Source organism: Sminthopsis crassicaudata, chromosome 5, assembly GCF_048593235.1.
Source record: "Sminthopsis crassicaudata isolate SCR6 chromosome 5, ASM4859323v1, whole genome shotgun sequence".
Taxonomy (NCBI): domain Eukaryota; kingdom Metazoa; phylum Chordata; class Mammalia; order Dasyuromorphia; family Dasyuridae; genus Sminthopsis; species Sminthopsis crassicaudata.
In genome coordinates, this window is record NC_133621.1 from 284,542,707 (window position 1) to 284,614,795 (window position 72,089).

The following is a 72,089-nucleotide window of genomic DNA, read 5'->3' on the forward strand; positions in this document are numbered from 1 at the left end:
TCTTCATTTTGCAGCTTAATTCACAAATGCCCAGAAGAACTTAAGTCCTGGATTATGAGTCACCCAACAAGACTCATTCTGGTACATGCTCTGAACAGGAAACAATGTCTTAGAAAGATGTTAATAGTACATAAAGGTGAGGGCCATATATAGCTTATGTAGGAAGTAAAAACTCTACTATTGACTCTAACCATCATCAATAATAAATTGTGTATCTGTCATGCTGCTATACCAGAAGACCTCAGGACCTTTTTTATCAGCCAATCAATGATCAGATCAACAAGCATTTATGTGTTAAACTGGGCATAGAAATAAATGCAAAGAATGAAACAATTCCTATTATCCCTTCCATAGGGAGAGACTATGTGTCAGTGAATAGAAAATAAATAGAATAGAAAACAAAAAATTCCCATGAGATAGTTTGAGAGGCAAAAACTAGAAACTGTAGGGGGAATTGGAAAAGACTTTATGTTGAAGGCAATTCTTCACTTACATCTTAAAGAAAGAGAATAGTTCTATGGATCAGAAGCGAGGAATGAATAAATTTCAGACATGGGGAAAGGCAAGGGCAAAGACATTGAGAGAGAACTATATATGAGAAGCACAAAGAAAGCCAATGCAGCTGGATTATAGAATGGGCAAATTGGAGGACTCAACTATCTGTGTTGTCTTTTCTTATTAGAATGTAATGTCTTGTTGGCCATGAATGGTTTGCTTTTGTATTTGTATCCTCAGCACTTATCACAGTACTCGGCACATAGTAAGAGCTTAAATATAATTGTTTCATTCATTCACAGAGAGTGATAGACACACCTTCTATAGACCATCCCCTCTATTTTAGCCCTCTGTAGAATACAGGACTATATTTGAGGGCAGCTGAGACTCTGTGCCTGAGTAATCCTGAGAGTTTCTGTGAAAAATGTCCACAAAGGGTGCTATCGTAATGGTTTTGTAAGGTTTGGGGTATTGGGCCCCTAGGACCTGTATGGATACCACCCATTCATTTAGAATGCTCTTTTCTATGAATAGAAAATAAATCAATGTCAGGCACTCAGCAATCATGAGTGAACAAGAAACACCAATCTCAACTTGCACATACTTATAGGGGAAAATGAATAATCTGGAAGCTGGCTTCACTTTTAAACCTCAGAGGAGCTGCAAATATCTTTGAAGAAAATCGATTTAATGAAATTATGGTCAGCAATGACTGCCTTTTTAATTGCATGCTGAGTTGGGTAATGATACAAAGGTTTTCTCTCACGGAGTGGGGAAAGGGGGAACAGAAAAGAGAGAAAGAGAGGGAGAGAGAGAGAGAGAGAGAGAGAGAGAGAGAGACAGAGAGAGAGAGAGAGACAGAGACAGAGACACAGAGAGAGATAGAGACAGAGAGACACAGAGAGAGACAGAGAGAGAGAGAGAGACAGAGACACACAGAGAGAGAGAGAGACAGAGAGAGACAGAGAGAGAGAGAGACAGAAGACAGAGAGAGAGAGAGAGAGAGAGACAGACAGACAGACAGACAGACAGAAGACAGAGAGAGAGAGAGAGAGAGAGAGAGGAAAGAGAGAGAGAAATTGAGAGAGAGACAGAGACAGAAAGAGATAGAGAGAGAAGCAGAGAAAACACAGAGAGACAGACACACACACAGAGACAGAGAGAGATGTGGGGGGAGGAAAGGAGGAAAGGAAGGAGACAGTGATAGAGAGAGAGAGAAACAGGCAGAAGGGAAGAAAAGAATGGGGAAGGAAAAGGAATGGAGGGAATAGGCAGGAGAGACAAAGAGAAAGACAGAGATAAAGACAGAGAAAGAATGTTAGTAAGAAAGAATATTAGAGAGAGAAATTGAAACAGAGAGAAAGACAGAAAGACACAAAGAACATTTCTATGGTGCCTGAAATTTCCTTCTGAATTTTTAGCTGCAGGATTATTGCTCTGGGTCTCTTTTTTTTATTCCTCACTAAATGATGTAACTTTCACTGATGGGTTATTCTCCCGAACTGTTTCAGACAGTTTTCTGTTATTACTTTAATTCTCAGTAAGCTGTTGGCAATTCTTACCAGATTGCTTCATGGATCAATTCTTTCCACATAGCCCATTAAGATTTGCTTTTTGTCCTGCACAGGAAGTAATAAACACATTTTGGTTAGGTTTGGTCAGCAGGCCAAAGGGCCCTTTTCTTCTCTTGGAACTTAGTGTAGAGAATTTATGTTAGGAATTGTTGTGGACCCCACAATAGCAGGATTGTCAAGCATCCTCTGAATTTTCTGCAAGGAAGCCTAACTCTCCTGCCTTTTAGTATAGAAAAAAAGGATGAGAATGTATATGTTATAATTCAATTTCTGTGCCCCTGTTTTTGAGTTCTGTTTAGTTGTGTCAGCCTAACCTTGTAAACTCCATCAGAGAGAGTGAGATAGACAGACAGACAGACAGAGAAAGAGACAGAGAAATGACAGATAGGAACAGAGGGGGAATCCAGGACTGGTATGGAATGTTCCTGTCACTTGTTAGATGCTTGTTATCAATTGGGGAATAGCTAAGCAAAGTGTGGTACCAGAAAATAAAAATATAATAAATATAAAGAATATCGAGATGTATAAGAAAACTCATATTAACTGATACATAGTCAAAAGACACAGAAAGAGAAGAAAAAATATAAAATGACAACTTGATGAACATGGAGACCAGTAGAAGATGACAGCAAAATGCTTTGTGGGGCTAGATCCTCTGCTTAGTGAGAATAACAACCCCCCTGAAATGATATTATTTTGAAATTATGTTATTCTGAGTCATGATTATATGAAATATGATCACTGGAAATATGTAGTATTGATTTGAATAAAGAAACTTCTTTAGGGCATGTTTTCTCAGTAATTGGGTCCTAGCTATGACCTTAATGATAAGAACCTGACAGTGAAGATGTCACTTCCTCCTCCTTTTTAGAAGTAAGGGTCATGAGTGTAGAACACTGCATATATTGTCTGTCATTAGTTTTATTGAACTGATTTTTTTCTTTTTGCCTTTCTGTTGTCGGCTGTTGTAGCAATCACGGGAAAGGCTCCTTGGGAAAAGGAATACATTTTGTAATATAAAAAATTTTAACAATATAACAAAACAAAAGCAAGAAAATGGACCTGTAAAGTGAGGGTAATACTGTTGCTGTTTTTCAATTTATTTGTTTGGTTTTTTTCAATCAAGTCCAACTCTTCATGACCCCGTTTTTAGGTTTTCTTGGCAAAGATATTAGAGTATTTTAACCCTGATTTCTCTAGTGCCTTTTACCACTGAGGAAACTGAGGCAATCAGGGTCAAGTGACTTGTTCAGAATCACACAGCTAGTAAGTGTGAGGCCATATTTGAATTCAGGATTATGTGTTCCTGACACTACTATCTAGCTGCTCATAAAGAAAATAATTCAGCTAAAAGAATGTGATTTTAGGATGAATTAAGAGATGTGGAATGTTCAACAAAGAGGTAACAGTCTCATTGGACTTAATCACTAAGTGGGTGTGACCTCAATCAAATTGACAATTGTATCCAGGGCCATCTCCAGCCCTGCTGATCTGTATCTGGCTACTGGACCCAGATGGCTTTGGAAGAGAAACTGAGGCAGGAGATTTTTCACAGCCCTCTCTCACCTCAATCCAAGTCACTTGCATCACCTCCCTGATGTTATGGTGATCTTTGAGAACAAAGGAGAAACAATAAGAAGTTCTGCCCAATATATTCTGGAGTATTAGGTTTTGTTCTGGGATCCATATTTTATAGGGTCCTCAATAATTGAGTAAATGACCTAAGGAAGACAACCAGGAGCTCAGATTGGTGTTTGGTGATCTCTTGTTGAAGATGAAACTTTTGAGATGACCATAAATAATAGAGTTAGAGGAGAAATAACATCTACCTTTGGGTAAATGCAATCCTGGAATATGCAAGAGACCTTACCTTTGCTTTCTTTGACCACTGAGGACAGAAATAGAACAATAGTAGAGGAAGATTTATACTTTATAAAAGGAGGGAGAAAACTTCCATATTAATTAGAGTTATCTGAAAAGGAAATGGGCTACTTCAGGGAGTAATAGTCTTCCTCTCAAGCAAAGACAAGCAAAAACTAGGTGATTCTTGCTGGCAGTCTTATAGAGGATATTTTTTTATATGTTGGAATAGACAATCTTTGAGTTCCCCTTCAATGCTGATTCCTGGATTCTGGGAATCTTTTCCTTCAACTTTTAGGGTTAACCCCCCTTTCAACAGCAGTCTCTTTCCTTTTCTTCCTCTTAAATTAGCTCAACAAATTGTCATCATCAGTAACCTCTTTACAAGAGGTGTCTCAATGAATCAATTCTCAAAGGAACTACAGGAGGGAGTACCTTCCTTTCAAGATGTCATTAATCTTTGGGATTAATCATTCAAGGACTTCAGAACCCCTAAAATTATTTTCATCTATGTCATATATTCCCATTTTGTTCATAAAAATAGCAGGAGGATCTTCATCAAAAGTTTTGCCTCATAAATAGGGATGATCATTTGCCTTTCTGAAGATCCCTGGAATTTAGCACAGTGCCTAGCACATAGTAATGCTCAATATATGCTTGTTGACTGACTAAAATCCAGGTAAAACTCTTAACTAGATAATTTCCCTAATTTCCCAGTTTAGTAACCTTGCCAATAAAATAAATGAGAATAGATTGACATGCTCTGTTTTTCATTTAGATAATTGGCTTTTTTGGCATAACAATTACCATTTCCAACTTCAACTGGACCCCCAATGGTGCTGGAAAATCCTTTTATCTATTCTAGCTTTACTCATCACAATATTCATCACAATGAATATTCAAAATCTTTCCCACTTACTTCAAACCCCCATACTCCACTCCAATAAAGGGAGTAAATTCTTCCACTTTACTGAAAATGTCAATGTCATAAAAAATAAGATCTTTCATCAGTTCTCCTATATATATCTCAAAACTTTCAATTTATCACTTATCCTTTTCTTCTCTCTCAAAAGATGTATTCCTCTTGAACCTGTCTCTGTTCTTATACCTCACGAAACTTTCCTATACTTTGTATCTTCAATTCTCTCTTTTATCTTCGATATTTCTCTTCCCCACTATATTGGCTCTTTTGCCCTTAGCTATAAATATTTTGTCTCATTCTGAAAAGACAAAAGAAACAAAGCCAAATATGACATACAAACCTTCCTTCAACTCTAATGTCATTTTTAGCCACCACCTTATTTTTCTCCTCTTTAATAATAAGTTTCCAGAGTCTTTACATTTAGTGTTTCAACAGTAATTCATTCTTTAACCATTTCCAACCCAATTTCTATCTTCACCATAATATGAAAAGCAAATGTTCTTTTTAAAGTCATTTACAACCCAACACAATGAATTTTGCTTTCCTCATTTTCCTTGGTCCTTTCCAGCACTAGTCACTCTTCATCACCTCGTCTTTCTTTACACTCTACTACACTGACTAGCCATATCACTTTCTCTTCCTACTTGTGCCTTTTCTTTCTTATGCTTTGTCTTGTCCTCCTTGCTTCTTATCAATTAGCATCCTTAAAGCTATTTTATATTTAAAGTATATATTTATACTTTAGATATATTTATTTTCTTGAATTTATAGTCCTATTGTATATATTTAATATATACTTCGTGTCTTCCTTACTGTAAGGTAAACTCTTCTTAAGTAGGGATTATTTAATTCTTTATACTTGGTGGCTAACATGATGCCTCATACATAGCAAGTACTTAATAAATACTCCTTGATTGACTGAAAATTCTGTCCTTGACTTTATGCTTCCTCTCCTTCCTTCCGTCCTCTTCCTTCCTCATCTTCAGATTCTCTTCTTTTTCTTTTCCTTTAACTTTCCTTCTTCCCTTCCTTCCTTCTTTCCTTTTCCCCTTCCTCTTCATCCCTCTTCTTTCTTGTCTTCCCCAGTCTCTCCTTTTCTTTTCCTCTCCCCTTCCCTCATTTTCAACCTCTTCTCTTCCTCCCCTCTCATTGCTTCTCTCTCTCTCTCCACTCACTTTCTGTTTCTTTCCTCTGACTCATTATCTTTTTCTTTCCTCCCATTTCCTCACTTCCTCTTACCTCTCTTCCTCTTTTTTCCTCTTCTTTTCTCTTCCCTCCCCATTCTTCTCCTTCCCTGTCCTCCTATCCTTTCCCCTCTACTTTTCTCCTCTCTAATCTTTTTTAACCTGTTAAGAGTTCATGGATTTTCAGAAGTCCAAATAGTTCTTAGAAGATTTAGCTGCTGTGTCTCAAAACCCTTGAATCTAGTACTTCTTCCCACTACTAGACATTTCAAATAACTTTCTTCTCCCATCATTCTTGGGGCTAATTTGAGTCCCCAGCTATCGGACAGCTAGAATAGATATCTAGATACCTTGGTAGCAGGGTAAAAGACAATGAGATGGCAATAGTTTGTTTCAGAGAGTAATTCCCAGAAGACCACTCTGAAAAAGCTATTTTCTAATAGGAAGATTGAGCTGCGCTCAATTTTGTTTTTTTCATTCCATTCTCCTAATTTCAAACCTTCTCCTGAATTTTATTATGATTATTGCTGTCAGATAGTGTCTCAAATACTGAAGATAGTTCATTCCCTTCTTATTAATAGTTAATTGGCTGAGAAATAAACTATTTTTATTTCCATTTCCCTACTTCTATTCCTATATTAAAGTCCTCACTAATTTCTGGTCCTGCTCAGACCTCAGAAGTAAATTGTGGCATCTCATAATGTACTCTCCCCAATCTCTCCCAATCTTCAGAGACATCAATATGGCTTAATTTATTGGGTCTAGGCAGTATAGGGTAGAGTCTAGCACAGCAATCTTTGAAAGGAGTTTTTGAAATGAACATAGTGATCAGATTTGTGTTACTGAAAGGACATGTTACTATGTTCTGTAGGATGAGGACTATTTTACTTTTTATAGTTTAAATTGGTTTTTTGTTTTCATATCTTGAGGTGTTATGAAACTCAGGAAAATATAGAAGAAAGGGGAATGTGAAAAAGGGAGAGATGGAAAGAGAGAGGGAAGGAGAAGACAGATTCAGGAGCAGAGAGATAGTCAGACACAAAGAGATAGAGCCACAAGGAAAGAGAATGAAGGAGGAAAGGAAATGCAGGCTTAGAGGAAGATGAAAAGGAGAGAAAAAACAAAATAAAGAAGAGGGAAGAGATTGAGAAAGAAAGAGGAGAAAAGAGAAACAAAGAGAAAAATGAAGAGCGAAGAGAAATAAGTAAAGATAGAAATAGATCAAGGGAAAGAGGAAAAGAGAAAGGTGTGAGATGGAAGTAGAAGAAAGATGAAAGATAGAAAAGAAGAAATAGGAGGGAAAGAAGGAACAGAAATAAAGGAGAAATAAATAAAAAGGAAAAAGTAGAGAGGAGAGAGACTTAGAAAAAATAGAGGATAGAGAAAGGAATGGTGTAGAGAAGTTAGAACAGGGGAAAAAAGAAAGGAGCAGAAAAGAGAATGAAAGTAAAAAGAGAAGAGAAATAAAATATAAAAGAAAATGGAAAGAGAGAGAAAGGGGAAAGGGAAAAATAGACAGAGAGTGGAGAGAGGGCAAGAGGGAGAGAGAGACAGAGTCAGAGACAGATGGAGAGACAGAGATAGAGACTGAGAGACAGAAAAAAAAAGAGAGAAAATAAGAAGATAAAGATAAAGATGAAGGTGAAAATGAAGACAAAAGATGAAGACAAAAATAAAGAAGATAAAGACAAAGAAGACGATGAAGACAAAGATGATGATGAAGTTGAAGAAGAAGATGGAGAGAGAAAGAAAGAAAGAAAAAAGAAGAAAAAGGAGAAAGAGAGGAGAAGAAGAAAAGGAGGAGGAAGGAAGGAATAAAGGAAGGAAAAGTGGAAGGAGAGAGGGAAGAAGAAAAGGAACAAGGAAAGAAGAAGAAATTAAAAAAAGAAAAAAAAAAAACAAAGAAAAGAAAGAAAAAAGAAAGAATCCTTTATTAAAATACTGAAAAAGAAGTAAATGCTGAAGGAGCATAACAGTGAAAAGAGAAATGATTCAAATGTTCTATGTTGAACTGGGAAAGTAGGTGGGGCCTCCCAGTTCCTCTGCCTCATCAGCTCCCTCTGTGCTCCCTGGCACAGAGATCTCCCGATTTATTAATCATCCTTCAGTCCTTTCTTAAAGTGGTGCAAATGCACCAACAGAAGCATGGAATTAGAAGACCTGGTAGAAGATTTGACCTTTTATTCACTGTCTTCATGTCAGACTCTCCTGATTAAATCAATGATCTTGCCAAATAGATTATAAGATCATCAGAACATGAATTTAGAGATAGAAGACTCCTCAAAATGCCTAGGTTATTATATTCTACAGGCCTAGGATTTCTAGCAACTTTTAATTTGTCTGCTGTGGCTGTGATGTATAGGGATGTAATGTTCTTCTCTAAAATATAATCTTCTCTGGGAGCAGGTTTCTTGGGGAGCTTCTGGGAGCATCCTTAGTTTCAGTTCAGTTCAATAATCACCTCAAATGCAGTCAGTAGTTAAAGTCCAAATCCCTTATTGTCTCCTTCAAAGTCTTGTCTCTTTTCCTGGGGCCCAGTTAGCTTTAGTAGAGGCCTATATTTTTTCCTTGGCTCCAAGAGCTTTCTCCAAATCTCCAGCCAGCACAAAGGTAGAATTTGGAATGAATGTGACTTCATCTCCAGGCTTGTGGGCTTGTGGGCTTCTGGCTTGTGAATCTCCCGAAGTCAATCCTAGTTGTGAATTTCCCCAAATCAAAGAGTGGGCTTGTCCTTTCATGGGCTTGTGGGAATTCCTCCTTATATATGTTCTCTTAAAGGTGTGAATGTGTGAACTAATGTGTGAATTCCTTTAAAGGTGTGAACTAAGTACATAAGAATTAGCACCTTGTTTCAAGTTCTGGCCCATAACATAGGGATGTAACTGGTAAGGCTTAATATTTAGTTTTATATGAGTATACTCTATGAATGAATGAAGATTTTATTTATTTATGTATTGAAGTATTTATTAAATACTCCCTATATGTCAAGTACTGTACTAAGCACTGGGGTTACAGAGAGAAAATCAAGACCAGACCTGTTTTCCATGTCCTTTCATATTCTAACTGAGGGAGACAAAATATATAGGAAAACTTCATTTCAGGATAGTTGGAAGGGCCTGGTTGATTCTAAGAGTAGATTTGCAAGCAGGTGACAAGATCCAGGGATTCTTATGATGAAGGAACAGATAATGCAGCAATTCTGGCCTTCTATAGGTGTAGTGGCTGGTCAGAGGGTAAATTTCTGTGAATTTTAAAATATAGTTTCAGTGTAGATTATAAGATCTTCCACCTTACCAAAAGGCTTGCAGTTCTGACTTGTTTCTTCAATCTGTGAGCAATCGTTATATGTATGGCAAGAGGGATGTGGGTCTGGGTAAAGAAGCTTGGGGAGAGGTTTGATGACTGAAGTGGAGCTCTAGGTTCCCATCCCAGTAGAGGGAATAGACTATTAGCATCTGCTTAAGAGGGGTAAAGAAGGGACCATTGGCAGGAAGGCTGATGGAGGGAAGGAATCATCTGCTTTTTCTGATTGCTTCTTCTTCCTCCAAATGGATTGGGGATGGAGGAGAGCATCCTGAAGTACATCCTGGATCTATTAATTGGCCTTTCTGCTTTATAGTTCCAGGGTAGAATTTAAGCTCCTTGAGTGTAGAACTGTTTTGTCCCATTTTAATCAAATGAACAAGTGGGAAAAAAACTATTTACAAGACTTAAAAGCACATTTTAAGTGTCAACTATTGCTGTTCAGCAGAATTTAAGCTCTACAAGGGCAGGAATTAATTTCATTTGGGGTTTTTATATCTCCAGGGCCTGGGTCAATGCTTGTCACATAGTAAATGCTTAATAAAGGCATGTTGAATTATATGAAGTTATCTTTCTTCCCTGACACCAGTAAAGTTAGCATGCCAAAATGAGAATGTTGAGGGTTCAAATCCTGCCTTTAATGGCTGTATGACTATGGAGCAGGTCAAAGTAACTTTTCAGAACTTTAAGAATCTTCTTAGAACTTGCAGATTGGTACCACAAAATTGGTACCTATATTTGAAGAGGGCTCCCAGAGTAGTCATCTCTTCTTTTCCTGTCCCAATGCATCCTTCTGGAGTTCACCTGCATTAGGGACCCACTCTCCCTTCTTCAGCTTATTATTCCATTCAATTATGAACCATCTTTGCAGGACCTCTTACTTAGTACCTACAGGCTTCTGTATGTCTTCTTCTGCCAGGAAAAGGCATTTAATGCAGTTTCTTTATATATCTTGGTCATTATTTGGTCAAGAAGTCTTCTGCTTATCTGTTCTAGGATATAGGCATAATAAGATCAGGGTTTCCTGTTTCCTTATAATAGAAAACAGCTTTCTCTAGAATGCAACAGTCATCCCTAGAACTTGTTGGCTCCTGCCTCTCTGCTGATCACTTAAGAGCATAAAAATTTACAACTACATGGAGTTTTGTCCCTCTTACTTAATCATCTCTGAAGACCATCTCACTCACCATACCCTCCCTGCTAATCAGCCATGTTTTCCTAGTCTAGAGTAATTAGTTTCTACTATATCCTTGTGGCATGTCCTTATTGTGTTAAAGTAAACCTTCCTCCGTTAACTGTTCAGTGAGTCCAAAAACCTCAGTATATCCCAATATCCCCTTTACAAAAGAGTACTAGTGGTAAACCCACCTCTAACAACAAGAATGAGAACTGGGCTTTTTAGCTTCTATTCACCTACTATCTTGAACAGAAGCTCAACATTTCAATTTTAACTAATTACTCTTTCTAATAACAACAAAATAATAAGTGATATTTTGCTAACTAGGTTCTAGTCTATAGACACACTACCCACAATATCTCCATTCTTCTTGGATCCCTAAAGTTAAACAAAATTAGGGATGATTATTACTTGGATGGGTGCTAATAGGTGCTGACTTTTAAAATGAAGGGTGGGTATTATTGTGCAGTAGATCAAATGATGACCACAGAGACATGCAGACACAAGTTCGAGTCCAGCATCTGACATACTCTGGCTGCTTGACCCTTAGCAAGTCTCCATGCATCTAACATTGGGACTTAAAGATCACAGGCTGATTTGCATTAGTAAAGAGAGTTCTCTGTTTGAGAAACTCAACGAATTGCTGAATCCCAGTCCTGATGCAAATAGATCATTATTGACAACAACAGAAACAACAAAAACAAAAAAAAAAAGAAAACAATTTAAAAAACTAAGTGCTATACTCTTCAGTTTCTAAGATCCTGTAGTTCTACAAGTATCAATCTCTAGTAAATTTGGTACCAGATCAATTCAGTGCTCAGAGGTGAAATCTTCATCCTTCTGCCTTACTTCCATATCTGGAGAATAGCAATGACAATAGGTTTGTCTACATAGAGGAAACAGGACTCAATGAAGAGTCTTCTTCTTGAAGAGGAACAAGGACCTCAGGAAGGTGATCCCATGATGTGCAAACGAGTTGGATTTGAGACATGGCTGTGCCTCAGTCTCTCCTCCAGACTCATTGGACTTCAGTGGCAAGCTATAGATAAGACTAACAGGAAATAGCCCTCCATGAGGGAATAGAAGGAAAGGAGGAGTGGGGAAATTGGAAGAACAAAAAAGAGAAACAGGTGCAACAGTAGTGGCCATCATGGAGAGCCTGAACTTTGAGGAATTAAAATCTGCATTGCAGGTGCTCAGTAAGTTTGTCTGCCCCTGATATATGATAATGAAGTTCATGAGTAAGTTCTTTCTAAAATCTCCTCCTGGAATGCTAATGAGATTTCCCATTACATAGCAAACAAGTTCATTTATTATCTTCGTTAACCATGAGGATGGTTAAATCCCTTCCCAGAAAGATAGGGACATGGCAATGAGATTTCCAGGTCACAGGGAGAGTCCACCAAAGTCTTGCTTGGCAGAAAGCAAAAGGCAATCATCTCCTGAGCAGCCTAAACCTGATTGTCCGCATGGTGATTAAACGGGCCAGATTTTGTAATCCTGGATGAGGACGTGAGCATCTGTGTGCACTTGTGAACATAGCACGCGCTGACGCTCGGCCTTCTCAGTTTTGTTTTCTCCCCCGTCTCCCCACTGACTTGGCGGCTGCCAGCAGGTGCACTCTCGGGGAGTGCAAACATATTTTTAATACTTGCCTAAGCCAACGATAATTACGAAGGTAAATCATAATCTATTCCCAAATCAAGGGAAATGAGGCTGGGATTATCTGTTCTAATGTGTGCGTCCCTTCATAGGAAGACCTGGCTAGAGTTCCAGAAAGTATAGGAATCCCAGGGTCACAAAATTGGAAAGTTGGAAGGCATGTAGGGTGCTGGATTGGGTCATTTTGTCCAGCCAGTGCCTATACACGAGTAAGAATTGTTTTTACTTTGTGTCTGACAAGGAGTCATCCTCAAAGTAGCATAATGTTTAAACCTTTCTCCCCATCTCCCTTCTTCTTCCTCCCTCCTTTCTCTTTCCTCCTCTCCTCTTTCTCCTTTTGTCTTTCTCTCTCTTCCTCCTCTTCTCTTTCTTCTCTTTCTTCTTCTTTTCTACTTCTCTTCTTCTCTAACTTCTCTATTTCTTCTTTTCTCTTCTTATCTAGTTCTATTCTTTGCTTCTTCTCTACTCCTTTTTTCTTCTTCTTTTCATCCTCCTCCTTCTCCTTTCTCTATCTGTCTTTTTGTTTTTGTGTGTATTCTCTCTCTCTATCTCTGTCTATTTCTATGTGTCTCTCTGTTTCTGTCTCTGTCTCTGTCTCTGTTTCTCTGTCTCTCTCTCCACTCTGTCTTTCTCTGTCTCTCTCTTTATCTCTCTTTGACTCTCCGTCTTTCTCTCCCTCCGCTATCAACCTTCCCTTTTCTCTTTTGTCACCCCCTCTCTATCTCTGTTTTGTTATTGTTGTTGTTATTTTCCTCTCTCCCCACACATTTTCCCAAATATAAGAGCTGGAGTTGCCTTTCCATTAGAAAATGAATTATCTGGAAAGAAGTCTAAGACCTGGAATCTTGAGACCACACAAAAATCTTACCTCTGTCACTTACTATTTATGTGACCTGGGCAAATTGCTTCACTTTTCTGCCTCAGTTTCCTCATTTATAAAAAGGAGTGAGGTGCAGAATAAATGCCCTGAAAGATCTCTTCCAATTCTAGACTTGTGATCCTATGAACTAAAGAGAGAAGAGGGTTAAGATTGTGTGATTCACATTTAGCAAAATGGCTTCTGTAGGAGCTTATGAGATATCAAAGCATTGTGGTGGCAATGATTGCATGATCTTTTCCTTGGAGTGCCAGTTTAATCCAATGAATTAAGTAAATAATATGTATAAAACATAATCCAGACACTGGCCATACCAAGATAAGGCTTAAAAACAAAAGCTCCCCCAGCCTTTAAGAAGCTTACATTCTAATTATGGGATATATCATGGGAACAGATAAATATAGTTAGAAAAGTTATAGGTATATAGAAATGGAAATATGTACATATATTTTGCGTAATATGAGGAAAGAGAATACCTTACCATCAATAGTTAAGTATACAAAGAAAGGCTGCCCTTAAGAAGAAGATGTGTGTGGTCCTGCAATTTCATAGTTAGGAAACACTTTCCTTGATACAGATCTATAACTGCTTTGTACTTAGAATCTCAAGACTATTTTCCTGGTAGATGGAGAAAGGAAGTGACTTGTCCAGGGTCACACAATCTGGATATATGCAGAGATAGAACATGAATCCAGCTCTTCCTAACTGAAGCTAGATGACCAGCCAATAAACCACGTTTCCTCTCTTCCTTATGGGACAATTAAGAAAAGGGGCCATGACCTTCACACTTTCTGGGGTGGTTTGGGACAAAACAAACAGTCTAGAAGTGAGGAAATTATTTATTTATAATTTTTTAGATCTGTAAACCTGCCATTGTGAGAAGTCAGTTCTATGTGTTTGAGTGGAAGCATTCTCTTCAAAGAAGCCTTTGAGCTGCTGATTTCAGGTTTATTAAGAACATAAGAAACTGGCTGCTATTAGCTTTATTAGGGGCAAAGTGTGTACTGCTGAATCTTCTTGACTTTGAATAAGAAATAAAATGGTTAAAGATTAAAAGAAAAATTGAGAGTCATAAAGAAATCATGACAATGTGTTAAGGACACAATAATTTACATGATTACAAGGAAATATGGAAAGCCACTTTAAATTTCATTAAAAGGGATTAAAGAAATATTGGGAGAACTTTTCAGCACAAACTGAATGAAATCAAATATCAGAGGTAAACAAACATGTGAAGGGCTTTATTGCAATAATTTACTTACCTACACGATATATTATCCTACTCTAGATTTTTAAAGATTGGAATAGCAAGTTAAGGGAAATGACAAATTGGGGACATTTTGGAAGTGTTTTTTTAAAAAATGAAATGCAGAATAACAAGGGGATGTGATGAAGAATAACAAATCAGAAGGAAGAGAAAGACAGTGGATGAGGGAAATAGAAAGAAATTGGACAAGGAGAAATGGAAACAAAGACAGACAAGACTATGTCACAGGGGAGTAAATGACAAAAGAATGGGGCCAATCATTCATTTTTAAAAATTTGTCCACTTTCCTACCTGGGCTGACTAATTAGGTCTACCACAGATAGAAACAATTGTTTCTAGTATAGAAATGGAAAACATAGCATTAAAGTTATCAAACTGGAAATAGAAAACCTGAGATGGGAGTCCAGACTGAGACAGGGAGTATCATTATCTAGAAGTCCTAGCGCAATAATAATAAAAATAATGATAGCATACATTATATAAGACTTACACTTTACTAGATATTTAACAAATATTATCTCATGTGATCCTCACAACCCTGGGAGGTACGTGCTGTTCATTTTACAGATGGAGAAACTGAGGTAAATGGAGGTTAAGTGACTTTCTGAGGGTAAGTGTCTGGGACTGCAATCGAAGTCAGGTCTCCTTGGCTTCAGGTTTGGTGCTTTAACCATTACATCCCCTAGCTGCCTCTGGACTATAGATATAGATCTGGAAGGGCACAAGAGGTGCCCTTATTTGTAGATGAAGAAACTAATGCCTACAGAATTTATGGGAACTATCCAAGATCACAAAGGTAGCAAGTAAAAGAGTAGCACAATATTGTACTATTTCCCTTCATGATGACAGTCTCATTTTTTCCACACTGAGATCAATATTGTTGAAAGGAGAAATGGGAATCAAGGACCATACTTGGAAATAAATAAGTCAGGATCAATTACCTATAATAGACATCAAACCAGCACAACCCATTCTTACAAGTTTATGTTGTGAGTTTATAACTAAAATGCTATCAATCACTTGAATGGTAGGATGGGGCCACATGTTCCTACTGAACAATCCTGTTGAGACAGAAACTCTTTAGGATAAAACTATGATAACTTGATATATTTAATTCTGGGCTATTCTTCAATGGGGTGTCCAGTAAATAAATCCACTGAGTACCTGCAAATGAAACATATTAAGGAGGATATTTAGATTTGGGAGCCATTTACATAAAGATAAAAGTTGAGACTATGGGAGCTAGTAAGATTTCTGAGAGAAAAGAAAGAGAGTGCTGTGAGAGAAATTTGAAAGCTACACAAAATCAGTGGTTAACAGCCAAATGTTGTTTGATAAAGAAGACCAAGAAGAACTGATGGGAAGAAAATCAGGAATCTCTGAAATAGCCAGCAGGAAGAGGGTGTCTAGGAAAGAATGATGATTAACTAAGGCAAAAGCTTCAGGAAAGTCAATGAAAATGAAGTGTATGAAAAAGCTACTGGATTTCACAGCTCAGAGACCATTATTAACCTTAGAGAGAGAAGTGTCCATCAAAAGGCTGGGCTGGCAGCAAGATGATGAGGATATTAGAAGTGAGATGTGAGGAAATGGAAGCAACTTGTGTAGATGAGCTTTTAAAGGAGTTTGCTTGAATGATAAGATAATGGAAGGTAGTATGAAGACAAGGAAAGGTCAAAGTAAAGCTTCTTGGTCATTTTTCTTGTGATTTTATTTTCTGGTTGTAGTATGGAAGAGATTGGTACAGAGCAAGAAAAAGAAATATTACATAAGATACTTTTTATCTCATCTTGCAGGTGCAGATGAAGGTAAACAAACAATGTACCATGAATATAGAAGTCTACGAACCAACATAATGATAAATCAAGCTATTCTGTTAAACAACTTGACAAGGTATTCCAAACAAAGTCAATATATCCCTTTGTAGAAGAACTCCAGAGAGAAATGAAATGGTGAAAATAATCTTGAAAAATACAGGATGACAGATTAATAAATAACAAAAAAAGAACAACATAAGGGATTTAGAGAAGGACTTTGGAGATCATTTTTATTTTATAGGTGAGGAAACTGAGGTCTAGGGAAGTAGTGACTTGCCCAGAGTTACACAGGTGGGAGGGCAAATTTCAGAAACAGGATGAGAACAGAGTTTCTTTGATGTCAGGGTCAATACATTTTCCACTGTACCTTGATATTTCCCTCAGAGAAAAAATTGTTGATTACTCAGAAGTTTCATACTCCTATTTTTTGTGTATTTTTTTAAAAGAAGAAGCAGGGAATGTTGGAATGGACAAAAATCGAATAACATTACTGAAGATAAAATACTGTATTGTAGCTTACAGGAAATGACTAGTTCTTGATAACATGAGTCATTGAAGAATTAGTTATATCTTGTTCAGACAGATTGTGGATTGGTGAGAGAGCAAAGATCAAAATCAATACCAAATTAAGGAAAAGATAAAGATGAGAGGAAGACATCATTTACAATTTTGATAGCAGAGTCCTCCTCCTAAATGGCCTTTTGGCCTCAGATTTCTCTCTTTTTCAATCTATCCTTGACACAGCCACCAAGGTGATATTCCCAAAACAGAGGTGTGACCATACCTTTCCCCTTATGCTTTTTTTTAATCTTGTTTTTTTATTAATTTTTATAATTATACCATTTTCTTTGACAGTACATATGCATAGGTAAATTTTTTTTTACAACATTATCCTTTGTACTCCCTTCTGTTCCGAGTTTTTCCCCTCCTTCCCTCCACCCCCTCACCTAGATGGCAGGCATTCCCATATATATTAAATATCTTATAGTATATCCTAGGTACAATATATATGTGCAGAACCGAATTTTGTTGTTGTTGTTGTTGTTGTTGTTGTTGTTGTTGTTGTTGTTTCAAAGGAAGGATTGTATTTGCAAGGTAAAAATAGTCTGGGAAGAGAAACAAAACAAAACAAAAAATATAATGCTCACAGTTTACACTTATTTCCCAGTGTTCCTTTTCTGGATGTAGCTGATTCTGCCCATCATTGATCAATTGGAATTGGATTAGCTCTTCTCTATGTTGAAGATTTCCACTTCCATCAGAATACATCCTCATACACTATCATTGTTGAAGTGTATAATGATCCCCTAGTTCTGCTCGTTTCACTCAGCATCCCCTTATGCTTTAAATAAATTCCTGGGTTTTACTATTGCTTCTAAGGATCAAATATAAACTCCTCTGTTTGATACTTAAATTAGTTCTTCCAAATCTGCTTCCAATCTGTCTTTTCAGGCTTATTAAGCCTCACCATTACTTCTATGGGGCAGTTAGGTGCACAGTAGACAGAATGTTGGCCCCAGAGTCAGGACAAAACCTGAGTTCAAATCCATCCTCAGACATTTTTTAGCTGTGTGACCCTGGGAAAGTCACTTCATCATGTTTGTCACAGTTTCCTCACCTGTAACATAAATTGGAGAAGGAAACACCAAACCATGCTAGCATCATTGCTAAGAAAACCCCAAATACAATCATGAAGAAAGAACTGAACAACAACAAATGTCTTCCATAGGCTTTCTAAAATGGCCCTCTGCTCTTCCTCACATACTCTTCCTTCCATATTTTCACTTTTATCCCTAAAGTCCTAGAAAGAGTAGGAAGCCCCTCCATCACAAAGCATTGGATCTCCTGGAAAAATAGTACCAGAGGCTGTCTAGGGATATATCACTTTAAAGTAGACACTCACATTTGTGAAACATTTTGGATAAGGATGAGAAAAGAAAAACAATTAAGGAAAAGGTAGGCTGGCAGAGGACTTCTTCACAGTAAAGTCAGATGACCCAGTAGATGCATTTGGAAATAAGCAAGAAATAGATGTACAAAAGATCAGGTAGACTTTCTGGGATCTAATCAGGCATTAATTGGGTATCTGATGTATTATGTTGAGAAGTGATCTTCTCACTAAAGATGCTAAAGTCAGTATCTGGGTCTGACAATTCACAAACAGAAAAAAATCCATAGTATGGGCAATACAACTTTAAAGTCACTGAGCTCTCCTTAATGTAGTACTTCCCAGGCTTATATTCAAATCAGAGAGGAACCATGGCATAATAGAGAGGGAGCTGCCTTTCTGAAAGCCAGAAATTAGTTCAAATCCTTGATTCAAATCCCATTTCTGCCTCATTCTGTCTGGTGATCCTGGTAAGTGATCAATCCCATAGGTAATTTTCTAAGATTACAGAGATTATGCTAACTTGCTTTGGTAAAAACAGTTTCATCTGCCAGGTGAGTTTCTTCTACCTATTGAAATCACAGTTCCCTCTGTGTGTCTGTGTGTTTCCTATGATATGGCACTAAAATATAAGAACCTCAGCTCCTGGAGGGCAGTAGTATCCAATTTTCTCATTTCATTTCCAGAGCCTAATCCAGTATATATCAAGTACTTAGTAAATGCTTATTGATCAGTACATTTGGAATCATTGTTGTTTTGTTGTTCAGTTGGGTCACGGTTCATGGTATTTTCTTGGCTGAGATACTGGAGAAGTTTGTTGTTTCCTACTCCAGCCCATTTTACCAATGAGAAAACTGAGGCAAGCAATTGGTTAAATGACTTGTCCAAGGTCATACAACCAGTACATATCTGAGACTGGATTTGAATTTGGGTCTTTCTGATTCTCAACCCACTGCTCTAAGCTAAATGATTTCACAATCCTTATATGGTCTTTGTTCAGTTTTTTTAATCTTTCCCATTTGCTCTGATTTTTCTCTCCTGACATGATTATGTTAATGTGTGTTAAAAATAAATAAATTTGCTAGAAAAATAAAACAAACAAAAAAAGAACTACTGCTGACGATATTAGTAAAGTCTTTTTTTTTGAGCACCCATTCTCTCTGTCAAAGTTGCTTCAAGAAAAGAAGTCTCTATACATAAGCCAAAAAATCTGGTGGGATTGGGATCCTTAGGGATGAATCATAGTTATTGTTGTTGGTGGTGATGATGGTGGTGCTTCATTTTCTTTTCTTTTAGGTTATAAGTGTTCATTTATTTTTTACTTATTTTTATATAAGTCAGGTTGGGAGAGAAAAATTAGGACAAAAGGGGAAAACCATGAGAAAGGAAAAAAAAAGAAAAAAAGGTGAAAATAATGTGAGTTGACCCACATTCAGTCTCCATAATCCTCTCTCTGGATGCAAATGGCATTTTGGGATTTCCTTGGATCACTGAATTGCTGAGAAGAACCAAGTCTGTCATAATTGATCATTGCACAATCTTCTTGTTGCTGTGTACAATGTTTTCCTGATTCTGCTTGCTTCTCTCAACATGAATTCATAAAAATCTTTCTAGGCTTTTCTAAAATCAAGTCTTTGCCACCACAAAATGAATTTTTACAAATATTTGTGCATATATGGGTCGTTTTCCCTCCTTCAGCAGTGATCCTTAATGTTTTTCTGTATCATGGACCCCTCAAACAGTCTGGTGAAACTTAGGCACAGCTTTACAAAATGTTTTTATTCTGAGATAAAATAAACTATATAACAAGAGAAATAAATTATATGGAAATAAGGGTGTAATTTTTCCTCATCCAAGTTCATGGGACCTCTGACATTTCTCCACAAAGAAATCTAACCTTGGAGAGTTAGAGTCAGAGTCAGCAATCTGATAAGACTTCCTAAGTAAAGAACCCAGAAGCCCATAAAATAAACATACACACAACAGTAATGATGAGTTTAAGACTATAGTACCATCATCCTATGCTCAAGAGGCTAAGCAGTCTAATCTCCCTAATTAGCATGTAGACCTAGTCTCACCACACGTGGCTCATTGTCTTGCCTTGCTTCATTAGGAGAAGTAATAAACAATACTGCTTTCTTCTGCCATGGTCAGACAAAATCTGGAGTGTTGTGCTCAATTCTAGGAAGCATTATAGCATTGTAGAATTTAAAGAATTAAAAAAGAAAAAAAAAACCTTAGAGATCATTAATTCCAACCCCTCCCATTTTTCTAAATGAGGAAAATAAATCTAAAAGAAATAAAGTGATTTAAAAGGTCACTCAAGTAGTAAGAGGGGGACCTAGTTGGCCCAATGCAGAGGTGGAGGAGAGAGGAGGTCTGGAGTTAGGAAGAACTGAGTTCAAATTAGACTTCAAACACTTAACTAGCTATGATCCTGAACAAGTCACTTTATTCTGTTTGCCTAAGTTTTCTCATTTGTAAAATGAGCTGCAGAAGGAAATGGGAAACCACTGCAGGATCTCTGCCAAGAAAATCCCAGAGGGGTTCACAAAGAATTGGATATGACTGAAAATGACTGAATAATAACAAGATATAATAAAGCAGCAGATCTAGGTGCTCTGACATTACATTCAGAACTTTCTGCTGGACCATTCTGCCATCTATAGAAAACATGATTTGTTGGGTTCTTGTATCTACTATTGAACATACTACTAATGAGATAATATAGCCATTGAAATGATATTTAATCATTGATAATAATTTTGACATGAAACATGGATTCATGAATCAAAAGTATTCATTATATACATAGTATGTACATAACAATAGGGTATGGACCTAGAATTTCATTTATATTTGGGACTCCAGGATGAAGAAATTCTCTCTACTAATACATTTGCTATTTATAGAGATACCTAGGGTACTGAGAGGTTAAGTCAATTGCTCACATTTGCAGCCAGGATATGCTGCAAACATAGAATTTAGAGGAGAAAGGGATGTTAGAGATCATCAAATCCAAATCCCTGAAACTCAGATTCCAGATATTCCTGATTCCAGCTTTCCATCCTTTAGCAATCCCTCTTCTACCTCTGTCTCTCATACCAAAAGAAGGGCACTCAGCATAACAAAAGAAGGGGGGAAAGATTCTGCTCCTTCACAGAGATCACACTCCAGCTTCAAAATTAAAGGAGTAGAGTATGAAATAAAATGTAAACCAGAACAATCCTCCTCTACTCCAATGAAAGCTTTGCTCAGTAATTATTAACATGCTCCTGGTAAGAAGAATAGTGTCTATATATGAATTAAAAAGTGATTTGTATCAAATGGGATGAAAATTGATATTCTTTTATAATTAAGGAAATTTAGGGGCACTAAAGAGGCTTCTCCAAATATAATTCTCTGGGATTTGGGGATTTCTCATTGCCCTCTCTGCCCTCTCTTCCCAAAATGGAACACATTGAACAACTCTAGAAAATAGGATTCTTTAGCATCCTGGTATCCAGGTCTCGTCAGATGAGAAGGAAAAAAAAACATCTTGAACTATGCAAAGCATATTGACTGATGAATGCAGATGTGACATTTAAAAGAAGAGTAAGGGCATAAAGCAATAAGGGGACAGGGATGTCTCATTTTGAAGGATGGAGCCTGGCTACAGATGTGCAAAAGTCATCTCCCAATGAGCCCCACTCCCTAGGTGGAAGGTCCTGCTCTGCTGCCTTTTCTTTGTATATTCCCCCAAGGCTGACAATTCTTTGAGAGCATCTGATTCTAAGGCCCCATGAGGTGCTTTGATATTTAGAAAAGTATTACCTGCTTTCTCTTTTGATATTGGACGATGAAGTTTTTCAAAAGAGGTAAATGGCTCCCAAACAGAGAAAGTTCTTTGTGTATTGCAAGCTGTGGTTTTCCTGGGGTTCTTTGTGCTTCCTCTTGGAAGTGCTTTCCCATGACTCTGTTAAGGGCCATAGTCAGGGCAGAAACCTCAGCCCAAAAGGCAGGCAGGTTCTAAACTATGCAACACAACCTAACTCCAAGGACTATTCTTTTGATGTCTGAAATTCAACATAATTGGTATTCTTTGCAATTTTATGTATTTTATTTTATGCATTTAAAAATACAGTTCTGAAATGCACCATATAAGTTTCAATCAGATTGTTTAAGGAGTCCATGACATAAGAAAAGGTAAGAATTTGTGATCTAAAATAATCTCAGGCTGTAGAAGTGAGGCTAATGTTTCTCAATTACCTTTTAAAACTCCTGAAGGTTGGTAATTCTGTTCACATGTTTTTATTCAACTCAACAAAGATTTGCTAAGTATCTCCTATTTGTCAAACATCATTCTAAGTTTGGGGGATACAAAGAGGCATAATAATAATATTTTATGGTGCTTTAAAATTCGTAAAATGCTTTGCATTTATTTTCTTATTTGATTTTCAGACCAATTCTTTAAGAAACTGTGTCTGAGAAAGATTAGTTAATTATTCTTATTGGTGCTATTTATGGTTCCAGGTGCTCAAGATTTGAACTCAGACATTTCCAAATCCTATATTAGCTAGCTGAGGAGGAGTCTGCAGCAATTAGGAACATGATTGGGGACTAAGACAAAAATAAAAGTCTCTGCTCTCAAATAATTTATATGAGAGAAGGGGGTGCAGTGATATAACCGTAGTCTTATTTCCTTTGTAGATATCTGTTCATATTTATAACATTTATTTATTTGTTCATTTATGTATTTTCTCATTCATTGTTCATTTACTTTTTCATTTTCTTATTTGTGTTTACATATTAATTTACGCCTTTACTCACTCATTTAATTATTTGTTAATTTGTTTACTCAATTATTTATTCATTTGTTTACTTAATTATTTATTTGTGGAAGTGTAAAGTATCAGCTCAAAAATTGCCTGTTTACGACATCGTGATTTTGTTGTTCAGTCATTATAGTTGTGTCCAACTCTTTATAGGGTTTACTTGGCAAAGATATTGGAGTAGTTTGCCACTTTCTCTTCCAGCTAATTTTACAGATGAGAAAACTTAAGGCAATATACCTAGGGTCATTTAGCTAGTAACTGTTTGAAATCAAATTTGAACTCAGAAACATGAGTCTTCTTGATTCTAGAACTAGCACTCTATCCACTGGGCCACCTAAGTGCTTTCCTCTTAATAGTCAACCTTATCACCTCTTTACTCCCGAGAAGCTACATATCTTCATGCTAAATAATGAAGATTTTAGTCCTACTAAAGTTCAGAAATCCTGATATGGAGATCTTACAAAAATCTATATTTTCCAATATATTCTTCACTCTTTAAAGAATAAACCAAAAAGTTATCTGTTCATATAGTATTTTTAAGGGTTACCAACCTGCAAAAGGTATTGTTGGGGGTAGTAGAAACTATTGTTCACTTCACCAAATCCTTAAGGATATCTATCTTTAGTCAAAAGATGAATATGGGAATTGGGAAATTTGCAATTTTTTGATGCTTTACCAGGTCTACCAAGTACTTTCCCATCTAAAGTGATCTATCTATCTATCTATCTATCTATCTATCTATCTATCTATCTATCATCTATTCTATCTCTATCTGTGTAAAAACAAATTTATAAAATTATATAAAAACTACCTTCCTTGATATAATCTTAGCTCCTTGAGGGCAAGGATTATTTCATTTTTGTCTTTATATATTCAACTGCTTGGAAAATAATCAAGTAATAAAGGCTGGTTGACTAGTTAAGTGACTGAAGAGATCCACAGGAATTGTGTAACAACTCTGAAGAATGAGAATGTGTGGTGAGGTACTAGGCTTAGGTCTCCCATGTGTAAGAAAGAAAATCTGTAAAGGTTGTGTACTGTTACAGGCAGAGACCATGGGAATGAGAGAAAATAAGTGAGAAGTCTAATTAATTGTGACACACTGAGAAACCCATGGTTCCTTTCTCCTTGAGCAATTTATTATTTCCATAAAGTAAGAGGTAGAGCTGTGTGGTGGTAGGAGTTTGCAAGAGATTAAATTTTTTTTTAAGTTTTCTGAAATATCTCTGGCTATTAGCTTTTCCATGGTTTAGAATAAAAGTTGAATAAGTTCTTGGGATGGGAAGACAGGTTTAAGATATGCTGTATCAAGGGAAGAGATTATGACTAGATAAGATATAGAGAAGATTACAGGAAGTAAAATAAATAATTTTGATTCTATGAAATTAAAAAACTTTTGCATAAGTAAAACCAATGTTGCTAAAATGATAAAAAAAAACAACAACAGGAAATTGGGGGGAAATTTTGCAATAAGTTTCTCTGATAAAGATCTTATTTCTCAAATATAGAGGGAACTGAGCCGAATTTATATATTTTTTAAAAAAAGAGCTATTCCCCAGTTGATAGATGGTGAAAGGATATGAACAGGCAATGTGTAGACAGTTCCAAAGGACCCATGATGAAAAGTGCTATCCATTTCCAGAGAGAGAACTGATGAACTCTGAATGTGAATCAAAGCACACTTTTTTTAAACTTTATTTATTTTTATTATTTTATCTGTTTTCTTTTGTAACACAGATAATGTGGAAATATCTTTAGCATATTATGTAAAATCAAAATCAAAATACTTCCTTTCTCAAGGAGTGGGAAGGGCCAGGAGAAAGGAAGAGAATTTGGAACTCAAAAGTATAAAAAAAGATTGTTAAATTCATTTTTACATGTAGCAAGAAAATGATGAAATAAATTTTTTTTAAAGAAAAGAGATTCTGTGTCAGAGGTCTCTTTTGTTCCTTCAAAAACAACTAGTGACTCAACCTTATTCTCTAACAAACAAAGATAGCTTTAAAATTAATAAAATTATTATTGAATAATTAAATTCATTAATATCATTATCAATATTATAATAATTATAACAATATAATATTAACAGCATGTTAAATTATTACTAAATTAAAATGTTAAATCTCAAGTGGCTGAGAATTCTGCTTACCCGGGAAATAAGACCATAGATTTTAAACTGGAAGAGACCTCAGAGACCATTTGTTCAATCCTTTCTTTCACCTCTTCCTCCTCCATTTCTTCCTCTTCCTCCTCCTCATCTTCAATAATATTTATGTAGTACCTATTATGTGCTTTACAAATTTTGATGCTCACAACAACCTGGGAAACAGATTCTATTATTATCCCTATTTTTGCTCTTGAGGAAACAAAGATGTAATGACCTGTCCAGGATCACAAAGCTAGTAAGTATTTGAAGCAATATTTGATCTCAGGTTTTCCTGATTCCATAACTGATACCCTTTCCTAAGCTGCCAAAAGAAATGAGGAAACTGAGGGGGAGAGAGATCAAGTACCCAAGGTCACACAGATAGCAAGTGTCAGAGGCAGGATTTGCACTCAACTCCGCTGATTTTCACTATAGCACACCATTTATCTACCATGTACCCAGTACTGCAGGAAACAGGCAAAAAAATATCTTCAAGAAACATTTGTAATGGGGAAGAGTCAGGGCTTGTTTATCCCTTAACTTAGTTTTATTTTTTTCTTTACTAAATGAGATAATGTTTGTAAAGCATACTGTGTCTGGTCCATAATAGGTGCATAATAAATACTTCCTTGCTTTGCTTTTTACCTTTCCCTCTGGCCAATAGATACATGAAGTTCCTTCTTTAATTCCTTTGTTTTCTTTCCTGGTTCATCTATAGATATTTCTCAAGACATTTGTCCTTGAACTTCACTTCAGAATTATGACAGGTTTCCGAGTCCTGGGTATAAGACAAAATCAGATATCAGCATGGATTGGATGTTTTCAACATCTCTTGTCTCTATGTCTTTCTGTTAAGCTATTTTTTTTGAATGCCTTCTTATGATTCTGGTATACAGATTCATGAAACTATAATCTTCCTAGAACTGAATTTCAAGAACACCCAAAAAGCAATGGAGTAGTTTCTGTTAGCAAATGCTATCTGTAACATATTCTAAACAAGGAATTATTCTGGGAGATTGATATTAAACACTGAGATCAAATTCATAGAAATGAGAGACATCTAACCAGATATAAGGATCTCTGGATTGAGAATTGACTAAGTTTCAAAGATTAATATTACTCTTATTTTATTTGTATTTTGTTAAATATTTCCAATTATATTTTAATCTTGTTCGAACCATTCCCAGAAGTGTCATGGACAGCAATGGTCCCTTTGGTCATGTGTTTGACACCCTTTATCCTACAAAGCATGCTACTAAGGAAATGTACCTCTGGAAAAAAATGGGCCAATTAATCCTATAATCAGAAGAAGGGATAACTTATGGGCAGACTCCATTAACATGCTCCATTTGAGCAATTATATATATATTAAAAATAATTTGAGAGATGGAGTTATTTGCACCTGAGGGAACCAGGAAAGACTTTCTAAAGAAGGTAGAATCTTAAATAAATTTTTGAAGGAAGCCAGAGAGACCAAAAGCTGGAGGTGAAGAGGGAAGAGCATTCTAGACATGAAAAATAGTTCAGTCACAGAAATGAGAGATCTTAGGAAGACAGAGAAGGAGGATGATATCAAGTGTTAAAAGTGTGTGAAAAGGAATAAAATATGAGGTAATTTCATTAGGCTAGAAAAGGGACAGATTATGAAGAACTTTAAATGGATTGGGCATTTAAAGGCAGAGGCAATAGGCAAACACTAAAAAAAAGGGGGTAGGCTGAGAGTATGACTTGATCAAAACTAAGCTTTAGAAAAATCATCCTGACGATTGACTAAAGGATGAGTTGGAATGGGAAGACATTTGAGGCAGAGAGTTTAGTCATCTTTTTCACTAGTCTGGGTGAAGGGTAATGAGGATCTAAACCAAGATGGTGGATATGTATGTGGAGAGAAGATACATATGAAATTTAGCAATGGGTTAAATATGTTGGGTGAGTGAGAGGGAGTTGGTCAGGATGATTGGAAAATTGTGATCCTGTGTGACAGGGAAGACAGCACATAATATAAACAAATTCTTTATTATTGATTCAGTCAACAAACATTTATTTATAAGTATGAGAATAACACGAGCTAGAGAAGGAAATGGCAAATCACTCCAGTGTCTTTGCCAAGAAAACTACAAATGAGAACACAAAGAGTTATATATGACTGAAGAACAACAAACATTGCCAAGCACGACTGGGTTGTGATTTGCATCTTTGGAAGAAATTGTCATCTCTATTATTGATAATGGATTCATTGAGATACCAGTTTCTGGTATGGTTAATGAACCCTATGAACTCAGCACTTAATTGAGACCTTAAATATTAATAGCTCTTAGTGTACCCATTAAGTTTCTCCAATAGAGAGTCCTATAGATTATTAGAGGAGCCTTATGAAACTGTGGGGCCAGTTTGAAAGGCGAACAAGACATATACACATGAAATGAATAAAGAAAAATTTAAGACTAGAAGGAAAAAATGGTAGCCAGGACTTCAGTCATGTAATATTTTCTACGCATAATATCTATAGACTGGTTTGATGTCTTAGGGTCTATTTTTTTACTGAGACCTACTTCTTGGTTGGGAAGCATAGAGGTATAGCAAGGTGAGACATTCTGAGGGAGGGATTATGAAGAAATGATCCACAGTATTAGATTTTTTTTCAGTAGAGTTCTCACAAAAAAAATCATTAATGTTTTTCAGTGAAAAAAAGGTTCAAATCAAAGTCAACAAAAGTGAAACTAACATGGCGAATTTGTTCCAAGTGATAGTAAATGCAATGCAGTAATTGTTTAACATGGCAGCTAGGATACATATTGGATAAATTAATAAGAAGATGTGAGTTTGAATCATATACTTGCTACCTATATTATTCTGTATAAGTCTTCTAACTTTTTAGCCTCCATTTCCTTGTCTATATGGAGATAATAATATCTGCATAGAGTTGGGAGAATCAAATGAGATAGCATACTTGAAAATCTTAATGATGATGAGGAGGAGGAGGAAGAGGATGAATATAGGGAGGTCAAAGGTGAGTAAGTTCAGAGATCTGGCACTATCACTTATGGTAATTAGATTTATGAAACAAATGTGTTGTGACATGTGCTATTTGGAAAAGGTGGACTAATCGGGAAGGAACAACATTTTTTATTTTGTAAAAATGTGGAATGTTGTGACATAAAAACTTTTCTTCATCTTTATTGTGAATGCCTCCAATTTATGTGTACATATATGTATTTAAGTACACATGTATCTTTATACATGTATATATGTACAATTTATATGTGTCTATTATTACATATAAAATATATACATACACATAAAATATGAGAGCAGCTAGATGCATAGAACACCAGTTATGGCTTCATAAATTTACTAGCTGTGTGAATCTGGGCAAATTGCCTCAGTTTCCACATCTGTAACATGAGCTGGTGAAGGAAATGGCAAATTACTCCAGTGTCTTTGCCAAGAACACTACAAATGAGAACACAAAGAGTATATCTGACTGAAGAACAACAAACTATATATGGTTGTATGTGTATATAGAGATATAATAGGAGCTGTTTTTTGTGTTTCTTAGCAGAGTCTCTAGATTACAAAATACATAATGCCAAATAAATATTTCCTGAATTAACCAAAGCTCAACATTAAATTTGAACCAGTGCCTTAGGGATAAGACTTCCTTTTACCACACTGGTTAATCAGCCTTGGGGTGTAGCTGAAATCATCCTGTGTCCTGGATCCAAAGTATGTGTTTCAACTAAGAGCTATTTCCTTGAGTCGATTTTCTCAACTCTGTAAAACTAATAACTGGTACCTATTTATATTGTATTCCAGGTTTTTATTTGTTTAATTGAGTCTCCTCTTGTTATATATTTTATCTGGAACAGGAGGTAGTATTTTACCTTTGAAATTAGTCCGAGAACTCCACCTTTTCCCCAGCTAAGAAAATAACAAATGAGGCTAAAACTTGTCACTCTACTCCAGTGTTTCTTAACCTGGAAGTGTTAACCTTGTTGGGATTTTTAAAAATACATATTTCGCTAACTATATTTCAACATTTATTGTTGTTCAGTTGTTTTCAATTGTGCCAGACTCTTTCTGGGCAAAGATATGGGAGTAGCTTGCCATTTCCTTCACTAGCTTATTTTACAGATAAGGAAACTGAGGCAAATAGAGGTAAAGGACTTGCTCAGCATCACACAACTAGTATGTGGCTGAGACTGGATTTGAACATATGAAGATGAGTCCTTGCACTCTTCCCATTATACCACCTAGTTGCCCTAGGTGTTGTTTCAATATACTTCAAAAAAACTGGTTTCTTTTCTGTGTATTTTATTTTAGGCATTTCAAAGCATTTTTTTGAGAAGTCTGTAACTTCACTATGTTATTGCTATTACTTCACTATATTACTAAAGGTATTACAAAAGAGGTGCAGAATTGTAGTCATAGATTAAGAACAGTCCAGCACCTAACAGATGTAGAAAATGAAGCCTGAGGAACTCTAATGATTTAGGATCAAAGATTTAGAACTAAAAGGGACCTCAGAACTCCATCATATAGAAAAGAAAAATGCAACCTAAGATGATGTAATAACAGGTATTAGAGATGGGAGGCAAACCCATATCCTTGCCCCAAAACTCTTTGCCCTGAGTCCCACAGTCTCTTCGGTTGATGTCTGACCGTATGGGACTACCCATTTATCTTTCTTCTCTCCACTTCCCAACACATGTATTCCTAGTAGCACATCTGTTGTACCAAGCCCTCATCACCTGAATAAAAGGCTTTAGTCCACTCTGGATGGCTCATTTGGGAAAATAGCCCCTAGGGGATTGATTCTGAGGTTTTACATCCCCACCTCACAGCTTTTAAGGGCCATTACAACTGGAATGTTTCCTGACCTGAAGGGTACTGTTGCTTATAGCTCTCCAACCCAGGGACATCACAGGCGTCCTTAATAGATAACTCCTTTTGTTTATGAAAGAAAATGATGCTTTAGAAATGGAGGAGATGCTGAAAGTCTGGACGCTTCTCCAGACTGCTGGATATTTGACATTGGCTGCCATAATAGCCCAGTGATAGCATTTCCCCCCCTGGGAGGCCAGCTCACCTATCAAAGACCTCATCTTTTTGAAGTTTTGCATAATGTGAGACATTAAAATTAAGGCTGGTGTTTACTGTTCAGCTCTTTCACCAATATTCCCACATTCACAGTGAGATATTATTTCCCTTTGAGATGCTTTCTATCCCTGCCAGTAACTGAATGCAATCAGATGGCTTTGCGTGGGCCAGCATACCAATTAAGTGCCTTGTCTGGGTTATATGTTTTCTCTTCCCTCAGAAACTCAGTGGCTCTTAGGCAGATAAACAGACCAAGCTGAAAAGAAGGAAACTGGATTTCTATACAGACCCCGAGACTATTTCTGTTTTTTAAATTGTGCATTCACACATAAAAGGTATGTGGCAAAAGGGTTGCAAAGAATAGAGAGAATAAAAGAAGATTAATGAGGAGAGAATCCAAGAAAAATATTCAATTAGAATGCACAAGCCTGGCCCTGTTACCTTGTATTATTATACATTTTGTCATTATCTAAATCTGCTGCTAAACTGTGGGCATTTGTCTTCATTATAGAGTAGGATGGTATAATGAGGAGGATCCAAATGCCACAAGTGAAATGCCCTGAAATCATTGGAAAGAAAAAGAATGAAAAATGTTCCCAAGCAAACAGGAGATATTTGGTAACCGATCAATTCACTCACAGGTGTTAGGAAAGTATCAGGTTTTGTTTGCTGAACTGCATTTAGTTCCTATTATGGGGGAAAAATTCCAAAGATGGCACCTTCCCAAAGAGAAAAGGTGGTACAATGGAAAGAGATCTTGGCTTTGGAGTCTTGGATCTGGATGCCAATTCTGTCTCTGACACTACTTGAGATCTTGAACAAATCTCTCTTTGTCCTGAATTTCAGTTTCTTCCTCTCTAACACAAAGTGGAATGAATTAAATGACCACCTTCTGGAGCTATGACACTAATTTTCAAAAAATTAAATGTGTCATAGAATGGATTCCTAAAACAAGGTTGTAGATAGGGATTCCAGAACTGGAAGCAAATCAAATTGAGCAAGCAGTGATCACTATTACTACTAATAATTATGATTACAACCATAATCATAATTCCAGTGTGGCTGAAATTGGATAAAGACAGAGGTCATTTGAATTGAGGATGCTGTTGAGGAATTAGAGACTGAAGTGTATGAAAGAGTAGGTTTTGAGAGACCAAAAAACTCTTGTTTCAAAAACAAAACTCTGCCCCAAGTGCTAGAGTCTGTGGAAAGACAGGAGAAGGACTTAGAAGTGCACAAATGATAGCAATAAAATTAAAAAAAAAAAGATGAAAGTTAGTTACTGATTGATGGTGACACAGGAAAATGTGTGTGTGTGTGTGTGTGTGTGTGTGTGTGTGTGTGTGTGTGTGTGTGATATCTTCTGCCTTTTGTAATTAAACTCTTAGGGAAAAAACCATTTATAATGGATGCCTCCAGTTTTCTGCATCCACTCTCTTCTTAAACACTTATAATCTGGCTTCTAACCTTATCTTTCTGCCAAAAGGTCCTCTCCAAAGTTATAATGATCTCTCAGGTTCCAAATCTATTGTCTTTTTTTTTCTTGATCTTCATTCTTTTTAACCTTTTGACACTTCATCTCTCTCCTTCTTGATACTTTCACCTCTCCATTCTTTCTTTTTTTCCTCCTATTCCTGTGACTGCTCCTTTTCTATGCCCCCCATTTTTTTTTTGCTGAGGCAATTAAGTGACTTACCCAACGTCATACAGCTAAGGAAGTGTTAAGTGTCTGAGATCAGATTTGAACTCAGGTCCTCCTGACTTCAAGGCTGGTGCTCTATCCACTGCACCACCTAGCTGCCCCTTTTTGTCCCCTTTTTTATCTTCTTCCAGATCATACATTTTCACAATGGGCGTCTCTCAAAGTTTTGTCCTGAGCTCTTTTCTCTTCTCCCTCTGGACTTCACTTGGTCATCTCATCAGTTGACATGAATTTAATTATCATCCCTGTGCTGTTTATGCTCAAATCTACCTATCCTGCCTCTAACTTTTTACTGATTTCCAATCTTCATTCTCCCATCTCCAACTGCCTTATAGACATCTCAAACTGAATATCCAGCAGGCATCTTAAACTCAGAATATTCCAAATTGAATTCACTATCATTCCTCTAAACTCTCCTCCATCCTATATTCCCTATTATTGGAAAGGGTGGCACCATCCTCCCAGTCCCTTAGGTTTGCAACCTATATTCTTTACTCTTTCTCATTCTCCAGATTCAATCTATTACCAAGACCTGTCACTGTCACCTTTGCAACATCTCTTGAATTTGCCTCCTTCTCTCCTCTGATATCACCTACACAGTACAGCCAAAATCATCTCATACTTTTTATAATAGGCAGGGTCAAGCAAGTCTCCCCCTGCTCCAATCTAATCACTATTCAGTCATTAAAGTACATTTCCTAAAAAATAAAGGCCTGATCATATCATTCCTCTACTCAATAAATTTCAATGGCTCCCTAGTCTCTCCATGATAAAATACATAATATTTTGTTATTCAGTCTTTCCTAAAATAGTCCACTCCTATCTTTCTAGTCTTTTTACTACAGAGTCCCTGATATGTATTCTTCAATCCCATGACCACTGACCTCCTGGCTATTCCACAAACAAGACTCTCCTTCTCTTGGCTCAGGGCATTTCCCCTGACATTCTCATGCCTGGAATGCCCTTCCTCCTTTGCTCTGACTACTGATCTTCCCATCTCCTTTAAGTCCCAACTAAAATCTACCTCTTACAACCTTTCTATTCCAGTGCCTTCCCTCTGTTAAATACTTATACTTATCCTTTATATAGTCTGCTTTTTATATATTTGTTTTCATATTGCATATCTCATCCCCTATTAGATTGTAAACTTCTTAGAGACAGATACTTTTTTCTCTGTTTTGTATCCTAACACCTTAGCTCAGTGCCTGGAATATTAGCTGGTGCTTAATAAATCCTGAAGATTGATCAATTGAAAGTGGCAGTGGACATGACAAGGATTATGACAATTTTTTTTCTGGTTCTTTGGGGTAGGAAAGTGTGAAACAACAATCAGAAATAATAGTATCTCAAGAAAGGTACTATGTTAAAAGAAAGCTAACTTTAATCAAATATGAAAAGATAAAAAGAATGTGAGAGGAAGAGATCTGGAATGAGGGCTAATTTGTCAGTAGAAGAAAAGGGAAAGCATTAAAGTTCCAAAGAGCACAATAAAAGGGAAGGGCAGTGAAGGATGTGATGAGATGGAGGTAATGGCTGACATCTCCATTTTTATTGATTCTTCCTCATTTTAGACAGAATGCAAGATCCATGAGGGACAAAGACTATCTTTTCTCCACTTACATGCTTACATTTCCTCTTGATATCAGACACTGTGGTTCAGGATGGAATTAAAGAAAAACAGCTCTAATGGGGGGAGGCAAGCATGCTCCTTATAATGAACTGATCTTGACAATCCTTTCTAGTTTAGATTCCCAAAACTAATAATGTGTTTTGAGTGTAGAAAGTAGTAGAAAGGCAAGCATTTGGAGAATGGCAGCAGGTCTCTAGAAATAGCATGTGAACCAGGCAAAGGAGTGGACTACTTACTTAAGTGACTGGGAATCCACTGGGTAGGGTAGAAGAAAGGAACCTCCCTCATGGGGAATGGGAAGCACCACTCCTATGTTGGCACTTGGGCAAAGCTCTGGCTGCTGTGTGGTAGATATGGTTCTCATCTGAAGTTAATGTGATAGGGACAAGATCTTCAGAGTGAATGGGATGTGGTTTAACTGATATTCATTAAGCTACTCAAAATGAGTCTTTGAGGAAAACTACATGATGTTAGCAAGGCAGAGAGGTCAGATTGTATTTATCTTCTGGTTTTGTATTTTCAAGAAATTTTGTGCAGTGAACAGACGACTCAACTTAAAATTAAGTAAGTTTTCTTTGGTTACAAAATTAATATCAGGATCAGAATATTCCAATATTTTTGGATCTAAGAGAATATCATTTACTTTAGAAAACTGTCCTGGCATCCTTCATTTGATTATAACAATTATAGCAAGAAGATTATATGATGATCAATTAGATGATTGAGGCCAATTTCAATGATGAAGAAAGCCATCTACACCTAGAGAGAGGGCTGTGGGAACTGAGTGTGGATCACAACATAGTGTTTTCACTCTTTGTTGTTGTTTGCATTTTATTTTCTTTCTCATTTTTTTCCTTTTTGATTGGATTTTTCTTGTGCAGCAAGATAATAGTATAAATATGTATACATATATTGGATTTAACATATATTTAAACATGTTTAACATGTAATGGACTACTTGCCATCTAGGTGAGAGAGTGGGGGAAAGGAGGGGAAAATCTGAATCACAAGGCTAAACAAGGGTCAATGTTGTCAAATTATCCATGCATATGTTTTGAAAATAAAAAGCTTTAATAAAAATAAATAAACATAAGATTAAGTACCTGCTAATATTTGGATTTTTAATGAGGAGAAAAAGGAAGAAGCACTCATTAATTCTAAGATATCAGTTTTCAGATCCTTCTTGTACTGACTATGCCACATATATTAGGTTGTAAAACCAAAAGGTATCACATTGACAAAGATGACTTATGTGGAAAGCCAATGTTGGTTGGGTTGTAGAAAGAGGAATTCACTATTCCATTGTTGGTGGGCCTGCAAATTGGCCATGCTATTTGGGAAAGCAATTAAGCAATTTGAAATTATTTTAAGAAAATAATTCAAAGAGTAATATTTTTGACCAGAAACTATATATATATATATATATATATATATATATATATATATATATATATATATATATATATATATATATATATATATATATATATATATATATATTCCAAGGAGGTCAATGTTTTAAAAAAAATACATCTATATATATCAAAATATTTATAACAGAATTTTGTTAGTAGCAAAGAACTAGAAACAAGGCTGTCCCTTGAGTGGAGACTACTTAAGCAAGTTATGATTCATGAACATAATTAATTACCCTGACATAGGAACTTATCCATGTGAATGATATAGAAAATCATGGGAAGGCATTTATGAACTGATACAAGGTAAAGTAAGCAAAGCCAGAAAAACAGTTCTCCCATGCAAGACAATACAAATGAGGCCTTGGCCAGAGTCTTAATTCCCTCTACATACTAGATGACAAAATGTTTACTGTAATACAAAAACATACATAGATCTATCAGGCCTAAGTCAGGCTTGAGAAAGGCAACTATTGAGAAGGAAACTTTCTTTATCACTCCATATCAGCACCCTATATACAATTAAAAGCCTTATAGTTGTTAAGAGTTCTGATAACTTAAATACATTGACCATGGTTAGACCAATAGTACATATGAGAGACAGGACTTTCCCTTAGGTTTTCCAATTATTCCCAGATCATCCCCACTTTCTCCTATACAACACTTTTTATAACACATAAGAGAAAGCTGCTGGGCACACAAACAGAAAAAAAATTTAAACCAGTCCCTTCCCACAAAAAGCTTACACTTTATTTATAGAAATAAAGTGAGTGGAGTGTGCAATCAAATATAAACAAAGAGAATCATCTCTCTGCCTCTGCTATGGCACATTGATTCTAAACCTGCCACACACTTCAAAATTAACACTGAGCATTTAGCAACCAAGAACCATATTGCTGAATAAAGACCAAAAAAACTTTACAAACCCATGCTCTTAAGAATTAGATTGGGGTCATTAGGGAAATTTATTCTATATACTCTCCCTTATTACACATGCGCCTGCTGGGATATCTAAATTTTTTCTTGCAATCCCCAGGCTCCAGCCTAGTACAAGCCTTCAGAAACTTTATTGGGCTTTGATTGAGAATAGTTGTAAGGAACAATTTCCTGGGGGAGCATTTAGGTTATACAGCCTCAGGGGGTCATGGATCTTCCCTGCAATATGAAGTCCCAAGGGGAAGAAAATCACTAGTGGAAACATAACTATTACTGGGGAAATCAGTCTTCTTGACAGGACATAAATCAGAATTCCTGACCAGACATAGCCATGAGAATACCCTTGGTTGTGCTTGTGAGACCAAGGGTATTAATATTGATATTTGTTAGAAAGTTCAGGAAGGCAAACAGACCTGTCTGGTACATATCACCCCACTGTCTGGCCTTGTCATACAGGTAGATGGGGATAGTAAAGGCAAACTTTCCCTCACTGCTGTTCTAACATTCTCCAAACCATCTTTTTTTTTTTTCTTGTAGGTTCCCATGCCCCTTTCAGACTTGTCCTCAGAAGAATTATCTGATGTTAAAATTGGAAGAGCCCCTGAAGATCATCTAATCTATTCTTCTCATTTTATGGATAAAGGCATTGGAACTCTGGGAGGGGAGATCAAGAAATATGCTCTAGTTCACACTGGTAATGAAATGGTTGTGCTCATGTATCAGTGGATGCAGTGGATAGAATGTTAAACTTAGATTCAGGAAGACTTGAATTAGAATCCTGTTTCTGACATTAGCAGTGTGACCCTGGGCTAATTATTTAAACTTCATTTGCCTCAGTTTCCCTATCTGTAAAATAAGCTAGGGAAGAAAATGGCAAGCCCACTCCAATATCTTTGCCAAGAAAACCCCAAATGGGGTCAAGAAGAGACAGATGTCTTTGCCCAACTTTATGCCAATAAATTTGATAACTTAAGTGAAATGGATGACTACCTCCAAAAATATAGGCTTCCTAGATTAACAGAGGAGGAGGTAAATTACTTAAATAGTCCCATTTCAGAAAAAGAAATAGAACAAGCTATTAATCAACTCCCCAGGAAAAAAATCCCCAGGACCAGATGGATTTACATGTGAAGTCTATCAAACATTTAAAGAACAATTAGCCCCAATGTTATATAAACTATTTGAAAAAATAGGGGATGAAGGAGTCCTACCAAACTCCTTTTATGACACAGACATAGTACTGATACCTAAACCAGGTAGATCGAAAACTGAGAAAGAAAACTATAGACCAATTTCCTTAATGAATATTGATGCTAAAATCTTAAATAAGATATTAGCAAAAAGACTTCAGAAAACCATCCCCAGAATAATACACTATGATCAAAGTAGGATTTATACCAGGAATGCAGGGCTGGTTTAATATTAGGAAAACTATTAGTATAATTGACCATATTAATAATCAAATTAATAAAAACCATATGATCATCTCAATAGATGCAGAAAAAGCATTTGATAAAATCCAACATCCATTCCTACTAAAAACGCTTGAGAGTATAGGAATAAATGGACTATTCCTTAGAATAGTCAGGAGCATATATTTAAGACTATCAGTAAGCATAATATATAATGGAAATAAACTGGAACCTTTCCCAGTAAGATCAGGAGTGAAACAAGGTTGTCCACTATCACCATTACCATTCAGTATTGTATTAGAAATGCTAGCTTCATCAATAAGAGTCGAGAAAGAGATTAAAGGAATATGAGTAGGTAATGAGGAAATCAAACTGTCACTCTTTGCAGATGATATGATGATATACTTAGAGAACCCCAGAGATTCTAATAAAAAGTTATTAGAAATAATTCACAACTTTAGCAAAGTTGCTGGATACAAAATAAATCCACATAAATCCTCATCATTTTTATACATCACCAACAAAATGCAACAAGAAATACAAAGAGAAATTCCATTTGAAACTATATCCACTCAAATGAAAGAGTGTTCCAAATCACTACTGATCAGAGAAATACAAATTAATACAACTCTGAGATACCACTACACACCTGTCAGATTGGCTAAGATGACAGGAACAAATAATGATGAATGTTGGAGGGGATGTGGGCAAACTGGAACACTAATGCATTGTTGGTGGAGTTGTGAAATAATCTGGCCATTCTGGAGAGCAATTTGGAACTATGCCCAGAAAGTTATAAAACTGTGCATACCCTTTGATTTAGCAGTGCTACTACTGGGCTTATATCCCAAAGAAATACTAAAAAGGGGAAAGAGACCTGTATGTGCCAAAATGTTTGTGGCAGCTTTTTTCGTAGTGGCTAGAAACTGGAAAATGAATGGATGTCCATCAATTGGAGAATGGTTGCATAAATTATGGTATATGAATGTTATGGAATATTATTGCTCTGTAAGAAATGACCAGCAGGGTGAATACAGAGAGATTTGGAGAGACTTACATCAACTGATGCTGAGTATAATGAGCAGAGCCAGAAGATCACTATACACTTCAACAACAATGCTGTATGAAGAGGTATTCTGATGGAAGTGGAAATCTTCAACATAAAGAAGATCCAACTCACTTCCAGTTGATCAATGATGGACAGAAACAACTACACCCAGAGAAGGAACTCTGGGAAGTGAATGTAAATTGTTAGCACTACTGTCTATCTACCCAGGTTACTTATACCTTCGGATTCCAATTCTTAACATGCAACAAGAAAATTGGATTTACATACATATATTGTATCTAGGTTATACTGTAACACATGTAAAATGTATGGGATTGCCTGTCATCTAGGGGAGGGAGTAGAGGGAGGGAGGGGACAATTTGGAAAAATGAATACAAGGGATAATGTTATAAAAAAATTACTCGTGCATATGTACTGTCAAAAAATTTATAATTATAAAATTAATAAAAAAAAGAAGAGACAGACGTGAAAACAATTAAACAAAGCATCTCATAGACAGTAAGGGGCTAAGACAGACTTAGAATTCAGGCTTTCTGATATTAAATGTAGTACTTTCCCTACTGTAGCCACGCTGTTGTCAATGTAGATTTGTCGGCATCTGATCTTAGAATTTAATTTCCCTATAGGATAGAGACCAGAGGAAATGAGTTACCAAAAGAACCTAAGTTGAACCACAAGTTGAAATCAATCATCCAACAAGCATTTCTTAAGCATCTACTATTTTCCCACTAGTTCTTTATGGAATCAATCTAGATCATGGTCCAGATAAAACAAGTACACATTGATACTCTCTTGGCACAATTTCTCTGGCCTTAAGGGGATCTAGGTGGCACAGTGCATAGAACCATGAGTCTGGAGTCAGAAAGATCTAAATTCAATTCCTTACTAGCTCTATGACCCTGGACAAGTCACTTAACCTTGGTTTGTCTGTTTCCTTACCTCCCAGGGTTGTTCTGAGGATCAAATGAGATAATATTTGTAAATCACTTAGCATGCTTCTTGACACACAGTAGGCACTTAATAAATATTTCTATCCTTTCTTCCTTAGAAGGATAAGGAAGTTCCTATTCCTTAAAAGGACCCCTTCTCAGAACAGAAAAAAGGCATTAATGTTCTTATGAGGAAGCCTCAAGGAAACAGAGACTATCTATAAAGCCTAACTCAGTAGCAGTGTGAGACAGCATTGGTCATTGAAAACTATCTATAGAACCAGAAGTGGAAGTGTGGGCCAATCACTTTAAAGACATTGACTTACCTACAAGGAATTCAGAAGGCAAAGGGAATAATCTAGAAAGTACAAGACCAGTGAGCAGACTCATATAAGACACTCCAAGGGTCATGGGAAAGGGCATTATATATTTATCCAAAGGGTAAGTATTGAAGGAATTTATGTAAACTGAGCCTGAAATATTTTGTACTATGCAGTTGCATATGATGTATGCTATGGGGTGTGTGGCTATTGCTTATTAAGTCTGATATATGAGGCAATATGCTAAACCTTTGCCATAACGTGTGTATTTAGCCTTCTATTTGATCAGGTAGCTCCAATTTGGATGTTTTGTGCTTTGTACTGATTGACTGGGTCTAAGCTTTATGCAAATTAATGGATACTTTATATATATTATATATTATATTATTATGTTATATATGTTATTATATATATTATACATTATATGCAAGAAGATTTTTTTCTTTAATTGGGAATTTTTTTAATGAAGAAAAGGTCTGGAAGACTTCAAACCTATAAGCCTTAGATGCAGACACAAGCTTATTTGATCAGAATTTCATTTCTCAACATGCTGGTATGTCAAAATAGGGGATTTCTCATAAGAGGAATTTTCTTCCCAGAGAAGAAGAGAAAACCTTTGGATTTTGGATTAAAAGAAGTCTAGAATAATCTCTGGCAAATCACTGTCTAAAAGGAGTCAGGCAAAAGAGCTATAACCCAAAGCCCAAAGCCCTCCGGCCTAAGGATAAAGTAATGATAAAAAAATTAGAAGTGGTCATATTGTATCACTTTCCTCAATATGCAAAGAGGAGGCTGGATGATCCAGAACATTCTTGCTGGAAAGAGGAGAGTAGAGATGTTTATGATTATGTATTATGTTTTTTCCCTTTCCTTTTCTGTACTAATAAACTTTATGATTAATATTTGGTGTAATTTACCTAGATTATTGTTAGCCCAATGAAAATTATGATTTAGAATTGAGTTAATGCCAGTGGGTCCCAACTTTACCTATTGTGGAATCTTGAGACACATGGATGGGATAAACTTTTTAGAAAGTACACCCCAGAGAGAAGAACCAAATTCTACAAGGGACTAGTTCTGGCTGATCCACAATCAAAATGGTTCTCTAACATGGGATCTTATCCTTCTACAACCTTCTAAATTTCCAGACAAGGGCCCTGTATTATTTCACTTATGTTTCTTTACTGAAAACTTGTGCATCTCTATATTGTATCTCTATAACAATTTGTAGACATACTAAGTGAGATATCACTTTATGAAGGAAATGACAAGCAAATTGTCAATCATACAATAAAGATTTATGAAGAGTCTATTATGGAAGTAGGTAGGTGGTACCAGCCCAGGAGTCAAGAGGATTTGAGTTCAAATCTAGCTTCAGATACTTACCAGCTGTATGATCCCAGGAAAACCACTTAACTCCATTTTGTGTCAGAGAAGGACCATAGTAGAGCAGTGTAAAAAATGAGGTTAGAAAAAAAAAAACTATTTGATCTGATACGATCTCTCTCCTTAAATGGAGGTTTGGAGATACCTTGGGAAATCACAAGCTCTTTCAACTCCAATTTTCTTAGATATTATGTGGGATTAATATACTAACTTACATGGTTGTAATAAGTATCAAATGAGATGAATTTAAAATATTTTGCAAAACTGAAAGTACTATATAATAATAATAAATAAGAAAATAGCTAATATTTATAAACATTTAAGATTTATACAGTATTTTACATATTATAACTCGTTTGATTCTCACAACCTTTTGTACTTAGCCTTTTTATTTTGCTCTTTTATTTTCCTTTTTTTCCAATTTTCCCCATTTTTTAAAATTTATGGAATAAAACAAATATTTACATAACACAGTATAAAAAAGATGACTGCATGTGATACTCAAAATTTATTATGTACGACTTGCTATTCTTTTTAAACATATAATAAAATTATCATGTAAATTTCTTTTTTTAAAATTTTTTCTTCCCTCATGCCCACTCCATCCTAGAACCTACTATTAGATGCAAAAATGTTTACATGCATATGAGCATGTGTGTATATGTAAGATACTTCTATTTATCAGTTCTTTAGCTTTCTAAGCCATGTTCTAGTGACTGTGTCCTTCTAACACATCCCATAGAAGTCTAGCTTCTAAGGGTAAATTAGACCTAGACCTTTAATTAATTAATATAGACCTTTATTTGTTTTCCCCCTGACCTGGCAAAGTTGAGGAAAGCAGATCCACTTATGTGTGTGTTTTCCATTTATCATAATTATTTTTAAATCAGATATCTAGTCTAGTAAGGCTTGATATTGTCCATTACCTGGTAGCATGTCGCTTCTCTTTTAGCAAACTTGTTAAAAATTAACTTTTTCCCCAAGCATTTATCCACTTTCTCCTAACCACCAACCCTTATGGTCTCCTTCCCTTAGGTGCAGACTATTCCATCACTTATTCAGGAGTTGATCAGTTTGTAAAGAAATTTAGAGCTACTTGGTGTGCTAAGTTTCAAGTTAATCTCTTTTTGCACAACAAATGCATTTTTTCTTTCACCTTTTCTGTGGTTCAAACATGTTTTTTTTTGCTGTTTCTCTGTACAACCCTTCATCTATGTAGTCTTTACTTAAGCTGGTTCCATCTAACCTTTATCTCTCTGAGCCTTGAAATTCAAGTCCAGTACAACATCCTACATGAGGCTTTTCATGATTCTTTCCTCCGACTTAGTACCTCTTCACCCCATTTTGCATGTATTTATATATGTAGATGTTATGTTCCCTAATAAGATGTAAGCTTCTTGAGGGCATGGATTGTTATATTTTTTAAGTCTAATAAATGTCTGGTACCTCGTAGGTGCTCAATAGTGCTAACTGATGAGTAGTTATGGAATTTCCTAATAGGACCCTGTGGCCCAAAGACAGATGCTTTCCATCAGCCTCATAGTTCATTGCAATTCTTTCCTAATGAGCCAAACCATTACCTTGGCATATACCCGTTAACTGAACAGAAAATCTTCTTTTGCCTGACATTCCCAGGCTGGCTGCTGTGGTTGTAAATCATGGATCACTACATGCTATAAAGACTTAAAAATGACTGTCAATCAAAGCTCAGTGGAGAGGTACATGGTAAATATGATCAGAGTATAGTAATGATAAATCAGGGAATGCAAAGAATAAACAATATGTGTATGTTTGTGGATGTGTAATATCAAAAAGGAAGGTAGGTGGTTCATCCGCCTTGTGCCTCCTATTTGAACTGGAGATGGCTACCAAATCCAAACATTTGGTGTCATACCTCAACTTCATCACTTAAAAGGTTTGGTTTTGATGTCCTTGACCTTGTGCTATTCTATGCTCTGCATCTGACTAGAGAAGTTTAATTTTTTTATGTGAGCATTAAAAAGTTGGAAATTGGAAAACATTATATATCATGGCTTGATTTACTATTTTGTTGATTGCCTAAACTTAAAGTTATGGATAAAATATTAATAATGTATATGAAATTTAAAAGTGTTCTCTGTATCTTTGGGGGGGGGGAAGTGAGAAGATCAGGTTTTAAAACATTTACCAGTTAAGTACTTCTTTTGGTTGAATTGCCCCCAGCAAATACACTTCACAGGATTCCTCCCCCCAACTCATGCTATGAGACATGGAACTTTAAAATGAGCATTCTTTGTTTGATGTTCTGGATGAACTAAAGTATTGCATGCGACTTTTCCCTTTTTTTCTCCTTGAAGAAGTCTCCTCTGGAGTCAAGTCTCTATTTGAAGACAAAGGCTTTCTTTTACATGTATTGTCTTCCTTCTCAATAGCTGTCTCTTCAACATTCTATTTTCCTACTGTCCCTGAGGAAACCTTGTCTAAGCTCTTGTAGACAGTAGTTTCCCCTGGGGGTAAAAATGTTTAATCATCATGGTTCACATTGAACTCTGGGCCATCTTATTTCAATGTATTCAATAAAATTAAATTAAACAATCATTTGACAGCTTAAAAACACGCTCTTCCTTTAAATAATGCTACCATCTGCCACCAAATGAACAAGGTTGCTGCTTTTTGATGCAGGGGGAAACAAGCAGAGTGGGGAACTGTCCATTGCTGAAATCCATTGAAAGTATCAAGGAGGTCAGCCAGTGATTAAAAACATGTGGACATTTGGAGTGAGTCAAATTCAAAATAATTTAATCCTCAATGGAAACCCTATTTATTAGATTCTTACCAGCACAGTACAATGGGAAGAATGCTGCATTGGAAATCAGGGAACCTGAATTTGAACCCTGTTTTTGCCTTTTACTTCCTGTGTGATTGTAGACAGCTGTTTTACCCTCTTTGGTAATTTCTTCACCTGAAAAATAAATGTTGGGACTAGATGACACTTAGGATCCCTTTTAAGTGTAATTTTTTTTTCTAAGCTCAGACCATAATTTCCTTTCATTTACATTTTGATTCAAAGATATAACAATATTATCAACAACTGCAACCAGTATTATACAGTCCTTCAAGGTGTGCAAAGCACTATATAAATATTATCTCATTTTAGCCTTACAACAGCTATGAGAGACATGTGGCATTAGTACCCCCATTTGATAAATGAGGAAAAAAAGGCAGAGAGAGTTTAATCATTTGTTTAGGGTCATACAGTAAGTGTCAGAGATTGGATCTGAACTTAAGACTTCCTGATTCCAGATTCATTGTCACTATGGTACCTTCCTGCCTACTAAGTTCGAGTCACCTTTCTTGAAGCTAGCAATGCACAGAATAATTTACAATTTAATAATGTTTTAAGTGAATTTCACATCAACACAAATATATTGGTCACAAAAATTTATGGTAAGGGCAAAGACAGATCAAGACAAAACATTCTATAAAAACTTGGGAAGGATCACATGGAGAGAAACCATCATGGAAAAAAATAAAAATTGATCTAAACCTCAAAGGAAGGAAAAAAAAATATGAAGATCTGGCAGGAGCTTTTTCTATGGATGTTTGTGAATGAGCAGAAATGACACATGAAAAGGCAGAATAAAATCAGGAAGCAGAAAAGAATCTGTTTGTTGGAGTAGAGACTGTATAGATATAAATAACATGAAATCAGTTTTTATATGCCATCTCTCTGCCTTTGTATAAAATATCTCCTATGCCTGCCTGGAATGCTTAATTCTATTCATGACCCTAGATTCTTTAGAATTAAATGTATATGGATTTTAAAAAATCTTGGAAAGACTTACATGAACTGATACAAAGTAAAGTGAAGTAAAGCAGGAGAGCATTGTAAACAGTAATAGCCACATTATGCGAAGACCACATTTAATAAATTTAACTTTTCTTAGCAATACAGTGATCCAAGATAATTCTAAAGGATTAATGATGGAAAAGGCTATCTATATTCAAAGAAAGAATGATAGAGTCTGAATATAGATCAAAACATATTATTTTCACTTTCTTTATTTTTAACGGGGTTTTTTTTGCCTTTGCTCTGTTTCTTCTTTCATAACATGATTTAAATATGGAAATATTATATATACTCTATGACTACACATATATAACCTATATAAATTGACAAATTTATTGTCTTAGGACGGTGGAAGAGAGGGAAGGAAAAAATTGGAACTCAAAAATTTTTAAATAAATGTTAAAAATTGTTTTACATGTAATTGGAAAATACTATTAAAAATAGAACTATGTACATGTGTCAACTCTTCATTAGGCCTTTCCTAATCCCTTCCGCTGCTCCCAAGAAAATTTCTTTAAGAAATAAAGTAACATAGAAATGGTAGGTGAGAGTCAGATTATGGACAATCTCAAATACTAAACTAAGGGGTTTGGATGCTATCCTATAGGTAAAAGGGAATAAATATAGGGAATTTGGAAAGTGAAATGATTACTCATGTTTTAAGAAAATGACTTTTCAAGCTTTGTGAATCAAAGATAGAATAATGAAGAGAATGGAGACAGGGAAAACAGGGGGTTAGTACCAGAGATGATATAAGAGATAATGAAATGGTTCTAGTATATTGCTGATTTCTGGGTGTCTTATATAGTTCTTTACCTCTGTCCCACATTGCACCTGTTTGTTACTTTTAAAATGACCCTTTCACTTCAAATCCCTATGCCAAATATTGGAATAGAAGCCTATTTTGTGGAAGGTTCTAGACTATAACTCCTGGAAGGTAGGTAGAGCCAGAAGTAATAGTATAAGTAACAATTTAAGGGAGGCAATATTGCTGACTCAACTTTAGTAGCATATACCTCTAGGAGTTTTCAGAAAGTAGAATATAATATTCAAAATGAGAGAAGTGATAATTCCATCACGCTTTTGTGAAATTGGCCATGATGGTAAAGAAGCTCAAAATTATTTCATTAGAAAATTAATTGAGCTCAGGAGGTGGAGCCAAGATGGCAGAGAACAAATATGACTTTCTGTGATCTCCTCTGACCTTCTCTCAAACCAACAGTAAGTTAAGCCTCTAAACTAGTTTTAAAGCAACAGAACCCAGAAATATTTGAGTACAACACATTTCCAGAAGAAGACACCTTGCAAGAACTTCAGAATAGCTCTGTTTCAAATAAGCAGGGGTACAGTTTGTGTTCCAGACCACAGCACAGGGAGCCAGGGGTGGGGGAGCCCAGAGTATTGCAGTTTCAACACACAAAGAATCTTCTGGAGCCTCTTAGACTACTCTGTCCTGGTTTCAAGTGTGTGATTTGGCAGATTTGCTACAGAAGGCAAATTGTAAACCACTGAGCCCTGGGAAAATGACCTGGTCATGATTATCCCATACAGAAGTCAATCAGCAGAACTGACCCAGGGCAAATTAAAGCAGCTGTTGATCCTTTGCCTTTAGAGCAGATCTCAACCATTAAAAATGATGAGCACAAAACCAAAAAGAACTCTCACCATAGACAGCTTTTATAGAGAGAAAGAAGAACACACCTCAAATTCCAATGTTCTTAAAGGCAAATCAACTCCAGATGAAGCCTTAAAGGCAGATATGAGTCAGTCCCCATTTAACAATGGAAGATTTTTTTGTGTGGAAGATTTCAAAAACAAGCTTAAAAGAGAGAAGAAAAATGGGGAAAGAAAATGAAATCTTTGCAAGAATGTATGGAAAAGGAAAAACAGAAAATTTCTGGAAAAGCCTTAAAAATAAATTTGATGAAATTGGAAAAGCATATAACTCCTTACAAAATAGATATGAAAAGGATACCAAGTTATTGAAAAACAGAATTTGTGAAATGGAAAAAATGCAATGAACAAAACAATTCATTCAAAAATTCAATTGGCCAAATGCAAAAGAAACTAAAAGGTAAGTGAAAAAATAATGCACTAAAAATTAGAATTGAATAAATGGAAGTGAATGACTCTATTGAGTCATTACTCAAGTATCAGTCAAACAAAACCAAAAAATTGAGAAAAAAAAAAAAAAAAAAAAAAGGAGAAAATGTGAAATATTTCTCATGAAAAACAACTGACCTGGAAAGTAGATCTAGGAGAGACAAGCTAAGGATTATTTGAGTTCCAGAGATCCATAAGAAAAAAACCTAGACATTATCTTACAGAAAAGCATAAAGGAAAACTGCCTTGATGTCCTAGAAGTAGAAGGTGAACTAGCAATTGAAAAAATTCACCAAACACTCCTGAAAGAGACCCCAAAATGAGAACACCAAGAAATATCATGGCTAAGTTTCAGAACTATTAGACCAAGTTAAAATATTGCAAGCAGCCAGAAAGAAACAATTTAAATACTGAGTAGTCACAATCAGAATTATCCAGGATATAGCAGCATCCACCTCAAAGGATCAAAGGGCTTGGAATTTGATATTCTGAAAGACAATAGAACTTGGATTATAGCCAAAAGTAAGGTATCCAGCTAAAATTAGCATTATTTTTCAGGGAAGAAAATGGATATTCAATGATACAGATGAATTTCATCTATTTCTTATGAAAAGACCAGACCAAATACAGAACTCAAGAGAAGCATAAATAGGGAAAAAGGAAAGAAAGAATTCTTGAGAACTATATTGCTGTTATAGGTACACTTAGAAAGTAAGGTATAATTTGATTTTATTATTATTATATGAAAAAGGAAGTAGAAGTGGAAAGGGGATTCTACTGGGGAAAAAAAGTAGTTAAAATAAGGGTAATAACATCTCATGAAGAGACAAAGAAGGCTTATTATAATTGAGGGAAAGAAGAGAGAGGGATGAGTATTGTGTGAATCTTACTCTCATCAGATTTGGCTCAAAGAGAGGTTATCAGACATATTTGGTTTCCCAGAGAAACTCATCTCATCTTATAGGAAAGTGGGAGGGGAAGGGGGAAAAGAAAGGGGAAGACTAATAGAAGGGAAAACAGAAGTAGTAGGGGAAAGATATAAGAAATGGGTAGGGGCTCTAAAGGGGGAGGGCTATTTGAGGGAGGTAGTGATCACAGGAGCAAAATACTGGAGAAGAAGAAGGGGGAAAAGAAAAGAGAAAAGTATAGTTTGGAGGTAAATAAAATAGCAGAAAATACAGAATTCATTATTTTTAATTGTGAATGTGAATGGGATAAACTTTCCCATAAAACAGAAGTAGATAGCAGACTGGATTAAAAGCCAGAACCCCTGTAAATGTGTTTATAAAAAACACATTTAAAACAGAGTGATACATATAGAATGAAGATAAAGGGCTATGCTTTAAGTGAAATAAAAAAGCAGATATAGCAATCTGATCTCAGATCAAGTAAAAGCAAAGATAGACCTAATTAAAAGGGATAAGGAAGTAAACTATATCTTGCTAAAAGGTACCATAGATAATGAAGCAATATCAATACTAAGTATATATGCACCAAGCAGTATAACATTCAAATTCCTAGTGGAGAAGTTATGAGAAATGTAAGGAGGAATGGACAGCAAAACTATGCTAGTCAGGGATCTTGATGTTGCTCTCTCTGAAGTAAAGAAATCAAATCACAAAATAAATAAGAAAGAAGTTAAGAAGGTAAATAGAATGTTAGGAAAGTTAAGTATGAAAAGTTAGGCTAGAAAAGTTAGGAGAAAATTGAATGGAGACAGAAAGGAGTTTACTTTTTTCTTCACAGTTCATGGAACCTATACAAAAATTGACCATTTATTGAGGAATAAAACCCTGAAAATCAAATGAAGAAAGGCAGAAATAGTAAATGCATTTTTTTTCAGATTATGATATAATAAAAATCACATGCAATAAAAGGCCCGGGGAAAAAGAGACTAAAATTAATTGGAAACTAAATAATCTAATCCTAAAAAATGAATGGGTAAAACAACAAATCATAGACAAAATCAATAACTTTATCCAAGAGAATGACAATAATGAGACAATATACCAAAATTCATGGGATGCAGCTGTTGTGGTTATTATGGGAAATTTTATATCTCTAGATTCTTACTTGCATAAAACAAAGAAAGAGAAGATCAATTGGGCTTGCAACTAGAAAAGCTAGAAAAAGAACAAATTAAAAACCTTCAATTAAATACCAAATTTTAAACTCTGAAAATAAAAGGCAAGATTAATAAAATTGAAAATAAGAAAACTATTGAATTAATAAATAAAACTAAGAATTAGTTTTATGAAATACCAACAAAATAGATAAACCTTTAGTTAATTTAATTAGAAAAAGGAAAGAAGAAAATCAAATTGTTAGTCTAAAAAATGAAAAGAGAGAACATTCCACCAATGAAGAGAAAATTAAAGCAATAATTGGCAGTTATTTTGCCCAACTATATGCCAATAAATTTGATAATCTAAGTGAAATGGATGAATATTTAAAAATATAAAGATTGCCCAGGTTAACAAAGGACAAAATAAATTATTTAAATAGTCCCATTTTAGAAAAAGAGGTAGAGGATAGAAACAGCTACACCCAGAGAAGGAACACTGGGAATTGAATGTAAACTGTTTGCACTATTGTCTTTCTACCCAGGTTACTTATACCTTCGGAATCCAATTCTTACCATGCAACAAGAAATTTGATTTTACACACATATGTTGTATCTAGGTTATACTGTAACACATTTAATATGTATGGGATTGCCTGTCATTTGGGGAGGGAGTAGAAGGAGGGAGGGAGGGGAAAATTTGGAAAAATGAATAAAAGGGATAATGTAAAAAAAAATTACTCATGCATATGTACTGTCAAAAAATTATAATTATAAAATTAATTTTAAAAAAGAAAAAGAAAAAGAGATAGAATACCTCCATAAAAAATCTCCAGGACCAGATGGATTTGCATGTGAATTCTACCAAACATTTCAAGAACTATTAATTTCTATGATTTTTTTTTGAAGCTGGGGTTAAGTGACTTGCCTAGGGTCACACAACTAGGAAGTGTTAAGTGTCTGAGACAAGATTTGATCTCAGGTCCTCCTGAATTCAGGGCTGGTGCTCTATTCACTGAGCCACCTAGCTGCCCCTATTAATTTCAATACTATATAAACTATTTGGAAAAATAATTTAAAAAAATAAAGAAAGGAGGAATTCTGCCAAATTCCTTTTATGACACAGATATGGTGCTGATAGCCAAATCAGGTAGGGTGAAAACAGAGAAAAAAATTATAGACCAATTCCCCTAATGAATACTGATGAAAAAATCTTAAATAAAATATTATCAAGGAGATTATAGAAAGTCATCCCCTGGATAATACATTATGATCAAGTAGGATATATACCTGGAATGCAGGATTGGTTCAATATTAGAAAAACTATTAGCATAATTGACTATATCAATAGCCAACCCACCAAAAATCATATGATCTTCTCAATAGATGCAGAAAAAGCATTTGATAAAATCCAACACCCATTCCTATTAAAAACATTAAGAGAGTATAAGAATAAATGGACTTTTCCTTAAAATGATCAGTAGCATCTATTTAAAACCATCAGCAAGCATCATATGCAATGGGGACAAACTAGAACCATTCCCCTTAAGATCAGGAATGAAACAAGGTTGCCCACTATCACCATTACTATTCAATATTGTATTACAAATGTTGGCTTTGGCTATAAGAAAAGAAGTGATATTATATGCAAATTAGAATAACATAGGATTTATCTCTCAGATCTGTGGAGAAGGAAGGAATTTGTGATCAAAGAACTTGAACTCATAATTGAGCACCAAATAGATAATTTTGTTATATTAAGCTAAAAAGTTTTTGTACAAACAAAACTAATGCACACAAGATTAGAAGGGAAGCAATAAATTGGGAAAACATTTTTTACATTTAAGGGTTCTGATAAAGGCTTCATTTCTAAAATATGTAGAGAATTGACTCAAATTTATAAGAATTCAAGCCATTCTCAAATTGACAAATTATAACATTCTTCTCTAAAATGTAATATTCTCTTATTGGGGTTTTCTTGGGATCTCTGGAGGCAGCCTTAGTTTCAGTTCCCCAAATGTATCCAGGAGTTAAAGTCCAAATCCTTTATTGCTTTCTTCAAAGTCTTATCTCCTTCACTTGGGACTCAGCTAGTTTTCTGGAGGCCTTACAGGTCTTGGTTTCAGTGTTCTCCACAAGACAGCCTGCCACCACTTCTCTGCCTTCCTTTGTTCTTCCTGGCTGTCTTCTCTAGTTTCTGAATCTCCCAGACTGAATTCTGGCTTGTGAATCTCCCTGACTCCAAGGGTTTCTGCTTCAGCCTCCAACCACAACAAAGGTTGAAGATGGAATGAATCCGTCTCAGCCTCTCTCAGCTTCTCCTTTCTGGCCCCGAGAGCTCCTCCTTATATGTTCCACACTGAGTATACACCAATCATTATATCAGTAGGAAACCATTATTTGCTGTAGGAGTAAATCAGTGTTAAACTAAATTCCACTTAGCACCTTGTTTCAAGTTCTGGCCCATAACAATAAATGGTCAAAGGATATAAACAGGCAATTTTCAGATGAAGAAATTAAAACCATTTCTATTCATATGTGTAATGTTTTGATTGATATATTGGATGTCTCTGAACAAGCCTTTGTTTCAGTAGAATAATCACCAAGATAATATAGCCAGATATTAAAGTCCAAATTCTTTATTATTTCCTTGCCTGGGGCCCGGGATAGCTTGGTGTCAGTGGAGGAAATGCAGGAGGACAAGCAACCACCACAGTGGTGTGAGATGGAGTGAATCTGTCTTTGAGTCTCTCTTTGGCTGAGTTTGTCCCAGTTTATATGCTCCATTATAATTAGATCATTTACAGTATATTGAGTATAAACCAATCATTATATCATTAGGGAACCATTATTTGTTGTACAATTAAATCAATCATATTGAACTAGAAAATTATTAATCATCATGCTAAACTAGATAAGAATTGTCTTATCAATTCTACTTAGCATCTTGTAAGAATCCATTTCAAGTACAGAGTTCTGACCCAAAACACATATGAAAAGGTGCTCTAAATCATTATTGATTAGAGAAATGCAAATTAAGACAACTCTGAGATATCACTACATACCTTTAGATTGACTAAGATGACAGGAAAAAAATAATGATGAATGTTGGAAGGGAAATGGAAAAAAACTGGGACACTACATTATTGGTGGAATTGTGAAGGGATCTAACCATTGTGGAGAGCAATTTTGAACTATCCCCAAAGAGTTCTCAAACTGTGCGTGCCCTTTGATCCAGCAGTGTTTCTACTGGTTTTATATCCCAAAGATATCTTAAAGGAGGGAAAGGACCCCCATGTGCAAAAAATGTTTGTGGCAGCCTTCTTTTTAGTGGCACTGGAAATTGAGTGGATGCCCATCAGTTGGAGAATGGCTGAATAAATTATAGTATATGAATGTTATGGGATATTATTGTTCTATAAGAAATGATCAGCAGGATTTTGGAGAGGGCTGGAGAGATTTACATGAACTAAGGCTAAGTGAAATGAGCAGAACCAGATGATCATTGTATAGGGTGATAACAGTATTACATGATAATCAATTCTGATGAGTATGACTCTTTCCAACAATAAGATAATCGAGGCCAGTTTCAGTGATCTCATGATGAAGACAGCCATCTACACCCAGATAGAGGACTGGGGGAACTAAAGAGAAGGAAGAATAAGAAAAGAGGAGGAGGAGGAGGAAGAAGAAGAGGAAGAGGAAGAGGAGGAGGAGAAGGAGAAGGAAGAGGAAGTGACAGCAATACCAAAAAGAAGAGGAAGGAGAAGGAGTACTTAGAGGAGGCATATAGGAAGACTTAACTTGGCCTTTTTGGCCCTACAAGAGTAACTAGGTTTAAACATCTAGAGAAGAATTCTAAGGACATCTTAGAATTAGACATGTCCACACATGAGTATATTGAATTAGAAGAAAACTTCATGACTTAACTATAATTACTCAGCTAGTTAAGTGAAAGAGTTAGAATTTGAAATTAGTTCCTTTGACTACAGAGCTAAGGTTCTCTCTTCACTGTAACATGATTCATCACATATTTGGACCAGATGTCTATCTTAAGTTCAATATAATCAATAATTAAAACCAGATCAAAATGGAATGAAATACTTTGGGAAGAAATGTATTTCCTGTCATTGAGAGTGAACATACAATCCCAGATTCTCTAGTTTGGAAGGTATCACAGGGGTCATGTTGTTCAATCTCCAAAGCATGAATCTCACTTACAAAAACTCAAACAGGAGATCCCAATTTCTATTTTAAATCCTCCAGAGATGAAAAAGTCATTGTGTACTTCCAGAAAGCTCTCATGACTAAAAAAATCCAAATTTGCTTCTAACTAGCTTCTGTCCATTGATCTGTCTTCTGGGACTAATTAAAGTAAGTTTACTACCTTTTCTATATGATAGCCCTTCATTTATTTAATTCCTAGAATTGGTCCTTGCTTTAGGAAGTTGTCAGTTTCCTCAGTCTTATGGTTATCTTTCTCTGAATGTACTCCAATTTGACAATGACATTCCTTGAAAATGATACCTGGACCCTGGGGGCGGAGCCAAGATGGCGGAGAAGATGCACACCACTGTGTAAGCTCCTTTCTTCCCTCACAACCAACTAGATTTAATCAGCCTCAGAAATAGCATTGGACTGATAGAATCCACAAGGACTGGAAGCACGACTTACCAGCTGAAGAGAATCTGGAGTTTCAGCAGGAAAGATCAGCTCCCAGGGGAGGAAGAAGAGAGGCCAGCACAGACGGTGGGATGGTGGCACACTGCGCTGGTCACACTGGGGAGGGCTCTGGGATCAGAGAATCCACTGACATAAAAGAATCTGGCACAGGCTGTTAGCTCTTATCTGCTTATAAAACAGCAGTTCAGAGTAGAAATATAAGCCACTTTAAAATTTAAAACTAGATTGGATCTTCCCAGATCCCTGGGGTGACTCAGCAGATCTCGGCACCAGGGGTGTGGCCAACATAGGCAATCCAGGCTTTTGCCTGGGGGTAGTTAAGAGATTGAAGAGTGGGCGGGGCGGTAACTCATAGTGCCTGGCTCAGCTAAGGCTGTGGTACGGAAGTCCCAGAGAAGCAGAACCTTTGAACTAGGGACCGCGGTTCCTGGCAGACACTTCCCAGTTTGAGCGCAGGGGCTTTTCACGTCACCTGCTGCAGACATCCACGCCCCACTGGGACGCATAGACTAGGCTTTGAGTCGCCTTTACTGTTCAGTCTCAACCTCAGGGAAGCCCCTAAAACACAGCGCCCTCAGGGCACAGCAGTGCTAGTCACCTCTGAGGCACTTCCAGGGAGGGGGTGGGGAACTCTCTCCCAGAGCTCTCTCTTAGCTCAGGCGCAGGGGCCGCTGAATCCATCCAGTCTGGGAGGAAGCTGATAAAGAAATAAATAAATAATTTCCTACCCCAGGGACAGACCCCAAAAGATTTTTTAAGTATGAGCAAGAAGCCCAAAAAAATCATAGATTCCTTCTACACAGAGAAAGAGCAGGTATCCAACCCCAAGGAAGTTAACAGCAGAGAGTCAGCAGATAACAACCTAAAGGGGAACGATTCCTGCCCCCCATCACATAACTCTCTCCATAAAGAGACTATTAAAAAGTTAAGAGAGTTTGAAGAAAAATGGGGAAAGGAAAGGGAAGCTATGATAGAGAATAACAACGTTCTGAAATTGGAGTTGGAAAAAATAAAGAATTCACAGGAGATGCAGGGAGACAAAATTGGTGAATTAGAAAAGGTAAAAAAATCACAGGAAAATAGGATTTCTGAATTGGAGAAGATAAAAAAGTCCCAAGAAAATAGGATTTCTGAATTGGAAAAAGAAAATAATTCTCAAAAAAAAAAAAATTAGGGAAATGGAAAAAAATTCAATAGAGCAAAATAATTCATTTTAAAACGAAATTGGGCATTTACAAAAAGAACTAAAAACTGTGAAAGAAGAAAATAACTCCTTAAAAGTCAGGATGGAACAAATAGAAATGAATGATTCACAGAGAACCCAAGAATCAGTCAAACAAAACAAAAAAAAAAAAAAATGAGAAGTTAGAGAACAATGTCAAATACTTACTGGGAAAATCTATAGACTGGAAAATAGATCTAGGAGAGATAATCTGTGGATCATTGGACTTCCCAAAAACTATGACCAAAAAAAGAGCCTAGATTCTATTTTACAGGAAATTATCAAAGAGAACTGTCCAGAGATAATAGAAACAGAGGGGAAAGTAGATGTTGAAAGAATTCATCGAACTCCTTCTGAAATAGACCCTAAAAAAAGAACACCATGGAATATTGTGGCTAAGTTGCAGAATTACCACACAAAGGAGAAAATCCTGCAAGCAGATAGAAAAAAACAATTTAAATATCAAGGTGCCACAATAAGGGTCACACAAGATCTGGCTGCCTCCACATTAAAAGATAGAAGGGCCTGGAACCTGATATTCAGAAAGGCAAAAGATCAAGGATTGCAACCAAGAATAAACTACCCAGCTAAGTTTAGCATCTTTTTCCATGGAAGAAGATGGTCATTCAATGAAATAGAGGAATTCCATATGTTTCTAAGAAAAAAAACCAGACTTAAACAAAAAATTTGATCTACATCCACAAGACTGAAGAGAAACAGAAAAAGGTACACAGAACCCTTGAGAACTGTAACTCTGTTGTGGGTATATAGAAAGTACGCATGGATAATTTGATTTTACTGATATAAAAGAAAAAAAAAGGAGGGGGTGTAGTAAAGGGAAGGGGGAAGTAGCAGAAAAAGGGGAGGGTGTGATAAAAAGAGGGAAACTACATCCCAGGAAGAGGTATAGAAAATATACCATATCTGAGGGAATTTAGAGAGGGGGAGAATCATTGTGTAAATCTTACTCTCATCAGAAGAGGCTCAAAGAGTAAATAATTGTCATATTTGTTTTTCAGAGAATTCTCTCTCACCTCATTAAAAGGGGGGAGAGGAAAAGGGAAAAGGAAAAGGAGAATAAGAGAAGGGACGTGGAGGGAGGGGGGAGGGATACTAAAAAAAAGGGAGGGCTGTGCTTCACAAGGGGGGTCTATAAATTAAATATTGGGGAAGGGGTTCAGGGGGGTCAAGGGAAAAAGCATAATCTGGGGATAATATGATGGCAGGAAATACAGAATTAGTAATTTTAACTGTAAATGTGAATGGGATGAACGCTCCCATCAAACGGAGATGGATAGCAGACTGGATCAAAAATCAGAACCCTACAATATGTTGTTTACAGGAAACACACTTAAAACAGGGAGATACATATAGAGTAAAGGTAAAAGGTTGGAGCAGAATCTATTATGCTTCAGGTAAAGCCAAAAAAGCAGGGGTAGCTATCCTTATCTCAGATCAAGCAAAAGCAGAAGTTGATCTAATTAAAAGAGATAAGGAAGGAAACTATATCCTGCTGAAAGGTAGCATAAATAATGAAGTCATATCGATACTAAACATATATGCACCAAGTGGTATAGCATCTAACTTTCTAAAGGAAAAGTTAAGAGAGTTGCAAGAAGAAAAAGACAGTAAAACTATAATAGTGGGAGATCTCAACCTTGCACTCTCAGATTTAGACAAATCAAACCACAAAACAAACAAGAAAGAAATTAAAAAAGTAAATAGAACATTAGAAAAACTAGGTATGATAGACCTTTGGAGAAAACTGAATGGCAATAGAAAGGAATATACTTTCTTCTCAGCAGTTCATGGATCCTATACAAAAATTGACCATATATTAGGACATAAAGATCTCAAAATTAAATGTAGGAAGGCAGAAATAATAAATGCCTTCTTCTCAGACCACAATGCAATAAAAGCTACATTCAGTAAAAAGTTAGGGATAAATAGACCAAAAAATAATTGGAAACTGAATAATCTCATCTTAAAGAATGACTGGGTGAAAGAGCAAATTATAGAAACAATTAATAATTTCACCCAAGATAATGGCAATGATGAGACATCATACCAAAATCTGTGGGATGCAGCTAAAGCAGTAATAAGGGGAAATTTTATATCTTTAGAGGCTTATTTGAAGAAAATAGAGAAAGAGAAGATTAAGAAATTGGGCTTGCAACTTAAAAGGCTAGAAAAAGACCAAATTAAAAACCCCCAACCAAAAATTAAACTTGAAATACAAAAATTAAAAGGAGAAATCAATAATATTGAAAGTAAAAAAAACTATTGAATTAATAAATAAAACCAAGGGTTGGTTTTATGAAAAAGCCAATAAAATAGATAAACCTTTGGTAAATCTGATCAGAAAAAAGAAAGAGGAAAATCAAATTGTTAGTCTTACAAATGAAAAGGGGGATCTTTCCACCAATGAAGAGGAAATTAGAGAAATAATAAGGAGTTACTTTGCCCAACTTTATGCCAATAAATTTGATAACTTAAGTGAAATGGATGACTTCCTCCAAAAATATAGGCTTCCTAGATTAACAGAGGAGGAAATAAATTGCTTAAATAGTCCCATTTCAGAAAAAGAAATAGAACAAGCTATTAATCAACTCCCCAGGAAAAAATCCCCTGGACCAGATGGATTTACATGTGAATTCTACCAAACATTTAAAGAACAATTAGCCCCAATGCTATATAAACTATTTGAAAAAATAGGGAATGAAGGAGTCCTACCAAACTCCTTTTATGACACAGACATGGTACTGATACCTAAACCAGGTCGATCGAAAACTGAGAAAGAAAATTATAGACCAATTTCCTTAATGAATATTGATGCTAAAATCTTAAATAAGATATTAGCAAAAAGACTTCAGAAAATCATCCCCAGGATAATACACTATGATCAAGTAGGATTCATACCATGAATGCAGGGCTGGTTTAATATTAGGAAAACTATTAGTATAATTGACCATATTAATAATCAAATTAATAAAAACCATATGATCATCTCAATAGATGCAGAAAAAGCATTTGACAAAATCCAACATCCATTCCTACTAAAAACTCTTGAGAGTATAGGAATAAATGGATTATTCCTTAGAATAATCAGGAGCATATATTTAAGACCTTCAGTAAGCATAATATGCAATAGAAATAAACTGCAACCTTTCCCAGTAAGATCAGGAGTGAAACAAGGTTCCCCACTATCACCATTACTATTCAATATAGTACTAGAAACGCTAGCCTCGGCAATAAGAGCCGATAAAGAGATCCGAGGAATTAGAGTAGGAAATGAGGAAATCAAACTATTACTCTTTGCAGATGACATGATGGTATACTTAGAGAACCCCAAAGACTCTGCTAAAAAGCTATTAGAAATAATTCAGAATTTTACCAAAGTGGCAGAATACAAAATAAATCCACATAAATCCTCAGCATTCTTACATATCACCAACAAAATGCAACAGCAAGAGATACAAAGAGAAATTCCATTCCAAACAAATGTTGAGAGTATAAAGTATTTGGGAATCCATCTACCAAAGAAAAGTCAGGAATTATATGAGAAAAATTACAAAACACTTGCCACAAAAATAAAGTCAGATTTAAATAATTGGAAAGACATTCAGTGCTCTTGGATAGGACAAGAGAATATAATAAAGATGACAATACTCCCCAAACTAATCTATTTATTTAGTGCTATACCAATCAGACTCCCAAGAAACTATTTTAATGACCTAGAAAAAATAACAACAAAATTCATATGGAAGAATAAAAGGTCGAGAATTGCAAGGCAACTAATGAAAAAAAAAAGTCAGAGGAAGGTGGTCTAAGTGTACCTGATCTAAAGCTATATTATATAGCAGCAGTCACCAAAACCATTTGGTACTGGCTAAGAAATAGAACGGTAGATCAGTGGAACAGATTAGATACAAAGGACAAAAAAGGGTACATCTATAGCAATCTAATGTTTGACAAACCCAAAGATACCAACATTAGGGACAAAAATTCATTATTCGGAAGAAACTGTTGGGAAAACTGGAAATTAGTATGGCAGAAATTAGATATGGACCCACACTTAACACCATATACCAAGATAAGATCAAAATGGGTCCATGATTTAGGCATAAAGAATGAGATCATAAATAGATTAGAGGAACAGAGAATAGTCTACCTCTCAGACCTGTGGAGGAGGAAGGAATTTATGACCAGAGGAGAATTAGAGATCATTATTGATCACAAGATAGAAGATTTTGATTACATCAAACTAAAAAGTTTCTGTACAAACAATACTAATGCAAACAAGATTAGAAGGGAAGTAACAAATTGGGAAAATATTTTTAAAAGTAAAGGTTCTGACAAAGGTCTTATTTCCAAAATATATAGAGAACTGACCCTGATTTATAGGAAACCAAACCATTCTCCAATTGATAAATGGTCAAGGGATATGAACAGACAATTCTCAGATGATGAAATTGAAACTATTTCCACTCATATGAAAGAGTGTTCCAAATCACTACTGATCAGAGAAATGCAAATTAAGACAACTCTGAGATACCACTATACACCTGTCAGATTGGCTAAAATGACAGGAACAAATAATGATGAATGTTGGAGGGGATGTGGGAAAACTGGGACACTGATACATTGTTGGTGGAGTTGTGAAAGAATCCAGCCATTCTGGAGAGCAATTTGGAACTATGCCCCAAAAGTTGTCAAACTGTGCATACCCTTTGACCCAGCATTGCTGTTATTGGGATTATATCCCAAAGAAATACTAAAGAGTGGAAAGGGACCTGTATGTGCCAAAATGTTTGTGGCAGCTCTTTTTGTTGTAGCTAGAAACCAGAAGTTGAATGGATGTCCATCAATTGGAGAATGGTTGGGTAAATTGTGGTATATGAAGGTTATGGAATATTATTGCTCTGTAAGAAATGACCAGCAGGAGGAATACAGAGAGGCTTGGAGAGACTTAAATCAACTGTTGCTGAGTGAAATGAGCAGAATCAGAAGATCACTATACACTTCAACAACAATACTGTATGAGGATGTATTCTGATGGAAGTGGAAATCTTCAACATAAAGAAGATCCAACTCACTTGCAGTTGATCAATGATGGACAGAAATAACTATACCCAGAGAAGGAACACTGGGAAGCGAATGTAAATTGTTAGCACTACTGTCTATCTACCCAGGTTACTTATACCTTCGGAAGCTAATAATTAATGTGCAACAAGAAAATGGTATTTACACACATATATTGTATCTAGGTTATATTGTAACACATGTAAAATGTATGGGATTACCTGCCATCGGGGGGAGGGAGTGGAGGGAGGGAGGGGATAATTTGGAAAAATGAATAAATAAAAAAAAAAAAAGAAAAGAAAATGATACCTGGAGTGTAATTTTCCAAATGGGGGCTTTCCTGGCACTTTTATTGCCTTTTTCCCAGGAGCTGCACAGTGTGTGATAATGCATTAGATTTTGACCATCACATCACACTGATAAATATTGAGCTTGTAATTCATTATATGATCCAGGGATTTGTTAAGAATTACTTTCTAGCCAAATCTCCTTCATGGTAGACTTGGTACGTTGCTTTCTTCACCCTCATGAAGAGCTTTACAACTTACTGTGATTAACTTTCTTCTTAATATATTCAGTCATTCATTTTTTAGGACCTTTCTGTGTCCCAATTTTGTCATTTAGCATATTTGGTATCCCTCCCACAGTAATATCACTTTTAATCTGATAAGCATGATATTTTTGCATTGCTCTGGGGAATAAGGATAGTACAGGCTCCAGAATTAGAAAATTAGGTTGAAAAACTACCCTTGGTATATTACCTGAGGGACTTTGGGAAAACCATTTAATGTCCCTAAGACTCAGTTTTCTCATCTGTAAAATAAAGGGATTGTATCAAATGCTTTCTGAGATTCTATCTAGCTCTACACATATACTTTGATCATGTCAGAAGGAGGAAGAAGAGTAAATCAAGAAAATGGGAATGACACAGGTTAACTTATATCATAAATCAACATACAAATTTTTAAATTTGTTGAACACCTACTATGTGCCAAGCACTGTATTAATTAGATAGTAAGGATACAAAAAGCAAAACTGGAAGAGTCTTGGGCCTCCTAGAGCTTATAATTGACCGGGACAGATAAAATGCACAATATAAATTCATAAAGAATCTATATAAAATAAATTCTGGATAATGTGTGTGAGAGAAGTATTACCAGCTTAAGAGATTAGCAAAGGCTATAGAATATTACAGTTGAAAAGATCTTGGGGGTCATCTAATATAATCCCATAACCATAACCAGTTCACACATACTTAAAATAACATCTCTTTTAATGCCTTCATTAAAGCTTGTTAAAAATGTTGAACAAAACAATACCAAGAACAGAGTCCTATGACATTTCAATAAAGACTTTCTTCAAAGCTAAGAGAGCTTCATCAATAAGCTCAACATTGGATCCAGTAATCCAAACAGGTTTGAATTCATCTAACCATATTATCATACCATCTACATTCCTTCATGTGTTAAAGATAATACTAAATAAATCATTAAAATTCAAGTATGTTATGAGGCATTGCTTTGATTTTATGTCTAGTGATATTGTCAAAATAAAAAGAAGTTAACTTTTATTTTCTTATTTATGAGCCTGTACACTAAGTCCATTTCCAAGCTGTGGCTGAATATTACTTCCCTTCCCATCAATGGTATTATTAGTGATGAGACTAGGTAACAGGTTGCACTAAATTATTTCAGAGAGATGTTCCATCTCTAAAATTCTATGGTTTATCTGGAGTGATGATAAATTATATGGGTAATCTTACTTTTTCCTGGTCCTTCTCCACTATACTGTACATTTCCTTATAAGGGAACTAAAGGACAGTAGAAACACCATCAATGTCCTCAAATAAGACTTTTCCTCCATGCAAAATTAATTGGCCTAAATGTAAACTAAAATTAGTTCCACCTTCTACCCAACAAGCTAAACAGACCAGACTATTCTAACTTTCTGTGTCAACTTTTATCTCCTGCTTAGTGCTTTTTATTCAGCACTGGAAAATCTACTCCTTCCCAACAGCCCACTGGGAGGGAACAGCACCTTTTGCTTTACCTGGATTGACACTTCAGGGCTCCTGTGCATCTGAGCTCTTCCCCTACTAGCCCTAGCCCTTTGATAGCAGCACGTCTCCATGGCAGCCACTAGGCAGATAAATCTCATTGTCCATTTGAGAACTATTTCTCTATTTAAAGTGATGCTATTTTTAACATAGCAGTTCATACTGTGAGTGATGTTTTCTTTTCGTGTAATTAAGATTATAGGGTACAAACTGGAAAAGAAATGCAGAGATCATTTACTTCATGTACATTGTCATTTTACTGATGAGTAAACTGAGGCAAAACTTGCAGCAAATTTGAGATCTAAGGCTCTTCTTCCCAATTCACTCCTCTTTTCCTCTACAGCAATCGACAGCAATATTATTAATATCCATGCTTCATCTAATGCATTGATAATAGGTTAGAGAATAAACAAGGGAAGAAAGAATGATTATAGATATACCCTTGGACCCTCACTTCAACAGAAACCTAAGACCAGATTTCTGCCTAGACAGAGTAGGTGGCTGCCCAATTGGTGATATTTTAGGGCCACTAGAAAGCTCCCTCACCCACTGCCAACCAAAATATCTCTCTCACAGATGCCTGAAATTCTACCACATTCTTTCCTTTGGTTTAAAAAAAAATATTCTCCATATCACTCTCAAAATTCAAACAGCTCTGGAATGGATAATTGGGATTATCCAAGCTAGGAGAGAGAAGTGTCATAGGGATGGGATTAAGGCAGTAGGAACCCGAAGTTAGGCAAGAGTACAAGGTTATTGTGTCACAGGGTATAAAAATATAAAGGTTGGCACACAAATATTTATAAAGGCATTTTCATGGATTGCCAACTCCTTGAGAATTGGGGTTGTTTCATGTTTAGCATTTGTATCCTCAGTGTGCAGCACAATTCCTAGAATATAGTGGGTACTTCATAAATTCTCCTTAAGTTATTGATTGAAATAGGAAAAACACTTTACTATTGAACAAATTAATTAACAGCCTTTCTCTAATTCTAAAAGATGGGGGAAGAGAGATCATATATCAGAGCCATAAATAATAATTCTGGAATCTTGGAAAAATTCAGTTGAATAGATATGAAATGAGGAAAGTTAACTCAATTGCACACTTCAAGAGTGTGGCCTGAACCCCTGAGGAATAGTAAGCCCATTCTATATTTTTCAATTTTAGGAGGAGATGAAGAGTAGGAAACAGGATGGGTGAGGTTGTAGGATGAAATAGGTATCAAAAGAAGGCGGCTACCAAGATGAAGGAATAAATGAAAACTCCTTTAATATTCAATTACTATTGTAGAAAATCCTGGGCAAAGTAGTAGAGATACAAACATAGAAAGTGAAGCAGTTCCTGCTTTCAGGAAAGTTACACTATTTTATTTTTCATTTATTTATTTTATTAAAGCTTTTTATTTACAAAACAAATGCATGGGTAATTTTTCAACACTGACCCTTGCAACACCTTCTGTTCCAAATTATCCCCTCCTTTCCTCCACCCCCTCCCCTAGATGGTAGGTAGTCCAATGCATGTTAAACATGTTAAAATATATGTTAAACCCAATGTATGTATACATATTCATATAGTTATTTTGCTGCACAAGAAAAATCAGGTCAAGAAGGGAAAAAAATTGAGAAAAACAAAATGCAAGCAAACAACAACAGAAAAAGTGAGAAGGTTATGTTGTGGTCCATACTTTGAGTGTAGATGGCTCTCTTCATCACTGAACAATTGGAACTGGTTTGTATGATCTCATTGTTGAAGAGAGCCATGTCCATCAGAATTGGTCATTTTAGAGTCTTATTGTTGCTGAACTTATACTATTTGAGAGAGAGAGAGAGAGACAGAGACAGAGACAGATAGAGACAGAGACAGAGAGACGTGAAAGCTCATATTAAGTACATGGAAGATCCCCCCAAAATAGGGGCTTGGTAGTGAAGTAGTTATTAAATTCCAGGGGTCCTTGTGTAATATAAGTAATTCAGATGACAGGTTGATTATTGACATAGGGACAGATACTGAAGATAGTAAAAACAATTGATGGTATTTAGAGGTCAATCAAAGGAATAGAGTAGTTGAGCCATATTGTTAAGGACCACTGGAATACCTCAGGATATAGAGAGAGGATTGGAAGGATGATGTCTCCAGGATTTATGGTTATGCTTGATGTCCAGGAATAAAAGTCTGATTGTCCCTGCCTTGTTACTGTGGAGTTAAGATAGGGAGAAAGGAAGAAGTAGGGAAAGACTTTAAAAAAGAAGTAATATGAAAGAGTATAGAAATAATAATTAGGGTATTCTTCATGAAATATTAGAGTAATGTTTCACTCTTTTCCCAGATTTGATCTCCCAAAGTGGTGATAGGCATGTTTGAAACAGAAAAAGTTTCTTCTGTCACAGTTTGACTATTTTTCTGTTTGACCAAAAGCTGATCCTGGTTAAATAAATCTATAGTTCATAGTACCCAGCTCATAGTACACCAGACATAAAAATCATAGTCACAGGTAAATGGATAAGATGTTTGATCTGGTTTTAAAGTCACCCTAAATCCAGAATAACAAAAAAAAAAACAAACTAAGGTTTATAACTATGTACACAATTGAAAAATTGTTCATTTACATCTAAATTATAAGGTAAAATCTATAGGCTACAATTGAATTCTAGTAAATTTTAGATTAAATTCTAAGCGTCTGAATCTGAAGATGAATTGGACTCTTTTTCTTCTAGAATTGAGCTTCTTTCCTGGAAAAGGAAGTCATTCTAGAATAATGAAGAATTCACCACCTGTTTGGGAAAATAAGTGTATCCTAGAGTGGGGAAGGAGTAGAAACATTTTTATAGTACCTATATTATGTGTCAGGCATCATATAAAGTGTTTTTGACTAATATTATCACATTTCTTCTAGACAAGAAAAGATCTAGACAATGTAAGAGCTATTCATGAATGACAATGTGAAGCTCAACCAATCTGCTAAAATTTATTAAGCAATGTTTCAGGTATTGCATGAGGTACTGTAGATACAAATACAAATCATGAAGCAAGTACCATTTTTCAGTGCTTTCAGTATGACATTAAGAGTCAAAGAGATTTGTATGATTGGATAGAAAATTACTTGAAACCAACATCTCTTCATATACTGATTGCTCCAGCCAAAGCAGACCAATTAACCTCATGGAATCACTTCCCTTGCTTTTTAGTCCCTTTTCCCTTACTCATGTCATTCCCTACAACAATAGTTCTACCATGTCTCCTTCATCTTTCACCATTAAAATTCTACCCATCCTTTAAGATGCAGTTTAAATATCATCTCTTCTATGAAAACAATCTCTAGCCAGAATGGTCTTCCAATTTCCCGTCCACAAACATTTATTGTGCTCTAGGTATGGTGAGGCATTAGAAATACAAAGATGAAAATAATGGGTCCCTTCCTTTAAATAGCTTTCATTATTGACATTCAACATAAACGCAGTAGAGCAAAGCAGGATACAAAAGAATGGCAGCAAAATGTTCCAAAACAGTGATCCTTAACCTGGATTCCATAGTATTGCTATAAAAATATTTTGACAACTATATTATGAGATACTTAATCATCTTTGTATTTTATTTTATACTTTTAAAAGCATTATTCTAAGAAGTGAGCCAAAAACTTCATCAAGCTACTAGAGTGGCCCATAACATATGCACTCTGCTCTAGGAAAATTTGAGAAAGAGAACATTTTCAGCTAGAAGAATCAAGGGAAGCTTCATGGGAGGGATAGAACATGAGTTGAGCTTCAAATAAAGGAAAGAATTCAGAAGGGCAGAGAAGAATCTTTCCCCATTCCAGTTCAGTCTCCACTCAACTATCAAACTAATTTTCAAAAGTACAGGTCTGACCATGTCATCCTGCTACTCAGTAAATCCTTGTGACTCCTTACTACTAACAGAATCAAATATTTTGATTTTCAAATACTTTGTAATCTGCCCTTCCAACCTTCTTATACCCTCTCCGTGATATATTCAGAGATCTGGCCTCTTTGACATTCTTCATATAAGATGCTCCATTGTCCAACTCCGTGTGTTCTCTCTGATTATCTCCAGTGTCCGTAACTCCCACATCACCTCTGCCTCCTGACTTTTCTGGCTTTCTTTGAGTCTCAACTACAGTCTCACATTCTGCAAGAAGCATCTCCAATCTTCCTTAATGCTACCAAATAATTGAGATTATCCCCAATTTAGCATATATATGTATGTGTATATGTGTATATATCATGCTTACACATATTGCTTGTATTGTTGTCTCCCTCATTAGAACATGAGTTCCTTGAGAGTAGGAACTTATTTTTTTGTCTTTCTTTGAATTCTCAGTTCTTAGTATAGTACTTAGTATATTGTAAGTTCTTAATAAATGCTCAATGCTTGGACTTGAGTGGAAGAAGGTATGTAAGCAAGAAGTGGAATATCTAGTTTAAAGAGGTCAGCAGACTAAAAGACCGATTGTCAGACACATTGTAGTAGATGCTGTTTTTCAGATATAAGTAAGACTAGGTGGCTGCCAAGGTTGTGTGTAATTCTCAAATTCTGTATTTCTATTCTCTTAAGCTAGTTTAGCTTAAATGTATTATGTGAAGAAGAAGAATGTAAAATTAGACTGGGAAGGTAGCTTTGGAACTAGAAGTTGGGGTGATAGAAAAAGGAATTTATATTTGATTCTAAAGACAGAGCAAATTACTAAAGAATTTGAGTGGCAAGGTCAAAACTGTATCTTGGGGAAATGACGTTTAAACTCTAATAGCATACTGTTTATTCCTCTTATGTATTCAATATTACTGTAGTTATTTGTGTCCATTTCCTTATCCCTATTTAATTAGAAGTTGTATGATAGGAAATATACATTATTTACATTTGTGACTCTCCCAATACCTGGTAGAGTGCTTTGCTCAATAACAAGAACAGGCTTTTAATAAATGTTTGATGAAAGGATAAGCAAGCATCCAATGGTAGGAGTTCATAAGAGATTTCTGATTAATAACTATCTATTTATATAATATAGATAATAACTATCTATAATGCTTATGTAGAATTTAAGGTTTTTAATTTACTTTACATATGTTACCTTTGTATAAAACACTATTTACTGACATATAGTTCTGAGATACATTTGGGAATCTTCCCACTTCTCTGGCTTATGGCCCCTACCTAAATCATCTGGGAACTTTGGTTTCTGCCACTCACTCAAAGTCACTAACCAAAAATTCATAACTCCTTAGGCTCACATGGGACAAAACACTAACAAAATTCTTTTGATTTAGAAATGATTGGATACAAAAGGGATACGTTATTTAAGACTCTAAAAAATCATGATTAATCCCAATAGACTTGGGATGGAAAATGTCAATCTTATCCAGGGAGAGACTAAATGTGAATTGAAACATAGTATTTTCACCCTTTTGTTTTTTTTTTTTTTTCTTTCTCATGATTTTTTGGTCTGATTTTTTTACACAGCGTGACAGATATGGAACTATATTTTTAAAAAATTGAACATATTTAACCTATTATTGCTGCCTTGGAAGGGGAGAAAGAGAGGGAGGAAGAAAAATTTAGAACACAAAGTTTTACAAAAATAAATGTTGAAAACTATCTACATGTATTTGGAAAAACAAAATACTATTTTAAAAATCACAATAGTCCTTTTATCTTTCTGTAAATGCTCTCTTCAAAGATCTTCATGGTTTTCATAAGTTTCTGTATCACACTGTTTTGGACTACAGCAATAAGGAAATCCAGAATTGTCTCCCTCATAAAAATGTCACTCCTTCTCCCTATATTCCCTTTCCTATATCCATCTTAAATTCTTCAAGTGCCAGAGTGATAGCTTACAGCAACATTTCTTGGTAGTTGCTGCTATTTGTTTGCATGGTTGTTTGTTTGGGAAGTGGGGAAGAAGAGACTTCATATTTGCTTAGTTGGTCTTTCTTTCCCCTTCTCCCATTTTAGTCATTGGGACGGGATGTTAAAATTACCAGTAGACTTCTTTATGAAAGCTCTTTAAAAAGAAGGGACAGGGACAGAACCATTTGCTTCTGGTAATGGAAAGGGTAATATATAGTGTTTACTGAACAGATCTCATTTAATCCTCATAACAACTCTGTGAAGTACCTAGAGATATCGCCATTTGATGCTCAGAGAAACTAAGCAATTTATTTGCCCATGGATATACCATTAGTGTTTGAGGTAAAATCCAAACTCAGGTCATTACTGATTCTATGTCCAACATTCTTTTCAATATACCATAGCATCCCTTCTGTTTCCTTAAAATTTACAGTATTTGGAATGAATGATCTACTTATTACAGTACATGAAAACACTGACAAGTCTATGTTGTTTCTCATCCTATATACTTATTTTCCCTATTTCTTTCTCAGCAGTTCAGAGTCATTGTCAGTAGCTCTTCTACCTATTAAGATAAGTTTTTCCAGGTGTAGTGACCAGCTATCTAATTCCCCACCCCCGACTTCATTCCTCTCAGGGTCGCAGGAGAGCAAAACTCATATCAGAGCACAAAACCCTTCAGTTTTAGAAGGAATACCAAAAAAAAAAACCACTTTGGCCCAGAACAATGTTCTTTTCCCCAGGATTACTGGTCCCTTTTCATAACTGGTGATCAAATTAAGACTGCAATATGAGGAAGAAGAGCCTGGCAGAAAGAAAAATGCCAAAGACAGTTTTTTTTTCTCTATAAACAACCACATAAAGCTTGAAGTTAATGGAGAGGGGGGAAGAAAAGGAAGAAAAAACCAGAAGGCTTGGGTGCAGTTTACAAAATTAGTTTGCTGAGGTTAAAAAAGGGTTGTTTTTAGTGGAGGTTAAAAAAGTTGTTTTTAGTAGTTTCCTATTATTGAATTTAAAAATTCATCTGTTCAAACAGGATCCATTTTGGCATCTTGCCACCTTGTCCCTCCCAGTATTGCTTTTAGGCTTCATCTGAATTCTTAAGATAGTGCTGCATTTATGTAGAAGAAAATACATACATATGTGTATATGCATATATGTAGAAGCAAATTATATACATACATATATACATATATATGTATAGCTCTACCCATCTGCTATAGCCTTATAGTCCACACAAAACCCCTAGATAAATAGGTGATAGATAAATAGGTGATTGGATAGGTGATATAGAAGTAAATACATAGATAGATATACATAGTTATACATATGTATACACATACATATCAATAGATATATAAATGATAAATGTATTATCATGTATACATGATAAATGTATACATAAGTATATAGATGATTAGATAAATATATGCATACACATAAACACACACACATATATTTATAGACAGAGAGAAAAAACTACTATGAGCCAGGATCTATGTTAAGATGCTAAGAGTTTGTAACACAAATATGAGCAAACCACTTAGTCCCTGCTCTCAAATTGCTTCCATTCTAATGAAGAAAGGGAATATATAAAGTGGAAAAGGGATACAGCCACATTAAAGTGGTTAGAGATGACCAGAGAGCATCATGTAAACTTGGTATCTAGAAAGATGAGACAGAATTCACCTCTCAGTCAGGAAACCCAGAAGCAGAAGCCAAGGTTATAATTTGTTTATGTGTGAATGGGGAGTTGTAGAGATGAAGACAAATGGCTGGAGTAGAGAATGGAGATAGCATGGCGCAGATATAGCTGAGAAGTAGTGTGGAGGCCTGATTCCTAGCATGGAATCACAATCATCGAGTAGAGGTGGGAACCCAGATTTAAAGTCATTTTCTTTTAGCTTCAACCATCACTGTTAAAATATGCTAAACACTTAGCACTTCAACTGGGTCTTGAAGAAAGTGCAGGCTTTCAACAAAAAAGATATGAGGCATTCATTCTAGTCATGGGAGATGAAGGAAAAAGCAGTGTGAAAAGGAACTGTAGCAGTGGTATAACTTGACCCAAAGACAGTTTATTAAGGATAAATAATGTGAAATGAAAATTTGAAGATAGGTTGGAGTCAGGTCATGAAGGATCTCAACTGTATTCTAAGACCATGGGGAGATACTGAAGTACATGGGTCTTAAGATTTATGGATGGAGATGTCCTTACAGATCACTTAATCCAAATCTTTCATTTGACAGACAAAAATCCTAAGACATACAAGATCACAAAATTCTCAAGTAGCAGATAAGGAATTCAGATTTAGATTTTCTTACTTTTCTTTGAACCAATTTGTTCATAAGAGTATTCTTTGGTATAGATAGGAAAGAACAGTTGGAAAGAGATCACTGGCAGGAAGATTAGTCAGAGACTCCTAGATCAGGGAGAGATGATAAAGAGATGTTAAGTGGTGATATAAGTGAAAGGAAAATGAAGGCATCAACATTCCTGGGAGAGAATAAACATAATATGGCACCTATGAGAGGTGAACAAGAAGAATCAAAAATGACTTTCCAGAATTTGAGCCTGGGTAACTAGGAGTATACAATTAATATCATTTATTCATCCCTTAGTTTAAATGAGTTTTAGAGATCTTCCTGATAGGATTTTGATAGCAAAGAGGGAAAGGGATAGAATATGAGAATTCATTTTAAAGGACAACCTGGAGTGTCACCAAGAATAAAAAAGTGAGCCAGGAGGCTGAGAGCACCCAAAATAAACACCATCGACTTCACCTTTTTTCTAAATCCAAACCTTTTCCATAGTACAACTGATCAGTGTGAGGAACCTGTTGTTCCTCTTAATTACAAAATTTCCAGAGCTTGAAGGTAACTTAGAAGCCATCCAGTTTGAGATGTACATATGCCTAAATATGTATTTTAGAGATACCTATATTTATATATAGGTGCAGTTTTCAAAGGATAGATTTGAATCATGAACCAACTCTAGTTATAAGTATAAATTCCACACTATTATACATACATAAAATATAGATAGATATATAAATGAATATGTAAAATTATTCATCTATATCTATGTATCTATGTATGTATCGGTTTTTTTCTTTGAGATATCCCTAACCAAGGATTATTCAGCCTCTGCTTATGGACTTCCAAGAATGGCTCACAAACCACACACACACACACACACACACACACACACACACACACACAATTCTTATACTGACATACACACACAGAGCTGAAGGGGGTCTAACACCTTCATTTTGTAGATGAAAAAATTAGACACACAGAGAGTTGAAAGGGGTCTAATACCTTTATTTTGTAGATGAAAAAAACTAAAGTTCAGAGAATTGAGTGCCAAAGGGATCCACTACACAAGAAAAGTTAATAACCCCTTCTCTAAACAATTCTCCTCCTGGTAAACTATTCTTGACAGACATCGGGAGACAAGGCTGCTTTGTAAGTAAGTTCATATTAGTAAGTTTGAGGTATATTTATCAGCTTCTAAAAGGGAAGGTTGAAAAAGGAGAGGAAGAAACTTTCTCTTAAGAATGTCAGTCTTATCAACTTATAAGCAAGGGAGTGTAGCAGCCCCAGTCTATGGAAATGATAGATTATTTATTTATTTATGCGTTTGTATTAAGGTCAGTGTATTCATTTCATAGTTGGGAAGGATGATTTTTGACATTTTCATGGGAGAGATTGATTGGTTTGTGTCCATTTCAAAAAATCACCATGGCAAGGGGTCATGGTAGAAGCAAACCTTGAGAAAGCTGTTTCTATCTCACATGTACCTATCACCATTTTGGAAGGCATATGGAGATGTTGGGAAAGGACAGAAGTATTAGCATAATATAAATAATATCCAACATATACTCTTGTATCCTTAGAAGTAACGCAACCGAGAAGCATCAGGTCAGCATTTCTATTGAATTGTGCATCCCATAAATGTGGACAAAACCTATCAAAAGTAAAAAGAAAGTTCTTCAATCCTTTTGAGCTTATAAAAATCCAATGGAAAAAATTTTGCACCAATACAAAAAGAAACACAATGAGAGGAGGTTCATACTAATTGATTCCTTCTACACTGATTCACTGAATCAGTCTATAAAATAAATGTCTCCCTACATATGAAATAGTTCCTTCCAAGGATTAGATTTCTTGACTCCAAGTCTCCAAGGGATTTGGGGGTTTGGACTAAATATGAGGAATCTGACTCAGAATATGCAATCCGAGACTAAGATTTAAAAGTGACATAATAGTTCATCTAATTCAACACCTACATTTTAAAAATG